A 60,948-nucleotide genomic window follows, 5' to 3' on the forward strand; every position below is an offset into this window, starting at 1 on the left:
GCACTCCCTTCTGAAGAATATTGCACAGAACGCCCCACATTTCTTTCCACACGTTTGAAATTGTTGAAAGTAATGGAAAACGATCCGGCTTCATATTTCAAATATTCTGCGAAAATACGTTACACGTATAGGGATTCCTAGCGAGGAATCTTCGAGGGAACTTATTTTGCAATATCACACCTAGAGAGGGTAAAAAATAAAAATCAAGGGTTTGTAGCGAAAAGAGTTGGTAATGACGCAAAATACTTCCCTACACCTGTTTTTACATAAAAATCTTTAAACGAATTTAAGCTATAAGAAGTTTTTCCGCTGAACGTATGATATGAAATAGAAAAAAAAATCATTTTCTTTCCGCTTTGCAAAACACCTCGTTGATGTGATCACAGACGCCATTCACAAACCGGTAAATAACTAATCTACAACAAAGTACCATATTCTAGGAAACTCGCAGAACGAAATAACCCGCATTACCTACATATAAACTGCGGAGATGGAAAAGCTTTGATGTCAAGAAAGAGGTCGATTAGAAAAGTTAGATTAGGTACCTGACGGCAGTAACCTCATGACGGCAGCCAGTAAAAGATGAAACATCAAACAAGAACAAAGTGCCCCCAAGCTCAAGTATTATTGAAGTACTTGTACGAATGTTCAGTACACGAGATTAAATTTGGCTTTTTCGTCTTATTCCGCTGTGAAGTTGGAAGTAATCATATCGCAGTTGTCATACCAACCTATTGCGTGATTGCTCTGTTTAACTTTATAGTAAATATGTATGATTTTTGAACATAAATTAAAATTGTGTTACATAATAAGCTTGATCACAAACCTTTTTTAAATGAATATTTAAAGCACATAAGTGTGAGATTCTGTTTTACGTTACTCGTGCTTTATAAATCACACTTAAGTTATATCGCCGCACGCTAAAGGTTTGTCTATTTCACCCAAATACTAACTTACGACAAGCAAATTTAAATCATGCTATTTTCTACCCAACTTATTTAAAACTATACTCATATACAAATTAAATTTTGGTTTAGTAAAGACCGAGACACTCAAACGAAATAACACTGCAGTTAAATTTAATCAGGCCATATTAACATTTAACAAAGCAACGAATGTCTCGGAGAGCCAGTAACAACAATATTCCTTAAAATATGCATTCTCCAACAATGGTTGTCCCAAGAAGCGAGTTGTATAATCCAGTTAAAAAACGTACGCTCCACAGACAGCGCACGTAACTTCTCTTCAAGCATCACAATTGTTACGAAAATCTCAACTGAAACTTGCAATTTCGTCAACGAGCGAATTTTAATACAATTGCAGTCTACGTCCCGGTTGTTTGCTGAACGCTTTTGAATATGTTTTCTCTACAATATTTGAGATGCTACGTTGCATTTTAAATTTCCTGAGAACGTGGATTCCTTATTTTATTATACTTTTAAGTTCCGTTTCTATTATAGCTTTTGCGATATAACTGAAGCTCATTTAAAAGATGGTTGGTGGAATATTTTGTAGGTAGTTGCTGGCAACTGATATGTTTTCAATAATTTTTTTATTTATTCGTACAATCATACTAATGATTGTGGATGAACACATACTGTAGATAAAAACCTTAAGGGTACATTGGATGTTATAAGCTAACCGGCAAAATAATTGTCATATTGCCATTTCCGTGACTAATAACAAGGTATTATAATCTCCAATATAATATGGGAGGAAGGCTTGAAATACTTCCTAATTCAGTCAATATTAAGTAAGTTTAAGTAAGGGTGGCTTGCGCGTCATCACGAGGCGCTATGTCGGGGCATGTCTTGGCCAGATTTATAGTCGCTCGCGGGGTGTTCGTCGCCAGATAACAACGGCACAGGCCTCGGGGTAGCTACGTCATCCCTTAAAAAATAACCCCTTCACTCACAGCGGGATGTTTGCGCTATTTATTATAACAGGTATTTAGGTCTATGTATATCTCTATGTTACGCGATCAATACATTTGATCAATATTTTGATCGGGTTTCCCCATTTTTACGATGTTGGCTGTAACAAAGGCACTCTGTTTATTATTTCGAAAACTTGATATTTATTAGTATTTTACCTATATAAATTTTGCCGAAAGTAATCTATAGATATTACGTAAGGACATTTGTCTATTTTTTTTTATATCTTTTAAACTAAGATGGGACATGCTTTTTCGTTCCCTAAAGTCCTTTTGAACTGGGATAAGGTAGCACACGACCCAAGAAAAGAAAAAATGGGGTGCTTAAATAATACACGTCACATTAATAAAAGAGATCCCCTTTTCTAATGTATTAAGCGGTTATAGGATTTCCTTTTTAACCTCACAGCACTTTTCATATCCATTTCGCTGAATAAAATCTTTATATTCCTCACGACTATTATAAATGAGATATTTTCATATGTTTGTTGCTTATTCGTGGAGAACGATTTAACGGATAAGTAGCGCTATTTTCTAGTGGTAATCAGTATAGTGTCTAACATTAGTGACATTTAAAATGTCATACATAAAAAATAGTTCTTCCACCACCCGCTTGGAGCGCTGAATCATGTTAATACAAAATTAGTCGGTAACTAGCCGGTTCTCGAACATCACTCTCTAGTCTCTAGTAGCAAATACGTAATCGCCCCTTAAATGAATTCTTAGCTAGGCTTATTTATAGCCTAGTAAATAAACAAAAAGTATCCTGTATAATTGGGTACTTTACATCGCGGAAAAACATAATATTACAATAAGTAGTCGCAGGCAAAACTTAGTAGGTACCTAATATAAAAGTACCTAAGTGTAAAACTCCGTACCTACATTGTAAAAGTCGTCTCCGACAGTCATCGTTCCAGACTCGGCCATAACGACATTTTCTATATCAGCACTTTGCTCCATAGCCTCATTACTTTATAACATTGTTCGAAGGCATATTTATGAGGACTTAGAACAAACATGGCCGGCAACTTATTGCTTCCATTGCTATTGTCTTTCTCGTTAAAGATTTAGCTGCATAAACTTTATTGCGCGAATTTATTGTCCTACCGTATGAGAGTAGACACTAGATTGTATTAGTAACTTAGTATTGAAGGGAACATAGAACTGGTATTATAAAATATTTTAATAAAGTACTCTTTACTTCATACTACTGATACGACCTATCAAGGCAAAGTTATAATCTTTTTTGGCTCCTACAAAGATGACTACTGCCCAGAACCAATAAATATCATCGAGAACTAAGTCCAAAATAAAAATAACCCAAAATAATAAGAAATTATTTATTATATAAGAACCTAAACCATATTATTATAATATCATATAAAAATAGAAGTAATATTACCTACAAATTACATTCAGGTAACGGCACGAGAGAAACATATTTCTTTTATTCTTTAGCAAAAAAGCGGGTGGTACATTACACTTACCTCGATAAATCGTGCTGTCTCGGCGGTAACAGAAGTGTAACGCGAAAGAGAAAATATTCAATCAAGTTTATGGCGTCAATTCTTCCCGAGGAGTCCTGGGAGGTCGGGGCGGTGATGGCGACGACGGCGGCCTATCTCGACCACGCTTCAAGCCTCATTTACCCCAAGTATTAGCTCACAGCCACCGCCGCTACTCCACCCGTCATCATCTCGGTTGACGGCCAAGTTCGCCAAATTGTAATTTCCCCTAACTTCTACAATGTCGTAATACATTAAAACCGGGTAAAAGGTTCGCCTCGAATTGGCTTACTTTGTGTTTCGTACAATGTAGTATCAAATCATGTAACATTGTAATCAAATCAGGTCTACATTTCCCCGGGGTGTTGGAATGTTATGATTAGACGGGAATGTGATTTTGACGCAACGTTAGTTCATTATTCACTAGAAATTGGCTTGAAATTAGAATTCGGTTACAATCATGTAGCACCTAATTTACCTCATGAAACATCAATAACTCATCTAAAGGTAATAACTTAATCCCAAGTGTATCTACTATACTGATCCACAAAATTAAACGAGTCATATTATATTTGTATGTGCTAATCGCTCTAAATCACGTAGCAAGCGCAAATACTAACCAAATTAGCCACTCTCGACAGAGCAAAGCATAGTCCAAGTTGCTGAAATAGTTACCTGATAGATAGCACAGTCCATGGATGCATTCACTCATGATCGGACAAAGAGATGCAATCGCAACTATCTGAACAATGTTTAGTTAAATAGCATCCGTTTATTGGTACAAAGCGGGAATTTCCCGGTAATTGTACCGACAAATGAAATGATTGACACCAATTTGCCTAAATTGGTAACGAATAATTTTGATTATGAATTAAGACGTTTTGCTTTTGACGCTCGAATTGGAGTTTTGATAATGATAAAATGTTCGCTCTACGCTCTACGCGAAATATCACAATTCTTATCCATCGTTAGAAATGGGAGTATACGTTTATCTAATAAGTTTTTTGTCGAGTTTAGTTTTCGACTTGTTTCCGTAGCCATGTGAAGAAGAGAAGAAAATTCTTTACGTAGGATATAAAATGTTTGGCCATAGTTCCATGTGAAACTACATTCATACATAGATTAACACTAAACCTAGTTTCATAAAATATCTACCTCGCCTTTGTTCCGTATTCTAAAACTAAAATACGAGAGAAAACTTATTATACAAATACTCAAGTTATACCATCAGCACACAATGTGCTGAGTTCATAATTTCATCTCTTTATAATGAACCATCAACGCTCTACAAAGTTTGTACAAAATCAAATAAAACGCGGCTAGGCACGCCATAATGTTCAGTACATAAGATTATTGATTTTTCCATCCCCGGGGATAGTCGGGAGCTAGCCATGCAATATAAATATTGCGAACATCCCTAGTCAAATATTAACTGAGTATAACGCATGTGTGGACTCCGGCGGACCGAATGTAACCGTTGGCAACCGCCGGGCGAGCTTGCACCAGCTCTGCCCGGGCGAGCCGCAAATACAACCAATTACAGCCGTTATACAGTTTGGAATACGGGCTATAATCGCTTGCTAAACGCCGCAGCTAACGTTTGTAGGTGAATTGCATCTCTCTGCCACCTGATTCTCGGTCTGGGTCCCGGGAGGGGGCTGGACTTAACCACAGTAGGAAAATTTACGGTACGTCAAAACTTTTATGTGTGAATTATAAATTACTTTTGTAAAGTTTATGTCTAAGTTGGTAAGTACGTTATAAAAGTCGGTAAAGGTTACTTTACAGTATTTGTTGTGATGTTCAATATGAAAGATTTTATTGACGATTACTTGCATCTGAACTCTTCGTAAAATCGAATAAAAGAACTGACACCACTGGTATAGTGTAGATAATTTAATGCAGATTTGTGTGCGACGTTTTATAACGAAAATAAAGTTAAGAATACGGCCCTTTTCTGACTTTTTTCCATCTCATGTTGTCACTTAACAATGTCCAAAGCACTTGCTAGCATCAATTCTAATTAGATTATCACCGCTACGGAAATATCACCTCATGAATAATTCGGCGAATTAAAGATTCAGTGGCACAATTATAGCACGTTAGTTGGTAGTCTGTGCCGCGCCGCCATGACATTTGAACAGCCCTAGCAGCTTTGTACTCCCTAAATAAGTACATTCAGTGTGCACATGACGTCGTTGACGAGTAATTACATTGGAACTAGACACCTAAAGTACATACATAGAAGCGCTGCACATACACCGTCATACACACACACTACACAGAGTCGCTCGTGTATCAAATAGGATTCAATATTGGATTCGTTAATTAATGCTACCTTTGTGATAGACATTCCGCATTCGACAGGCGGACGGACAGACAGGGGGACTGAGCACTAATTAAGGGATTTCGAAAATGGTTTCGTTTTGTCTGGATAGGGAGGCTGTGATATGTTCGTAATAAACAATTTGATGGTTGTATGTATGCAGTATTTATAGATCGCGTTCATCGTTGAATGGGTAGGATTTCATAAAGGATTCGGCCCCTGTTTATTAACAGGCATGTCATATTAATAGTGATGTTATATGTATCGTGCACACAAAGGATCAGACAGGGGATGTAATTTGTTTTTCATTTAGTCGTGTTTGTGACGTGGAAGTAATGAAGCTGCTATTCAAATACGGTGAAGCGTTTGATCAAATACATTTATGTATGAAACAGGTATGATACAAACGAGTCCCTATTTACACGCAATTGTGACAACATATGAAGAGAATATTTTGTAACAAACCTACAACTTTGTCCAAGAATTTTATCTACATGTGAGAAAGTCTTTTAACTGATACATTTGAAGCTTTGCGGTCTTGTCTGAGAACGCCCACACGACAAAATTAATTAAGATTGATTCGTGTGGGCCACGAACCTATTCCAGATTTATTCCTAGAAGAATCTAAGATTAGGGTGTCTGAAATGAACTTGTTTTGACGTGACAAAGACAAAAGCGGCAATCTTTTGTAATTTGTATCTATTATTGCCTCTCGAGTGGAATCTTTATTTGATCAATAATAAATTTTACTACTGACAAGACATCCAGGTTTGAAAAATGAGACGCATGATGGTGATTAATAAAAAAAATAGTCGCTTCTTTGCCGAAACATTTCGCAAGAGGCAAGTAAGAATGGGTACCGCTACGTCTTTCAACTGATCTAGAAATATGTCATTTTTATTAGAAAGGACACACGCTTTAGTAAAAAGGACTTGTCAGAATGAAATCAGAATGAGAAACAATAGCTTTTTATTTCATAACGAAAAAAGCCTTTTTTTTTAATATACTCCAGTTTTGTTAGTTGTACTAGTCTAGTTTACTTACTATCGACGTGTTTATTTAGTGTTTTTGCATTTTGGCCGGTTATCAAACCCCGCAACAGTATATCAAATGCGTAGCTCATGGGCATGGATGTTTTACGAGCCGCCATATTTCATGGGTTGACACGACGGGTCGCGCCGGCAAACATAACAGATGACTATCGTATCATCATATCACGCCGTCATCGGTTTGTTTGTATATTTGTATTACCCTATTAAGTTGTTAATATGTTGTACGTGTCTACGAATCTCGTAGCGACGTCTACGGTCCCGTAGAGGTCCTTTTCGTAGAAAAACTTTCGAGTAAAAATTTCTTTTGCTACTATTACTATGTGTATACCCTAATGTATCTGTCAATGCTGATGATGCATTAGTCTGAAAAGCGTATGGAAGTTACGAAGTTGATATGTTTATTAAATGTAAAATAGGCGAGAAATGGATTCACACCTACAATGAAAAATAACATAATAAATGTGCAGAAACAAAAAAGTGTATAAAAAACTAATATTGCTGTTGGCACACGGCACAGCAACTACTTCCAAATGCAGGACATTTACAAATTGCAAATTCAATCATAAGATAAGGTTTGGCGCGCGCATGTAATACCTACAAATATGTTAAATGGAGTGTTCATGTAAATGAGCTGCATGCTGTTGGCTAAACGCCGAGGAAAACAATTGCTCCGAACATTTTCCTTTTAAAACCGCACACAGCATTATAAATAAAGTAAGATTACCACCAGTATACGGTGATATACTGCAAGCGAAAGTGGAACATACTATTTGGGTGAAATAGTACTACGCTAGTGCCATTTATTTTCTTAGTACCGAAGGAAAGACGCATTGAACGGACACATTGCGCTCCCTCGGTTGTGACTAGTGACCTGATAGAATCCATTTGGTAAAATTTTATATATTGATATTTGAACGTTTTATAAACTTAAAATTAGAGCAGTTGACAAATTAAACCTCCTTTGTACTTATGACACATCCTAGTCCTCTCTGGACTATTTAACTACCTTCACGAATCTTCTTTAACGGCAAAACCTTATACCCATTCTAAATAAAAACAAACATAAAAAATTGGTAATACTTCCGAGCTAAACATGAAGGGTCTTAGTGAGTATTTTAACGCTATTTAAAAGCAATGTAGCGCAAAGCTTTGTGTAAGAACACGGCACGGTAGCTCCGTTGGCAAGTATGTAAAGCGTTAGAACAACAAAGCTATGTATGTAACGCCGCTGAGAGTGGCATTAAAGGAAATAATTAAAAACCTTGTTAGTCTTAGCTGCGAGCAATAAGAGAGCCTGGCAAAGGAACGTCGAGCGAACAAAATAAAGCACGAGCGCCAGGGCCTGTGCGGACGAGGCGCGGGCGGGAGGCGGGCGGTGAGCGGCGTCTGAAACCTGTATAAATGCAGCACATTTCCAGGCGTCTACCTCTTTATTGCCTGCCCGAGCCGCGCGAGACAAAAGAACTAAAACTGCGCCTCGGGAATATTAATAAGAATTTATCTCGCGCCGCCGTAAGTATCTGCACTCCGCCTTCATTTTAAAATTCATAAAGCTACGACGCGACGCACGTTCTACAAAGAGAGCGTTAGGTACGAAAACGATTTCGTTTTAAATGCAATTTACTTATTCATCGCTAAGTAATCCTGACCCGCAAAGAAATGTTTAAGCTCGTACTGAGCAAACAGAGTTTTACGGGTAGGAGAGAAAGTTTGCACGCCCTCGCTCCCTGGACAAAGCGGCGGCTACCGGCGAGCCCGGGTGCTCCGCTGGGCCCGGGGGAGACACGCGCCCCACATTACACTCCTCGCAGCCGCTACTTGTAATGCGGGATCGTGCCACCAACTTATTTAGGTAATCTATGGATTCACACATTTTGGACTCGTGACACAAAAATCTAAATTTATCAAATGCTATTTTTCAAACTCCGAAATTATAAACCTAGTGGCATATTTTTACTAGTCTACTCTAAGTAAGTACCTACTGCAATGATAGCATCGATCAAGCAAGAATTCACATTATCTACGTAGGTAGATGAAATGTGAATCCAGATGAAAATAACGCAGACGCTCCCGCCGACGCGCGACGTGAACGCACTCGATTTGTAATGGCGTCACGCGGTCTGGCAAGATGGCGGCGGCCGCTCTGGAAATGTACCACTATTATTTGCCGGCTATCTCGCTTTTCATTTTCCACCCACCTACTTTGGCAAATATCATTTTGATATTACCAATAAATCCTACTTTTAATATTTACTTGATATTGATGATGAAAATATCCTTTAAATGTAGAGCTTTTGGTTTTGCAAGGTGGTTGTATAACATTGAAGTAACATAAAACCATTAATAAGCCTCTTACCCTATCCGTCTAAGTCAACATCGGTGTTCTCGGAGATGCGGCGGGGTGGTGGCTGGAGCCGGAGGGGACTCGGGGCGCGTTGCCGTGGCAACGTACGGGGGCGCGGACCCGAATTTTATCGATTCGGGTACAGACAGCAGCCGGGAGAGCTTTCGCCTACACTAACACGATTCAACGCCCGTGTTTGCAGATCTCAGAGGTTTATAAGGGCTTTGACATTTGGAAACACGTACGCTGTTTGTATGTCTACCTATACGCTAACCACAGTAGTCGGTACACACCACAAATCGTTTCTGTACCTACGTGCTTTACGGGATAAATGCCTTTTATCGCGCTGGGTCCTTGGTACGTGTTTAAAAATATTTTGTAGATATGTATTATCTTCTGTAACTCATGGTAAGTAAGAGCCTACGTTGTTTTTGTGTTCTTATAAGCACAGAAGAGAACTTAACGAAGCAACAATGACACAATGAAAGCTCATAGCGTGGTACCTGTTAGTTTAAATTTAGGAAACTTGTTTGTGGCTAGAACTAGGCGGCGAATATGTGAAGGCAACTTTAACTGCATAGATAAAAATTAAAACATGTCACAAAGTTTATTAATCTACATAAAACTTAGTTGAGTTAGTGGATCATAAGAATTCATCATTATATCGTATCTTAGCGACGATGAAAACATTTGATACATTTTAAACTCAACGTGATTTAAGTACTTTGACGTACAATAACTGTATCAAACGTTACGAACGTTTGCAAAAAATAAAGTATACGGGCCTATTTTATTTATCATGAATAATTCTCCGATACTAAAGCAAAAACAAATATGTAATTAAAACTAGTTATATTTTCGTATTCAAATAAAACACGTAACTAACTACACAATCCATTTCACCCCAAACAACAATTTGGCAAAAATGAGAGCAGTAGTTGCTTCGCAACGAAAACATGTCTCCCGAAGCGATTTTTGAGTAGGGATAAAAAGGAAAGTGGGGTTGCAAAGGGTTCTCCACGCGAGATATGAACTAGTGCACCCTTCTCGCCACCACCCCTATCAATTGTTACCAGTTGCGCATATTTTTACCCGCAAAAACAACCCGCTGGGAGCCGTGAGACCGCGCCGTGTTTTGCGCTAAATCACACGAGAATATTCGCTCCCGAGACTTATGTAACAGTTGCTGCGTCTTTGAATAAATATTTATTAGCATTATGGCAACGCATGAAGTGCTTAAGATGGATATTAATAGTGACACGCTCACGCATACTTTGTTGTTTGTATGTGAGAATACCGGTACGTCGTTGGCACATTATCATAAGTACCACTTAGGACATGGTGCAAACAAGGTTAACGATATCTTCCCGGCACCTGATATTGTCCTAGTCCGGACACGATTAACAGCTAGAACCCCTACACTAAGCAGTACTAAGCACAAGGCAACCTTAGTAATATTAGGAATTATAGACATATAAAGACTCCTTTATAAAACCAAATAAAAACATGGAAGACACTTAAAAGTGTAATAAGAAGTAAGCGGCGGCAACTTGAACAATAACGGTAAAATTCTCACATCGCATTCGGGACAAAAGGATTTGCAAAATATCTAGAATAATATTAAAATAAAAAAGTCTAATGTAGGTAATCCCCCAGCAGGCAAACAACAATCAAAAGGAAACGAGGCCGAGAGAATACGAGAAAAAAAATCAGTTTTTCCAGTCGACTTCCGTAGGCGGAATTCACAAAAAGTATCGCAGGGTCCGATTAACACAGTATCCTTGAAGATGTCGCTCGCAAAAAGGGGCATAAGGGGACAAAAGGCCCTGAAACATTTCTCATTGAGGCGCGCGGGCGGCGAGCGGTCGAGGGGCGGCCCCCGGCCACGACACCCCACCACGTAGCAGTCTCCAGCCACGGTGTCCATAATTTATGCTTTCGAGCGGACCACGAAAAATAAATGAGCACCAGTAACAAGAGGAAATGGAAAAGTAACTTACGTCTTTGTGAGAAACTGTTTACATGCAGCACGTGTTTTATCAACTCCAAATTAAATCATTGTTATCGCTTCAAGGCTTATCGTTGCTTTTTACTTTTGGCCTTTTCGTATACAAAAGCTCCACGAGTAAAAGAATAATCCCACAATAGAGACGGTATTTCGCCGCGAATGTAAGTACTCCGTGTTCGCCACATACATGCATACTTAATTATTACGTGCTTGTGTCCGTTGTGGTCGGCGGTTTCAGAAAGAGAGTGTTAAGTTGTTTACACTTTGAAAACTGGACCGTACCCAAAAATTCACGAATAGAATTTAAAAATGTTTTTAGTATTTTAAGTTTGAGCATTTAAGTGTTATATCCCATTTACATAAATGAGCTTAGTAGTCGCCAACTGTTACTTCTACAACTGTTATCTTACTCTATATCCAAAATAATATGGTCACTAAGCAGCTCGCAGATTAATATCGATATAATTATACGAACTGGTTATTATAGTCAAAGTTATGACTAAGTTTGCATGTTTTATTTAAAAGAATTGTATGACTACGAGTCCTGAATCAATTTTGAGGAATAAAACAGACCCGCGGAATGCAGTTTTAAAATGCAGGTACCCGCAGTTTGTTAGCGTATCAACATCACTCATAGCAAGGTATTAGAGTTTTAAAATTTCATTAAATACAATGCCAACATCATTACCAGTTCAATTAATAATACATATATTATCACCCTAGAAACTATACCTAGATTGGATATATTGTTACTGTAGTCCAGTATACTATAGTAGTATATTATATTTGTGCCTATTCAAGTAAATAGTGTGTGGTATGTACATCGGTGGCGGCACCCAATCCCGGCAGATAATCCCGCAATCAATATGGACGGGACGTGGCTATTGATTTGCGTACATGTTATATTTATTTGTATAGGTAGACTGAATCACCCTAACCATTGTTTCATCTCGTTGATGACATTACAGGAAAACCAGGTGAGGTCGCAAAAGTAGTCTGGAATGTTAATCGATAATAAAATTGAGTGATATGCTATTTAGTGACTAAATTTTAAAAATTACTATATTTGTAAGTAATACAATCTCACGACTCGTAGACTTACTTGAGATACTTAATAGTGGGATTTTTGTCTGTGAAGTAAAATTTCGTTAAAAAGGCCTTTCATGACTTCATATATTTTTATGATTAAGAGGGATTGTGGTTCATAGGTATCTGAGTGAATATTTAACTGTTCATGTATTAATTTCGGTCAAATATTGATATTTTGATAGTTAAAGTAAATGTAGAGCCAGTGAGAACTGACAAATAAAATCGCTAAGTTGATTTTTAGACCATCAATGATGAGAGCATCAAGCAGAAATTGAGTATAGGTATGTCAAAGGGTGGACACGTCATAAAATACCTAATTACCGGCCGTTATGTGCGTTCACGACAAGTATAGAGCTGAGACTTATCCTCTTATTCATAAAAAATATATGGAGTTATGAAAGGCTTATAAAGAGTTTTGTTTCTTTCAGTCCTTAGCGAAATGAAAAAGAGAAAACATATTATAGTAGCTTTTTTTTAAAAATCGGTTTATAGTGTGTTTATGAATAAGATGGTTTATCTATAACTTTACGCTAAATCTAGAATTAATGAAGACCGTATTTTCTTTTTTTTTATTATTGACCTATCATTTTCTCAATGACTAGACAGACTATTTTTAGTCTAAACCTGAGCGATATTCCGTCGGCATTCACCTAATTTGGGAAAATTCTCCCATTTATTTATACAACAAGTTATCTTCGTACACATTGTAAAGGTGACCTTTGCGTTCAAACATTAGCCGACGTTTGATTCTTAGCTAAGTATAGAAACATCCCACCTTTTCGTCTAATAGCATTTAAGATGGCTTTTATCGAAAAACCAATTAGCGTGAACCAAAAATAGAAGATAAAAGACTATGTAACATCTTAAAATAAATATAGAACCTCTTAATATAGCATGAACTTTGATATTTAATGATGAAAAGTAAACCTAATGAATTTTAGATAATCCCATTCGTGGAAAATTTCTAAGCTTTTGTATGGAAAAAAGGTCAAAATTATTTCTGGAATCAAGGTATGTATTTGAACATGAGCAATGCTGGTAAGTAAGTAGGTACAGCAGCGTTTTATTCGTCCAAATGCTTAGCGTAAGTTGAGAAATTGAATATTTTTTGCCGACTTGAAAATTCTATACAAACTCCTACATATTAAAAACTGTTTTTTGTCGAATGAAAATTCTGTTCAACTTCTATGTTTAATTTTAAATCCGTTTTAAGATCGATGAAGCGAGAGGCAATACATCTACCCTCTTAAAAGATTGATATGAAACTCATGTATTCAATAAACTGGCTTCGTTCTCTAAAAATAACATACAGGTGAGACGGTAACCCCGTTTTTAAATACAGGAGTTACTTTGAAATATAAAAAAATGGACATGTTCAGTGTTCACGGTCAACTAAGTAATTAATTTTTTTGCAGTGAAGTTACCTTTCAAGTCGCTCGCGCTGGCCTGTGTGCACTATTTACCTATTACTATTATCAAATTAACCCATTTTTTTTTCTAAAGTTACTCGGTTCTACAGTAATTATTAATCAAGTTAAGAAAATAGCGATAGCCCAGATAGCAACAATTTCGGATTTGCGATAAACAGATCGTGAGTTAGGATCCAATTCATTGCACTGCCCTGGTAAAGTCACTCCAAACTCCTATAGCACCACAACTTAACAGAGAGCCTAGGCGTGCACGATTTATCTTAGCAATTTAAAAAATTCTACTGAAAATGCTTACGTATGTGGGTAGTTAGTAGTAGATAGTTTGCACTCAGAATTTTGTGTATTTCGCCAACGGCAAACCTTGCACACAAAGCTCTCTATTAAGTTGTGTGCCTATAACAAGAGACTCTGCCTTAAACTAGAGCCATGAAACAGTATTGCTGGAATATTGTATTTAGATTTACTTGACTTACCCCCGGTTTCTGAGTACATTTAGGGGTTGTATATAGGTTCGTAAAACCCCGTAGAAAAAGATCAAGAAGCATAACATCAAATGTGATTATATTACGTGGATTCCAACCGTGGCCCGTGGCTCCTGTAGTTAGGGTTAGCAATAAAACGGTGTTGACCATCGGTTACAGTGTTGTTACGACAACCCTTTTCCCCTCTGTTGATTCTCACGACGTAAAACATCATAAGCAAGTCTGACTTGGCTGCTGTTTCGATTCTGACTAAAGATTTTTAGTCATATTGCAGTAGATTTTTATTTTCTGTTACGTTAAAATAAAATTAACCATGCAATTGTATAGTTTAAATTTCAATTACTCGGCTTATTGATGATCTCGGATAACCAATACAATAGACGAAGCGACAAAAATGAAAACAAATGCCAATATTCCGCCGCATCAGCTGATAGATGAGATCAGACCGGCAATAAGTATTGTATCAGTTATCGTAGGAAACGTCTACTTGTAACAACATTTGTAGAAAATGTTGTGTAGAACATAGTTAGTTATGTAAATTAAACTTAGAGCTGTGAACAGATGCTTTTATGCAGCTAAGTGATTACTGGGATTTGGTATATAGTAAAAAAAAAATCTAAATATGATCGTAACTTATTTTATTAAAGTACAAAATGGTGGGATGTCAATCAGATCATAATTAATAATATTATGTATTATCAGAGAAGGCCTAATATAATATACTAACGTAATTATTGTCAAAAAGCACTTTTAGATAATATAATTAATTCAATAGTTTACAATTTCGCCTCAATTTTCATGTTGCCACAATATTTTAATAATTATATTACGAAGAAACATAAAATTAAGAGAACACGATCTAAAACTAAAGAGATACAAAATTATTTTTAACATGAATTTCGGTATTGGGGTTGTGGCATTTTTTTAAGCTTTGGTATTATTGGGCTATCCTTCTATAGATTTACTATTTTTAAGGAAAACGTCACTATTAAAAACGCTTTATTAGTTTTATGGCAACTTAGGTTATTTTCACTGTTTTTCCTTTACACGATTTAATCTAAAAATAATTGATAATTTTATCAAAATTATATTATTACTCATACACGATTTATTCTGAAAACAATAGTTACTAGACGGAATAAAATCAAACAAGGGTACCGATTTTGCTACAGCAAACCTAAACGTTATATTTTCAGCTGCACATATCGCTTAGACGAGAAAAGTAGAGGTAGATACACAATAGTAGTATTTAATTTAAAAACTACTATTGTGTATCTACTTCGAAAACAATTTTGAAGTGTCTGTTACTGGAATGTAACCATCATTGGCACAATAGTATTAGTACTAATCACAAAATCGGTACAATCGTCTCCTTACAAAAAACTAACCTAATTCCTACATACATAAAGGCATAAACATACAAACTACTGATAACGCAACTCAGGTACGGCCTTCTTCAAAAACCTGCTAAGGTTACTGAACTCCTGGTCTATGACTGCGCTGAACCACAGCTTATTATCCGCGTCCCTATGGTCTATGGCATCTAACTGTATATAAGTGTACGGAGAAAATGCTATACTATTTCTTATACTTAACTTAGAATCGACATCAGGCATTAAAGAACCAAGCTTGCTGACAAGTTGTGGGTGTAGTTTTTCAAACACAAAGCCTGTCTTTCTCCCCGTCAGTGTTTCTTCACTGTATAAACAGTTGATCATGTCTGAGGTGTACGCTTGTAGCAGATCCATTTGTTCCGTAAATGTACTGTCGTCTTTCTGCAGCTTGTTTGCTGTTTTCAGTATTGAGAATGTTTTTCTGTACCTGGTAAAAATTATAAATGATTAAAATGTAAAACAACCTTCAAAAAGTGGAATCAATTTTTAGATTGATGTGAAATCAAGTCATGTAAGTACTTTATTAGGCTATGACGTACAATCCTTGTGGATGCATTGAAACAAAGTTACTTCATTATCTGTTTTCTTAGGAAAATTGCCGCGAAATGGATATACTTTTACCTATAAAAATGAGAATTTTAAATCGATAATTTCAATTCCCTTGCCCACAGTGGGGCAGCAATGGGTAAAAATATCAAGTAAATTTATTAAAATAATGAATTATAATACTTACAATATAAGGAGTTCAGCGACACTGTCGACGAGCGCGGCGGACACAGACACGAGCGGCAGCGCCAGCGACAGAGGCGCCACGCGCTGCACGCCGCCCGCCGCGCCGCTACACACGGAGCTGCGCGCGCGGTGAGTAGCACTCGATACTGTGCTGTGTAGCACCCGCATGTCGTCTACACAATAAATATATTAAAATTTAGTCTCATTATGCAGGCAACGGAAACTCTTGGTTACCATCTGAACCTTTGCGTAGAAAACAGAAAAAAACGAAAAATGTAGAAGAGGTTACAGAAATGTAACGACGGTTTCCATCTGCATCCCTCTACAGCCCTTGATTTTGCTGCTTTATTCAGAGATACAAAGTTATTTTAGTGCGTATTACCTAATATTTAAATGTTTATATAGAGAAGGTTTTGTTTGAGTGAAGTCTTTGCTAATATATATTTAAAGGATACAAACCTGGATTAACTTGTAAAGCTTTATTGCAGAGGTCAGTGATAGCGTCGGCTACTTTAGGCAGGACTATCTCGTAGTTCTCCGGTGGCGGCGCGCCCATGAAGTGTTGACGAGTTCTTGTGCTGCAGTACATCTGTAGAATTAAACCTTGTTATTAAGCTTTTTAAAGCATTGGTAATAAAATGAATTCTTTTTCGTATAAGGAATTTAATCGAGCAGACCCTCGTCTTGAAGCCACTCAAAAGTTGACATATATCATAACAACTTAATTATGTACTGCACTAAAAATTGCAGAATCTTCTTCATAACTCACCAAGAATATCAATTTCTTTACACATTTTATTTGCTATTGGGTATAAAAACAGCTACTCACAAGGCTAGAATACATGGTGTTCAAACTTTTTAGTATGGCGCACTGCTCTATGGGCTGGGCTCTGTGGTATATCCGTGTCAATGGCTCCACCACACACATAGCGTGGTCCGGCGAGTCCACGCTCACCCACTGTACTAGCTCTAGTATCTGAAAATATAGTTTAACTTTAGAATTAAATGGCTATGAGAGACTCTCGTTTCATAAAAGAGCTTATTTATGAATATCCTATAAACATAAGGGTGTTTAACACCCAAAATCTTAAGCAGACACTAATGATACAAACAAGCTGACACTTGGAAGATGGGCAGTAGTAAAGGAAATGTGTCAAAAGTGATTATGATTACAACAAATAAGCTAGCTAGCTAAGGTTACTCCACCTTATGAATAATATAATATGATATAATAAACGTAAAACCTTATTCTAATGTTCGATCTTTAAGTAGTTAATAGCTGTAGTTACCTCGGCAAAATAGTCCTTCTCGTTCCACAGAGGTAGGTACTGAGCAAGGAACCTCGTGATGACAGGTATGCCTTGCATCAGTGTGTGTTGTAGCACCGCGAGACGATGTAGTAGGTCTTGCTTCTCCATGTAGCTGTGTGGCGATACGTCGAGGAAACCTACAAGTAAACAAAAAGGTTTAGTTTAAGATTTTTACTAAACAAGACCTTGTCAGGCCGCGGATGTGTCAAAAACGTCCGCATTTTCCTCTATTTGTCTGAATTGTGTTTGTTTCTGGAGTCCAGCTTGCGGCGACTATTACTATTCTAACAGCCACTCAAACAATAAACTTCTGTTTAACACATCGTGGGCTGCAACTAAAAGTAATAACTGCGGCTAGGAAGTCTCAAAAGGTCAAGATCACACCTGAAGAGATCAAATCTAAAAATTCTCATGATATCCTTTAGATTTAGGATATACAGGTTTTAATAATGGTACTCACAGCTGTTAAGTAGATGATGCAGGTCGTGTGAGAGGAAGGCCTGTTCAGATCTGGAGGCGACGGCGAGCAGCGCCACGCCCGTCGCGTTACACAGCAGCGCGCGGAGACGAGCCGGCCGCGACGACTGCTTGTGCAGCCCGCACTGTACCACTGACACTGGGCTGTAAAACAACATATAATAATATACTAGATGGTTGCTATACTATATACCCAAATCTTTAGTTTATACTTAGGTTGTTCTAATCCATATGCATGAAAGCCCTTCAAATAATAAAGAGATGTTGATAGATGTATTTTACATTTTATCGCCGTATTGTCTGTCACAACTCACAAATCAAAAACATTTGTACATCATCTTTATACACCATTCACAGCTTTTTCTACCCACTAGAGAGTGATAAGCCTATCTACTTTATCAAAGTTGTACAGTAAAGAAGTGAAAGGAACTTACTCCGTGAAGTCTAGGAAGGTCTTTGGTGGTTCCTTGTCTGTATTCTGCCTTGAGCCAATGTTGAAGAACTCCATGTTGGGTACTAATGGATCTGCCTTAGCATTCCTGCCACGCTCCTGTAAATTTTCATAAATTTCAAATTAGGGCACATACTTACCTGTTCCATACTATAAAAAAAAAACATAAGTGTTCTTAGTCAACTTTGCAAGGAGGCTCAATAACTGCACAGATTGCTTATAAGTAACTTGATATTTTTAGTTTATAGCAAGCTATTTTAAGTATGCAACAGCCAGTTACTAGAACTTAATTTATTTTTAAATTATATTTTCTGTCAGTGCAATACTTCAATGGCTTTTCAATTAAACTGGTCCCTGTGGTTGAACATGGGCTAGGAGGACATTACACTAATACTTCAAATTGAGTAGTCTACAGTTGTAATTGTTCTATGTAATGATACTTACAGAATTAATAGGGTTAATCCAAGTTAAATGCAGCTTCTCTTTGCTGAGAGTGTTTCTGTTCTGCTGGTTCCTCTTGAACCTGGCAAGGAGGTTCACATTGATCTTCTTAAAGGCTGTGTGTATGGAGATAGCTGGCACATCTTCAGGCACACACTCTGGTTTGTATGACTTGAACAGTCCTAGCAGTACTTGCAGTTGTCTGTACATGTTCTGAAATAATGGATGTGATGGAATTTATTTATCACTGATTGATTGATAAAGAAATTCCATAATTAAGGTAACATAGATATGGAGTCAGAAATAAACATTACAATAAAAAAGCAATTAAGGATTATTTAGAGTTTTTACACAGAATTACATAACTATAAGACATTTTCTGTTTAAAATAGAAATATTTAATACCTTGTTGCTGATAGCCTTTCAAGAAGATTTTGTTTACAATAAAAAAAAAAATCTCATTAATACTGACACAACTACTGTTGTCTTAAGACCATCTTTGATAAAAAAAATGAAGTTAAAAAAAATACTCACTTTCTTAGCCTCTCTCTTCTTAGCATAGTCTAAAAGTTCCAATACTCTTCTCCTAGTGACATCACTTGGTTTTGTCAATGTATACACAAGCTTCATAGCATGCGGTGTCTGTAAGTACACAATACGTGATTTACAAAAGAAAACTAAGACATGCTAAAGAAACCATTATTAGTTTAAATCAAAAACTTACAACTCTGATACAAATGTTAGTACTACACACCACAAGACACTTTGCCGATGTGTTATAACAAATGAATGGCAAAGTATAACTCTTATGGACTAGGTACTCTAATAGTTAAAATAGAATGCATATAACCAGAATAACTTTACAACTTAGTTTCTCTCTTTAAATACAGGACATGCACTTAAAATATTATTTGCATGCAATGTTTTTGTTATAAATCTTTACACAAGTAATGATTCAAAATGTTATTAAAATTATTAAACTTACCAAAGCTTCATATGTCAGACTAACATAGAACACATCATATCCCAAATCTAATTTATCCATGTCAATACATTCACACTCCATCGCAGCTGTAATACATAAATGTTTATGTTCAGTAATCAAGTCACATTTTGTCCATTGTTTACATTTCAACAATCATAGCAATGGCAGTGTTTACCTGTAAGCCAGTCAAGTAAGAAGCCGATCCTGGAGAAAGAAGATTGGTCTTCATAATTAGACAGTATCCAACTGAGAGCGTACTCCACTGTACGCTCCTCAACGCTACCCTGGGGCACCAAACAAACGCCCAAACTCACCCATTTTGTTATCGCTGAAACAAGCAGTTTTTACACTAAACACTTCACGTTTCATATCAGACATAACTAAAAGGAATATATTATTGGACTTACGAATAGATAAATTCAACCAAACTTTCAATAAAGTGTGAAAATCATTGTATTCAATCCCTGTAGTATCAACTGCGTATGCCAATTCGTCGACCTTGTTTTGAAACAAGTCTTTGTCAAATCCTTTCTTCAGTGATTTAATATAATCTATAATCTCGTCCACGTCCGTCATTTTGAAGGTTTATCTAAAAACAAAAATACAAAATCTTTCGGTTTTGTAAGATTTCAAACACAAGAAAACGTTATTGCTCGATGGTATGACCGTTTGAGTCCGTTTGACAGACGCTTAGTTTAGAGATGCACAAATTCGATCCGATATGTGAGATAATCGATTTAAAGATAATCGACTTGTGGATTTATGTTCCTAATACCTACTTATTGTATTTACTGGCAATGTGAAATGATTGGTTCAAATAAATATATAGATCTTTATTTTTGTCAAACAAACATTTACATTTAAAATCCAACTATATGCAATTTAAACTAAATTATATTATTAAATTCATTTCAACACAATTGGAAAACTATATAAAAATAGACAAAAGGCATGTTTCGATCAAAGAAATAACACAGACTGATTATGTATGACTATACTGGTCGTTATTATAAGTAGGTAGTTCAAAACATTAAAACTGCAACTGCAATATCAATAACTACTTGAAACCAAACACTGCTTATAGTTAGTAGCAAAATTTTGTATTTTTATATAAAGTATGGTATAAATGACAACAATCTTGAATGTAGAATACCGTAAAACGGGGTGAATAGAAACAATTTTCAACTTTGTCCTAAAAATTTGTTGCGAATAACTTGTTATTTTTATTGTTGGGTTATTCTATATCATGTCCGGCGCCATGAAGAAAGAGCTAAAACCATATTTGTCGAAAAATATGCATAATTTTACGATATTTCCTTAAAAAAATGGTCAATTTCTATTCACCCAGCGATAGGGGTAAATCGAAACGACCAAAGGGGTGAATGGAAAAACTGTTAGGGCTGCCAAAGACGACTTATCCAACATGCTGAAAAGGGAGGTTGTGTGTTTAAAAATTGAAATAACCGTTGATAATTACACAAGCTGACCCGCGCAACTTCGCTTGCGTCACATAAGAGAGAATGGGTCAAAATTGTCCCCGTTTTTGTAACATTTTTCACCCGTACTCTGCTCCTATTGGTAGTAGCGTGATGATATATAGCCTATAACCTTCCTCGATAAATGGACTATCTAACACTGAAAGAATTTTTCAAACCGGACCAGTAGTTCCTGAGATTAGCGCGTTCAAACAAACAAACAAACAAACTCTTCAGCTTTATAATATTAGTATAGATTAGTATAGATTCGTATAGATTAACTCAAAAAATAAAACAAGATAACCTAACTAACTTTCATACTATATGCAGTAGTTTGCCGTTATAACTTTGATACAATGATAATTGTGAATTTCAGAACATTAATAACTATTAATTTTTCATTGTTTATGTTAATTTTGTTTACAGTTTTTGACAACCCTATTTATTAATCTCTATTGACCCCTCACTCGTTTCTATTCACCCCTTACGCGTTTCTATTGAACCCTGCTATGTTTCCATTTACCCCATACTGTAGTTCTATTCACCCTTCAAACGATTCTATTCACCCCGTTTATACAAAAAAATGACTATTTCTGTGATTTAAACATATTTTTTAGGTTTAAAAACGTTTTTTCAATTAACAATATTGTATCTTTATAGATTAATATACACTTAAAGAGATAAACACTTCAAACAACTCATTAGAAATGAAATCCCACTTTAAATCCAAAGTTTTGGAGGTCGATATTAAGGCATTCGAGGACGGTTGTCTTTGAAACATTTTTTTGGGTATAAATATCATTTTAAACATTTAAACAATTATGACACCGCAGAGAAGTAATATCGACGTGTAATCATTTCAAATTTGAACTAAATTCTTCAACGAGGACTACTCAAATATTGGCCTTGAAAACTTTCCTGATTTTTTTTCTATTCACCCCGCGAATTCTATTCACCCCGTTTTACGGTACTTGATTAGTCAGCTTTATTGATTGTATACGTGTGAAAGTAGCGGTAGTCGTTCTAAAAGTCAACTCTTCTGTGCATTAGATTCAATACACATGATCGATTAGTATCAATTTAAATTATCGGTTCGAGCTTAAATTATCATCGCTTCCCTAGTGAGCATAACAGTTCTATGAGTCTATGGCTGTCTTGCAGCATTAATTTGGTGTCTTATTTTTTTACTTCGTGCAAAAGCTAAAACATAATACCTATATATGGGTACAAGTTCAGCAAATTATCATAATAAATACCTTAAATAATAATTAAGCTCATGAATAATACTATAAACAAAATATTGTCGTATTCGTACCTACTGTCAATATAAACTTCTGTGAAAAATGTAAAATAATAATTAAAACTTTTAGTTGACTGGTATCACAAAGTCGTTTACAGAGATCGTTATATGGATTTGGTTACAATTGTATAAAACATTGTTTTAATAATATTCAAGCAAATAATTGCAAAATATTATCTTGAGGAATATGTTATAAAATCTGAGACATTATTTAAAAAAATATTGGTGTTGGTCCAATTACAAAAGCAATCATTTTCTTAACTGCCTCTGTTAACATGATCTAAGCATCATTCTCTATGGTGAAAATTACAAATGTTACAAAAGCAAAATATTCCCCAACAACGCGGAAATTTTATGCTAAATGATTAATGAAACACTCACTTCCTGTTAATGTTATAACTATATTCTTTCCAGATTGCGTTTCAGGAATATAATTGACAAAATTTACATGCAGTGCGTGCATTCATGCAGTGGTAGTATACTTACAATATTAGAAGAAATCCCAAGCACCCATTAGAAGTGTGCTTTGGCTTGAGATATCTTAGTTTCGATTATGCGTTTATTATCTAGGCAAATAAATGTCTTGATATTTATTCTAGACCACATGCGACAAAAATAGTATGCATAGTATTGGAACAATTGTTATTTGTTACAAATTTATTGAAACGTAATACCGTACAGTAAACGAAGCTGAAGTAGTTTTATTTTTATTACTTTAAGGTTTCTTATGGAATGAATTATAATTTCGCGTATTTCAATTAACAAACAATAATCTGACATGTACTTAGGGTAAATTTGCTATTCACTTTGTGGTATCCCTAAAATCCAAAGACAAGACGCTGTATATTTTCGCTTCTCTTATTTGAAGTGTCAAAATGAACGAATTGTCGTTTGAAGTAAACAGTATGGATATTTGCCAATTGACTATTTTATAAAATATGTTTAAAATCATATAATCAAGAGTTAACTTTTAGTGTTTAATAAAAACGTTTAAAATGTGGCCGATGCTCCTCAATATGACACGCGACGAATGTCGCCTAACACTCCGTAGACTCGGTATATATTTAGTCCTATAAATGGCTTTCATTTTCCCTCCTATGGTTTTCTTAAATTATACCCGACGCGTCTTAGCTAATTTGTTGACAATCGTGTTCTAAATATGTTTAGTATTACATAGTTTATTCGTTTGTTTGTAGAATTAGAAGCCTACTCGAATATGATCAGTGTGTTTAGAGCACAAGGAGCATTGGAAGACAACAGAAAAAAGCTATTGGAGGAACTGCGCGCCGTTTTGCATATAAGCAATGATCGGCACAGCGCTGAGGCGCGCCGCGTGTCCAATGACGAGCTATTAGCAACTATTGCTGAACAGTAAGTTGATATTTAATATTTTCAGAGTAGGGTTGTTGATTTATTTTTAAACACTATTGCACAAAGTCAAAGATGGCTGAGAGTAACTGAAAGTCAAAGGTATTAACATATTTGATTAGTTTGTTAGCATTAATCATTGATTGTTTGCATTATATTCTTACTAGATTGTTATAAAACTAAATGTTTTTTAACTTCTTTTAGAGAATTCTATTGTTATATAGTGAGTCTTAGCCTTGTAGATATGAGTTTGATTTGTCAATGTGATTTGACTGCTGCTATGTTTCAACTAAATCAAGCTGTTTTGTGCAGTTTTATGCAATAGAAAGTAATTTTTAATTTATGAAAATTTGACAGATAACCTAAACATTTTTGTTTTTTTTTTTTTTTTTTTTTTTCTTTATTAAGGGCTTTGTCGCTTTGCGATAATGTCGCCCTATCGAAACAAAACAATCAATTACAAAATATCATTCACCTTATGCTACTTTTTCTTTAAGCCTAGTTGAGCTAATTTGTAAAGTGCCCTGGCTTTATCCGAAAGTGGATAAGCCAAGACACTATTACACAAGCCAATATCATAAAGTCTTGATGCACCAAACATAGACCTTCTCATATGTTCGTTCCGCACGCATTCCATCAAAACATGTTGTATATCTTCTACAATCCCACATTCTATACAATTAGGTGACACAGTTTTCTTCATGAGATATCCAAATTTATTCGATGGAATGTGTCCGGAACGGAGTCTTAACGCAGAACATTTTTGTTATGTCAAATTATTTTTGTAATTCTTTATCTAACTCATTAAAAACTTTTGATAGTAAGAGATGTGTTTTTTTAAGTGAATTATTTTGTGTTATGTAACTCATGCAGTTATTTTATAAATGTATAGGATGTTTTTGATTTTATTATAGTTTTTAAAATGTATTTATTTTATATTATAAAAAATTATAACTTTTTTGTGCATATACAGAAAATTTATAACTTAAAAAAAATAATCCATAAAAAATTATTACATTTATAATTAAAAAATCATTCTATAAAATAGGTTGTCAGGTCCAAACACAGGGCTAGGATGGATCAGCGAGGGTCGGAGAAGAGTGCCACTGATGCCCCGTGGTATTGCACAGACCATGTACACAGAGATTGCGGATAAGGCAGCGGAGGCTGCTGCCGCTGAAAATAAAGAGCTACAGAAAAGGCTTGAGGCTGAAAAACTTGTTGCTCCCAAGTCTAATGAGGAGGAAATGGCAGATGCTGAGGGTCAGACTGCTGAGAGTGCACTGAACACAGCTGAAGCAATGGATGAGACCATGTACCCTCCACTGGCTACAGAAGATCAGACCACCAAAGTAAGTTTTTGAACTCAAAACTTTGATAAAAGTTTTTTGTTTCTAAACTTTGTTTTGGCAACACTTGCACTTTAAAAAATGCTTGTATAATTTGTTTGACTAATACCTTGTTTTTAGTATTAATTAAGAGAGTGTATATCTTTTTTTTAAGATTTGGGAGTCAGAGCTAGTAAGTCGAAAGAGGAAAGTTCCTGAAGGCAGTTCAATACCAGATGATGGGACCACTCCTGTTAAAAATATGAGAAACATACCAGCCAACACTAATCAAAAACATCTCAATTTGTCTCAAATATATTCTAAGTTCTCACAACCAGCTACAAGTAAGTAGACTTTACTATTATACTTGTTTATAAGTAAAGTTGCCAGTATTGAAAATACTGAATTGAAAAGTTAGTTTTATTTTAAAGTTTTGTTTACTGGCAGGCTAGCAGAGGTTTTTAAATTGAAAAAGAAACATAGTTAAATATCGTATTTTATAGTATAGAATGTTGCATCATAATGTGTATGTATTTAGTGAGTGAACAGCAACTTGAATTTATAAATCAACAATTATAATGAGTTGACCTCTATTTCATCAAGGTAATGTCTGGTCAGTTCATTGATAATATCAGTTCTAACTATATGTTTTCGTGCAGGTAAACCTTCAGGGCAGTCAAAACACTCATACAACCAAGTAAGCAAAGTATCCACTAGTAAACCGAGTCAAAGTCACCCTCGCTCCACACCACACAAGAGTCGATCACACAAGGGTCCTAAGGGCTCACAAATGATCCCATCTAAGTCGCAGATGAAAAAGCAACAAGAGATGCCAATGTCTCCCGGCAAACAGTACAATCCGTCAACGTTACAGTTGGAATATGCGGGACCGCCGAACACTTTCCAGGCTAGCTACGCTCAATCGATCCTAGGCAACAAGACGAAGGGCGAGTACCTGGACGAGATGAAGCCCAAGGTGCTGTCGTCGCCGGGGCTGGCGGCGGAGGCGGGCGGGCTGCAGCTGCTGGCGCCGGCCGCGCTGCCGCACGAGCTCGAGGTGTCGGAGAACGCGCACCCCGGCGACCACGCCGCGCTGCAGCCGCCCAACAAACAGTCCGGGAAAGCTTGCCAACTCATTATTAAGAATCGCAGCGACGTCAGCGCCGATAAAAAAGTACAAATGTCCGAATTAAAAATATTACAGAAGCCCGCGGAGGGTATAAAGCTGCTGTCGAACAGGCAGGTGGTCGTCGCGCCGAGCTCTGCGCAGAAAGCGTTGAACGCGCCCGGCAAACTGGTAACGACCAAGGTGATCGGCTCTTTACCGAAACCGCGTAATTCTAACGCTCCGCTTATGAGTGAAAAAATGATCGTAGTCTCGAAACCGTCCTCGGAAAATAAAAACTTGCCGAACTCTAAAGTTTTAATCACGTCGACCGTCAGCACGCCTTTGAAGGACGGCACGCCGACTAGTACAAACAGCATATCAAATAAATTAACTGAAACGCTTACTCCTAAGGGTATTCCTGCGACGGACTTGAAAGTGTCCGCCAAGGCAGTAGTTTTAAATCCTAAGTCGGGGCAGAAAATGGTCGTATTGCCGGCTAAAGCGCGAACGAAACCGGGAAACGAGGGACAGATACCGCTTATACATTTCAAGGGCATACCGACTGCTATGAAATTAGTGCCAGTCAGTTCTCAGTCCATGACACCGATCACAAAATCACCCGCCATGACCGTCATGTCCAAACCTTCCACAGTTAGTTCGATTCCATCCAATGCCAAAATCGTTGGTGTAGAACCTATCAAAACCGCCAATCTGGCTGACATCGTGCCTGTGAAAGGTTTAGCGCCTGTAACCACACCTAAAATAACCACTCCTATCGTCCGACCGTCTAGTGCCAAGGGCAGCGTTATTGTTGTACAAAAAGGTACGACGTTAGGTAAAGCTTTAACGTTCACTAAAAACGGCAACGACATGTCTAAAGTTATAATGGGTAAAAATGTTAATCAACTCCTACAAGCTTCCAAATCTGAGCAAGGCGACCCGGCCAAGTGCGCCGGCAATGTCATCGTTCTAGAGCTAAACAACGAACAGACCGGTCGCACTACTACTATGTCTGAAATATTAGATAGCCGCGCCAGCAACGTGCCTCGTACTTCTGATGAAAACAAAAAATTGTCTCCAATCACACCAGACACACCAGTATTATTTGACAATCAAATGACGGAAGAAACATGCAACGCAAGTAGCTTAGATTCTACCGCTGAGAGCATAGGAGAAATCGTTCCCATGGAAGATACCAGTTTGTCATTGATTGGTAAAGATGACAAATCTAGTTTTATGAAAGACTCAGAAGCTGTAAAAGATTCATCGAGTGTCACAGACTGGGAGATGGAACTAGACACTGTATCGAGGAAAGGAAAAGACGAGGACAAACTGAACTCGTTACACCTAGACCTGGGCATGTCCAGTGACAGCGACAGTGAATACATGTCCACCAGTCACAAGTCGAAAAACAAACATTCACAGGAAAACATGCAGCGGACCACGCCAAGCGGTAAACTTTGCTTTTGATACCACATTTTTTTTATTTTGTTTCTTCCGGTTAATTTGTAAGAAACCCTAAATATTTGTTCAGGTGAGGCCGGCGATATGTACAGCAGTTCGAGTGCCATGAACATCGTGGCGCGAACGTTGCTCAGTCAGCTACAAGACGAAGGATCTTCGAGCAACGATTCTTCTTTCGCCCTTAAGACTAAAGTCGGCGAAAAATTAAAAGAGAACGAATCTAAATTGTCCGAGTCGGACGCACTCACGAAAGCAAAAGAAAAGCTCTCGGAGAAAGTAGCGGAAGCTAAGTCACAACAGAAGAGAATAGACATCTACAGCACAGCGATCACGACGTCCGACATAAACCTGGACTCGTTCTCGTATCTAGACGAGGGCATGATGGCGGGCGACGACGTGTTCGCGGCGGAAGAGGCCAAGCGCGAGCTGCGCCGACCGGACGTGCTCGACGACCAACTCTGCCGGTTATTAGGCGAGGACTCTGCTAACTCGACTGACTCACAAACTGTAAGTGAAAGTATAAGTAAATAATGAGCAATAAACTAGTTTTAATGACAAAGACCGTTGAAGATAAATAAAAGGTAATGAACTTAGATTAAGCGCGGACATATAATGTGAAGTGTAAAGTGGTGACAGTTGTCTCGAGTGAGACGTGTTCATAGTGCTGTTTCGTTTGTTCTGTTCAATATACAGTTTTGTAAGGTGTTTGTATCCTATATATGTGTTACATATTTCCCTTCATAATAAAGAGGCTAACCGATTTAAACAGCTTAGTAATTTGGGGCCATTTAATTCTCATCTTTACTAATTAGATATCATATTAGCATTTTTATTTAATATTCATTTACCAAAATTCATGTCTAAAATCAACGATATTTATGTATGAATCATAAGTTACTGTTATCCGTTCGAAATATTATCTAGAAAGATCGATATCTAAATAAATGATGCTCAACTAAGAGATTTCGGAATGATAGATGTAGGTGTCATGAATAAATAAGTATATTCATGTAAAATAGGTACTTGTTAACATTTGCTTAGTCACAAGCAAATTCAAGGCAACTTTATACTTTACAGTAACAGTTAGTGAATTATTTTGGTGTGTACTACTGCGGGTCAGCACCTGCAGACAGAAGTGTGCATTCATTATAATGTTTACGTTAAACAATGCATACAATACTTACCTACTTATTATTATTTAAGTTTCAGTGGTATATCATGTCCTTACGTATGTGTGTGAAGTCTGGGTTTAAGTTTATGCTATTCAATATTTTAGTGAAATTTGAAGCCACATGCTTACCACCGTCGAAGTATGGTGGTTGTGTGTGGCTCCAGTGGTCATGTTTAAAAGTGAAGTAATAAAATGTTCTCATAGTTTTAGTTGATTAAGGCAACTCGGTCATGAAGTACCTACACTGTAACGCACAATTTGTTCTCTAGATAATTAGTTACATGATTATGAATTTTATTTATACATATAACCTATGTTATACTTACCAATGATTCTGAATGCAATTACTCAGCATATATCATCTTAATTAATTTTATTTCGATTCTATAAACTAAAGTTTTGTTTTTATGATTGTGTTTATTCTCATTTTATATTAATCAGTTAAGAAGTCTTATTTCAAGTTATATTTGTAGTAGTCATAATATACAGTATAGTGTGGAGTGTTCACAGCAACAATGTTTAAATATTTATATGTGTAATATTATCGTTGATAAAGTTTATTTATGTATCAGTAAGTATGTAGCATAGTTTCATATAAACAATCCCATTTTATCACATTCAAAGTTATCCTTAACCACAGTTGCATGGAGTGAGGCAATCTTTTAAAAATCTTTATCTAAATACCAAGTGGTGTTCATTTATTAGGTGAATTAAAATATTTTACAATGATAGGTAGACGAAATATATTACCTTTATATTGATGTTTAATTCATTGTGAATGTTTCAATCTAATTTTGTTACCCAAATCCAACTTCGTCTACTGAAATTAAAATACTAAGTGCTGATAAATCATGGTCATGTTCCGCCTGATTTTTGATTGGTAAATGGACCAACAGCTGTCTAGCTACTTTTTAACCTTGAAGCAATACCCACCCAAGCCCAGACTTATTATATTCTGTTGTTGCACAATCAGTTGAAATAACTGAATTTGCCTGCAAATGTTAAACAAACTGCCTTTATTTGTCATCAAACCATGCGGATATTATCGGTCCTTCGCTCCAAGCGACTTCGAATAAAATCTTTAAAACGATATTTCTGACCCAATTTACTAAAATTCTGTTTGTTATTTAACCATATACAATTCAATAGTTTTGTAAATAACTGTGTAATCATTTAGGGATTATTTTTATTGCATTTTAGCCACGGTTAAGTAAGAGGCGTGAGTGTCTCTGCGTTGACGCGAGCGCCCTCTATCAACGACGTCGTAAAACATCACATGTAGATATTTGACGTAACATATTATTATATATTTAACACATAATGTGTCTTCAGTACTTCATAGTGCTGTATAACTAGTGCAGTACAAATATTAGTATGAGTATGAGTACATTTAAGAATGTAAATCTTAACTATTGAACTAAGTATTTGGTCGTTACTTTATGAAAAGAACTGGTGGGAGTGTGGTGTTTGATCTAATCTAAGTTTAGTATGTTTTGCTTACCTGTAGGCCTACCCACGTTTTTCTTCCAATCGAACTGTCGTTTTCGAACGAAATTGTTCGTTTAATAGTAAACTCTTGTTACAACATGAAAAAAGTAGTCAACACTGTCTTTTTAGTGCAATCTTGAATAGGTACACAAGTTACCTGTTTTTATCCGTTAGTTTAAGATATAAATATAGTAAATAACAGTTGCATGGAGCAGTCGAAGAATGATGAGACTGCTTCGAATATGTTATTCCTGAACACTTCCAAAACATCGTTAGTTATGCTTGTGATAACTAACCATCTCATATAATATATATTTTTAACTTCTCATTATATTCATATTATGTCTCATTTATATTGTGAGACTGTAGCCATCCAGTAGCAATATTAGATCGTAAGCTAGTTGTTGATTGTTATATTTCAATTGTTGCTAGAAGAATATTACATTTCTGTTATAACTTGTCTTATAGCAAATTATATTTATATTATTTGAGTAGCTTAATTATATATTTACAACTATATAGCTTAATTGATTATTTGTATCGCATAATACAAACAAAACTTTAGATTTTATCAAACACTTTCGGCCAACATAATTTTGGCTAACACCAGCCTGTTTGTAACCCATTGAGTGAGATAAAATCGTAATTAACTTGATGTAAAGTAAGGTAGTTCAGTCATAGTTCGACCAGTGAATCGATTGACAAATTCTAAACTGTTATAAGGCCTAATGTCAAAGTAATTAAAAATGTTTTCTTTTAAATATAAGTTAGTGTAAATTGTTGCATATCGAACTATTTTTGACCGGATACGTCCGGGTTGTTTACATACAAAATGCGTAAAGTACGGTTAGGCGAGGGTTTTAAGTAAATAAGGAAATAGCCTCAAATACAGGTTGTATTTAAAAGGGTGGTGCTAAGTGATACTAAACTTTCAATTTGTTATCAATTCGAGTATTGTGTAAGAACATTGTTAAGTTGCAAGGAAGTGAAGTATTCTAGTACCCTCCCAATAAGGCACTTCCCTGATGTTTACAAATATAGACAATATTTTATATGCACATGAAATACTTGTCTGGTAGAATAGGAGTTACTTTACTTATGAGCACGCGAGTACCTTATGATAAATATAGCAACTGATTTTAGTTTGTTGTAGTGTACAATCGAAGCAACTTTTGAGCTCAGTTCAGTCTCTATCATACACTAGTGAGCGAAACAGGGTTGTTAACTTCCAGTCAAATCAGCTATTCTATAAGAAATGTCTAAAATGCTCAAGATTATGAACGAAAAGAATTGATAAGCAGTTTAGGTGTAACTTTTCGTTAACGTACTCAATGTACCTTATTGCGGTAGATGAAAAACAGTATTTTTTTCACTGAATAAATATTTCAAGTAAATATGCCAACAATTTGTTAATGCACATAAATGCAAGGCAGTGTATAGCGAAGCGTGCAAGTAAGGAGAGTCTAACTGCTTATGATAAACTGAATATAAGATTTGGCAGCAAGGGACACATGGTATAGTACCTAATAACATTGTTTATTTTAAAGATAATAGCACTTAATAGTCAAGTTATGGATAAGTTTTATTTTGAGCTCGAAAGCCCTTGATCTACTAACTTCCATTAAAAATATATTTCTTTCAAACTTTGGTTGAGAAGTTCTCTATTATCTCCAAACTTACTGGATCCAAACCCTCACCAGCGTGTGTGTATATTATATTATATGGTACATATTTCTTGCTTTAAACAGAATGTTGTCACATTCTAAAGAAATAGTGCCATTGGTAGCCATTAGTTGTTCTATGACAAATTTGTACATATATTGATAACAGTACTATTTTTATTGAAAATATCATTGACAGCTGTCAACTTATAAAAATGTATTAGTATATTTGTATCATAATAATGTACGAGAAAGCATTTTTGGATGTCGTATGTATATCCTACAATAACTGATTTAGTTTAGTAAAATGTTAATAGGTTTAGGACTATTTTAAATGGATGCAGGTGAATATGTTTAAGATTGTTACCACGATACAATCGAATTGTGGATAAAATGTGTTCCCTTTATATTGTAAGGTTCTATAAGGACTCGTCTATTGTATTATATAAATTCTTGTTTAAATTTTTGAGGCAATGTTAACGATTGACCTGCATCAGTTTTTTTTTATAAACATAGAGTAAGATGTTCATTTGTTTTGTCAGCTGTAAATATTTTGCGTAGAAATACCTAGTACCGTGGTAGAATCAAAACATGTTGATACAATTTTCTGTGTTTTTCGCAAGTTTATTTTATCTACTTATTTTAACGAATAAAATTTAAATCATAACAAAGTTTGTTTTTTTAATCTCTTACACTTAATTTCAACAATCACAACATTAAGGCAACTACGCCGAGTAGACATAAAAATAACATTATACAAAAATTATATTTATTCTAAAATAAAAATGATACAGTGTACGTTATACATACATACGAGCTAAAAAGTAAACAAAATAATAACATATAAAATCTCTTAAGACGATTTTTGGGAAATACATTGTTTAGCTTAAAGACAATCTGGTATGAATAAATACTGTGCTCTTTCGGTACATTGGCTCATTTTAGAAACAAGCTGTCTAATGCTTACGGCAGTAGTAATGGTGGCAACACTGGTGACGATCGTGGCTGATTATGACGAGACCTTGTGCATGGCGTCCGCGACGTAGTCGACATTCTTTGAACTGATGCCAGCCACTGAGATGCGGCCATCCTTGGTGAGGTAAATGTGGAATTCCTTTGTAAGACGCTCGACCTACACAAAATACACATTTTTTAACAAAATGTTGATTTACCTTAAAAAAAAATATATATTTTTGATATATAAGAGGGATATATATATTTTTTATCATTGAGTTGGGGATTTAAATCAACACAAGATTCTTAATCAACACTCACAGTGAGTGGAATTCACTAATATACATTTTTAGGCATATCCCTATACACGCGTCTCTTAGCATAAAACGCATGCGCAATTGTTATTTTTTTAGACTAAAGGTTAATGACCTGGTCAGGCTTGAGTCCAGTGAAGCAGAACATGCCGATCTGGTCGGTGATGTGTTGCCAGGAGCGCTTGTTGCCGGCGCCCTCGATGCCGTTGCGCAGTCTGCTGCGCATAGAAATGATGCGGTCGGCCATCTGCTTGACGTCGCTCAACCTGGAATTGTACATAAAATAAAATTAGTATATTTTATATTTTCTTTTAGTTATTGGCTTGAAAATAAAAACCCAGGAGATCGAGAGAACTGGACGCGATACAAAAATGTTTAACTTAATTAACGAACTGACACATTTTTGGAAAGTTTATGTTACGGTTTTGACTAGCGTATTGAATGCAAGGCCTAACTCTTATGTCATTATGGGAAAACTATGCACAGCAGTGAATTAAAAGTATTTAATACATTATCTAAGCACATTTTATACATAAGCCACTAATAATTAAGTGAAATTCTAACTGAGCTAAGCATGCGCCTCTCACACTAGTAACCGGTGGTTGGACACCAATGAATTTTCGAACTTATGTGTGTATCGGAAATAATTATCACTTGTTTCAATAGTCAAGGAAAACATCGCGATGTAACCTTGCGTGCCTAGGAGTCCCATAAAGGAGCTCTTAAAGGACTGGAAAGTCCCCAACCTGCACCTTGCCAGCAGTGGGATAGTAATGTGTTATATTTATAGCACTCACCATTGTGTCTTAAGCTCGGGTGTGGTGAGGATGGTCTTGACAAGGCGGGCGCCGTGCAGGGGAGGGTTGGAGTACATGGTGCGGACCATGATCTTCACTTGAGACATCATCTTGGCAGCAGACTCCGCGTCGCCACACAGGAACGTCAGCGCGCCCGCACGCTCACCGTACAAGCCTGGAATTACACGTGAATCAATGAGATAAAAAAAGTTATATCTGCCTTAATTGATAGAGACAATGTAATAAGTGAGGTTTAGAATCTCAGTATTGAGATCTTTGCACCACAAAGGCCTTAGCTTGATTAATATTCTCCATGGTTTATTTTCTAGAATGTAATAGGCTTTCCAATAAGGCTTTAATTGCTCTATGGACATCCTTTCAATCATTTCGGGATAGAGAAGAGAAAGTGCTGCTTAGGTGAAAAGGCACTACAAAAAATCTCCTTTATTTTTTTAAATATGTAAAAGATGTACTAAGTTGCATTCTTTGTCCTCCACCCGTATGGGAAAAAGGGCATGATTTTATGTAGTATGCAAAAGAAGAGATATATTGGTTATGTTTACTATATTGAAAATTAAGTTGAATAAGCCAATCATGGTAGCCCAATTTAACTTTAGATTTCTAGCATGGAAACAAGTCATAACTTAACATGTCATTCATCAACGATAAAAATAACACCACATGTCCAATTGACCTAATTGACGTAATATAAAAACGTAAATAAGATAACAAGGTCAAAATGTAAACAGATAGTTGATCATAAACAATATAATGACGACATTAATCTGAGAAAATCACCACAAAAAAAACACATCATTATAAAAAAAAAACCGGATAATACTGATATTTTTTGCGATCTTCGAATCATTAATGATATTATTAGAGTAAGTTTTCCAGACGTTTGATAAAGTATATACGCGTATATGAGTAACAATATCGTCCATTTGATGATAAAATTGCGACCTATTGTACGTAATTTTCCGCACAATTACATACGAATCAATATGACGTTGTTTGCAGACGGATGGATTCACGGCCACCCATACGTCAATTCCTCTAATAGGTTCAAGGATAAAACAGTTGCAGTAACAGGTGTCCTGATACTCGAGATCATCGACATTGTCAAGTCACGAGAAATGCTAGGTTTTTGGCAAGTATTTAGTACTTATAATTAGTCAACTCAACACCTGTTCTTAAATATTTCTGAACACTTTTTTGACATTTTAGAATAGTTACATTCAATGGCCAAATTTCATTTTTAAAGCTTTGATAAGTGTATGAATTATGTGGGTACTTTTAGAACGTAGAATTAAGTTATATTTTACACAATTTTTAGATGAAAGGTACTTTTAAAAGTAGCATAAAACTAGCCTAAAAAGACCTGTTCCCTAGTAGCCTAAAAAGTTTTAATAAAAACAGAACATTCCGCCTCTGCATATCCCTTCGGGTATCACAGGCGTGATATTACATATGTATGTAAAAATATAGTTGGTTTGCAACATACCCATATTCTTGGCGAAGCTCTGCGCGAGCATGACCTGGTGGCCCTCCTTGACGAACAGACGGACGGCGGCGGCGTCGTTGTCCACGCTGCCGGTCGCGAAACCTTGGTACGCCATGTCGAAGAATGGCAACAACTTCTTCTTCTTGATCACCTAGAATCACACGATACATGGGAGGATTAGCGTCTATAGTTATCTAATACTAGGGTAAAATTTTTAAAACATGACATACGCTACAGTTTTTAGTTACAGTTTAGACAAAAGGGTGTTAATGTGGATCTAATAAATGAGAAAAGTTATTTTTTATGCCAACTTTGAAGTATAAATTGCATAAAATATCTAGGTACATGATTTCTTTTTGTTCAGTAGGTATGTAACTAACTCAATAGCACAAAAAGATCTTATAGAAAGATGAAGTTTTGATGTGTTTCAACATTTACTTACCTCAGAAAGTTGTTTCCAGTCATCAAGTTTAGGGTCCACGCCGGTGGGGTTGTGCGCACACGCGTGCAGCAGAATAATAGACTGCTCTGGGATTTTCTGTAAACAAACAATGTTTTATTAGACACATAATGCTCTCTCACTTCGGGAGAAGCCCCTTGCCCAACAGTCGGAAAGTATTGAGTTATTTATTTTTAGCCTGTTTTTGTGTCCCATTGCTGAACAAAGGCTAAATAATTATATTATATTCCTTTCTTTAATTTGGTTTCTACTTATTCTCATAAATTCAATATTAAAGGAAAGATAGTTTGTTTTAGTAATATCGAGTAAAAAACACGCTCTAGTCATATGCATGTTAGTTACCAATTGCATAATATACTGCAATAGTAAATAAGTTGGCCAGGGCCAGACAGAAGATGTAGATCTAGACTATAATAGATACGCATCGATGTCCTATGTATACCTACTACATGTAAGAATTGATATAATTTCATGTTAACTAAGATAAGATACATTTAATACTTGCTATTTAACCACCATAGCTAAATTGTGCAATACTTGATAATTTATTTTTAGATAACTGGCCATTACGATTAGATTTTGCAAACATCTGACATAATTTACAAGAAGACCCGAAATAAAATTTATCACACAAGTATTGAATTGGGTATCGAACCTCCGACGACTACGAATCAACCACTTCACTACGGAAGTCGTCAATATTAATTAATCATGTAAGCTTTTCCGATTAGTCCTATTTTCTATCTCACCATGCACACAAGGCATGATAATAGCACGTATAAAAGCCCATAAGAGACATAATGACTGAGATACCACATGCAGCGTAATCAAGGGATAAAAATGTTATCAGTATCTATATCAGCACAGCGAATATTCGTCTATCTAACATGAAACAAACACGCACTTTCGACGTGATGACCATTATCAGTTTATCAATGGGACGTTGTATAACCCCGCGGCAGTTTTATCCAGAGTACAATAAACGATAAAGACTGTCTCTGTGGCGCGATCTGTAGTATAAGCGCCGGTTCCCATTTGTCGAGTGTCGGATCCAAATATTAATCGGAGGTTCTAGTAGCAGAGCATTTTATATGAAGCTATTCACATTTATCGTAAACCAAAATGTTGGGAATGTTTGGATTAACCGTAAACGATTAATGTTGGGATCCGACACCCGACAAGTGGGAACTAGGCGTAACTGTGACCATGAGGTCCCTGGTTCGATTCACGAGTTGGGTAAGTAGTTGTCTTACTCTTTTCTAGTTTATATAGTACTTGTAACCGGCGAATCGGCGCCAGAAAAGTTTATAAGAATCGTACTTAGTGCGTTCATTCTCTACCTGGGGTAGGTAAAAAGGGAAATACATAGTACCTTCATGGGAAAAAGGCATGATATTATGTATGTATTTGAATTTTCTCAATAGAAGCTCGGAATTTGGTAACACGCCCGGCAAGTGGCAATAGGCTCGCCTATTATCTTTAGGTCTTACATTGCTAGCAGCGAAACGTGAGTGTATTTCATACACCTCTGCCTAATCCTTCGGGTACAACAGTCATTATGTATTAAATAGTATGTATGTAAGTATAATAAACGATAGTAGAATGTCGATTGTAATCTTTGTCTGCTATAAAGTAATTATTTTTCTCATTTCGCAACTCGCTTATCAGACTATGAGTGCGCATAACATGTTTATGAAGTTAATTTTACTACTGGTTTTGTTTACCTACTGTTATAATTAAAAGTCGTTCTATATAAAGAAGTAATCAATACGGCTTTTGTTGCTATGCCAGATTTAAAACATTCTACATTTGTTTAATTATCTGTCTCGGCGCTATCGTTTACTTCCGAAAAATTTTTTTGTCCTTTTTCAACATGGCTTACCTAATTTTGGGTGCAAGATTCAAATATGACTGTCTTAATTTAGAGTGCAAAATTGACACATGATTCAGATTTGAGTGCACGAAGCATTTTCTAGAGAAAAGTATGTAAAGAATGCGTGAACGCTACGGTTTCTACTCAGGTAATTTGGCAGCTGTAAGTAAAGTAAGATTACATTATGTAAACCGATAACATGGCGGTCAAGGATGATGACGTAGATGTTGTTTAGTTATAGAAAATGTACGATAAGATATTAGTTATATATCTATTAAAAGCGTGTAAACAATATGAAAATAATTATTGAATAGTTGAATCTGCAAAAAGAAAATGTGTTTTGAATTAGCAGACGGTTATCAAGTCAAATTCCTGTTATTTTTTCAACTCATTAGATACTGACTCACTGCTAGGTAAGGGTCTTCTCCCGTAATGTAGGAGTCGTGGAGACCTTCGGTACACCACACATGCCAAGTGTGGCTTATAGACAATAAATAGCAAACCAAAATAAGCTTGATAATTATACAACAGAAACGTTTATTTCATAATATTTAGCAGCTCCAAAAATACACACACTTTCAAGTTCAAAGTCAATAAAAATTTACAACTACTTATTTAGATAGCGCGTGATAATTATTTGGTAACATGTTAAGATGTTACAACATAATACACATAACGGTTTACTAAGCTTACTACGCTTTTCTCATACAAATCTTTCCGTAAACATGACCTATTTTAAACGTTTTATTTACACAGCTTTGAACCTACAATTCAAGGTCTTGCTTTCAGACAACCACGTGGCATTATGCCCAAGGGAGGCTACGTCATTCATCGCCGCATTGCATGGTAAATAACGCTTTTCGTGACGTAATAACACTGGAATATATTCCAAGGACAAACAAACGAGACTGTTTTTGTTGGAATACTGCATTCAAAATACATATCACTTGCCGAGTGAAAAAAACATCGTGATGAACGACCCTGCACGACTAAAAATTGTTTAACATATTTCTTGATGGCATGCAGTCTCTAACCCGTACTTAGCTAGCGTAGACGAGTAGTAGCGTACCGTAGCGAGACTCTTGCCCAGCAATGAGACAGGAAGAGGTTAAATGTGCATTCAAATAATGTTGACTTTACTTGCACAGCCAACAAACATCTTAGAAATCATTGTTATGACCGAGACAGTAAGGACGTATCTATTATGTCACATATGATAAGATAATTATGTTGTGTACTTACAGAGATATCGTCAAGAGCACCCTGCAGGTCGAAGCCGTTGGTCTTGGGGTCGAAGTAACGGTACTTCTTGCACGGAAGGTTCAGCATGTTGCAGATTTGTGGGTGGTTGCCCCATGTCGGAGTTGGCACCCAGATTTCCTTGGTTTTGTTGTAGTGTTTTGATACAAACTCCAGACCAAGACGCAGAGCTCCAGTGCCGGACAGTGTCTAGATAAAAAGAAAACATTTTCAACTGCAAAAGTCTTTTGCACCACTGTAGTGGCAAGGGATAGTCTACATGCAATTAACTTTTATTGAACATGATAACTCTTCTAGCTGATTGGTTGAGTGAATGAATAATGAATACAGAGATGTTTCAATTGGTCCTACTCTACAGAGGTTTAAACATAATGAGTGGAAGTGGCTCTTTAGTCAATCAATAGTATAGTATTTAACTGCATGACTATTGAGACTAATCTAAGGAACTGCTGAACAGATTTCATTCCAGTCTTCAACAATAGACACTTTTGAGTGATTTAAAAATCAACACCATGCTAACTTTACATTCCCTGAAGTTACATATGCATCTCCATTGTGTAGAAGATAACAGCAATTAGTAAAACGATCCTATGAAGTAGTCTGTTGCTAGCTCACAGTAGAAGGGCTTTTTTATCCTCCTTAATCAATTATTGAAATTAACTCTTATAATAATACATAGTAGTATATAGTAACAGTTGAAAAACAAGGAAAATTCTATAAATTTTGAACATTGCATCATTATATTTCTTAGTATATGTCTTACCTGTACAGTGCAGTTTGTTTTGTCTTTGAGAACCTGGCTGTCTTCACCGAAGGCAAGCTTGGCAACAGCATCTGTGTATTCAGCCTCACCACTGATTGGTGCATATTCATGGTTCAAGTGGGCAGCATGTAAGATTTCCTCTGCCTAGTGTAAAAAAAGAATATTGAATAAAATTTCTGGGGAGGCCTTTGCCCAGCAGTGAGACACATAAAACTTTGCCCAGCTCTGAGACACATTTGTGCTAATAAAAAAAACTTTTGTGGGTACTTAGATATTATTAGCAATGCACTTTGAGGGGGACATTATTGCTCCTGTTCCTCCTCTAGATGTATTTATGGTCATATTTTAAAGTAAATTTTAGGTAGTGCCTTATTCCTGTTATTGAAAGAATATTATGAAAAAATGAATACTTAAGTTTATAGGTGAAATATTGACTCACATTTCATTATGTGCTATCTATGAATTGCACTTGAAACAACAATTTAGCTTTATTGATACAAAACTACCAGTCATAAAAAGTATAAACCATAGATAACATGAAATGCTTACCTTTCTGACTGAAGGCAGGACAAATGGCTTGCCCTCATCGTCTCTGTAGGCACCAACTCCGAGGTTCACCTTCTTGGGGTCAGTGTCCCTTTTGAAAGCCTCGGAGATTCCGAGGATTACATCAGGGGGGCCCATTTCTACATTGCTCCACCATGTGCTAATTTTTAAAAAAAACATAATTTATGGGTATATAGTTCTGATGCAATAAATGATTTTTACATATATTATATTTTTAAATGAAGTATATTTTGAGTCTTATAAATATAGCCAAATTCTTATTTGAATCTAGTTCAGGTAACAGAAAAAGTGATGAAACAATTTATCAGGTAAATTAATATTGTTTACTAAAGAGTACATAAGATATTTTTATCCTGGGAAGGTCAAGTGCAACCTGTAATTTGTAATGCTTTTTTAATAAATATTTTCATCTTTAAATGGTGTATTACAGATAAGTTACAGCCATTAATCACATTATGTGAGAAGTAATAAACAGCTTTAGAAAAAACGTGGTGCCTTCTGACTTCGATGTCAGCTAGTTTTCAACCCATTAATTTTAATTCTTACATACAATAATGTTTTAAATGCTGTATTACGTAAATAACCAAATTAGCCGGTTTACCTGTTTGCTCTAATAAAATTGTTGGTGATAACTTCCACATTATTACTTTTTAGCACTTGTGCGGTGAGTTTTTTCAAAGCCTGAGCCATTTTTAATACTGTCCGACACTGGCTGCGATTAATTCGCTATTAATATAAAGTTTCACTATACCACTGCCGCAAGCTCTTATCTATCGATAAAGTAGTATAGCATACCAGCTGTAAAACATAATTTTCCGTTGATCAAATTTGTTTTCTAAATGATAGGCCTGAATCAAATACTGATAGAAATTAAATATTAAAAACGTATATTGACAACGATATTTACTAGACAATAACTCTTAAAAAAATAAATAAGTAGATAAATTGTGCCTGATGTAGGTTTAACTTTACAAGAAATTACGCTAAGTATGGGAGATTTCTACACCGTTGCAACACTGCGCCCATAAACGTCATATTGCGAATAAACCAATGTCACGAAAGGTCAGACTCTCCGTCACGTCAAACCCGGCTAACCCGGCAATGACCGACTCGCCGGTCGGAATAGGGAATAATAAAGATTTAGATCATTTTTTAAAAAAGGCTGGAAGGCCCCGACTGCAATTGTAAAATAATAATTTTATAATACCTAGTTGTCTCTAAGTATTGCTACAGTGCCTAGGTAAGGCTACTATCTACCACCTAGTAACCTAGATACCAGAAGTCAACCCGCTAACACAATCAGTAGGTAATTTACGTAGGTATAGTTAATTTTATATCCGTTAGGCGGCTAATTATCTTGTTTATCAAGTTATCATTCTAAGCACATAGAATCCTCAATGTTATTAAAAACTCTGCGTGTAATGGATCGGTTAGGCTTACATTTTCGGATTTGTATATTTTTTTTTACATTTCTTGCTTTCATCCCCAAATTTATTAGATTTAATATTAATCGTAGAATAAATTTAAAAAGCAATAATTTATTTAAAAAAATATCCATCAATGGTGATGATTTTTCTACGCCTACGCAATTTTAGTAATACCACCCTAAACTGAAATGTCAAAATTATTATGACGTTTTTCTTTTCGCTGAAAGAATTAGTGTCGAATAATCGTGTTTATTTAGAATTACTGGTGTAAAATAATTGGAATATGGCTGCTGAAATCAAGCCTGCGCCGAGGACTCCTAACGATAGGTTTTCTACCACCAAGAAACCTGCGCTATTGAGTAAATTGGAAGGTTGCACCGACGATGTTAATGCAGCGGTCGTTATACCTGGCGAGGACGGTGTAATTAGCGTTTGTGATGATAAGTAAGAGTTCTGACTCATATTTCGGCCATTGTTTGATAACAGCACGCAATTATTTATCTTAATTTGTAAAAAACTTATAGTACCTACATGTACCCTCAAGGAACTGTCAATATGTTCGAAATCGCCTCCTCCTATGTGGGTTACTCCTACATATGGAGAAGTTTCGCAAGTTAGAATTAATAATACGGTATTAGCAATCATAGCAAAATGATAATCTTATTATACCTATGACATAGTAACAGTGGACCTGTTTACTTTGCCTGTGATTGCTAGTTTAACATAGTGAGAATTTTGTACCAGCTTGTAACAATTTTTTACATGTTATGAGCAAAACAAGCTGATTAAACTAATTACGGCTTATGATATAATTAAAGAGATAACATTTTTATACTATTACACATTAATGAGTTCCATAGCTTTATCAAATATTAATTTTTAATATAGTTTGATGCTTGTTGGTCATCTCAGGCTATGTAACTTTCCTTGTTTTTATTGCACAGGGTTGTCTCATAACTGCAAATATACTTCGGATGTAATACTAGCTCAGACTGCCAGCAGAACATTACCACTTTAGGGTTTAGTTGGGGCCTCTGTGTTGATTATATTGTTAATCCTATAAGTCCCATTCCTCTTATTATCTTCTTACCAAATATAATGTGTTCAAATGTAATGTTCTTCTTTTAAATGTAAAGCAATCAAAATCATATTTAAAATTCTGATACAAACAAGATGAAGTTTATCATTGATTGACAACAACCTTTGTCTCAGCTGCTTATTAATTCTATTCATTTAAAATGCAAAATTATTCATAACATACAAAAAGTATTCTTATCTATTATTAATTATTAATTTCAGACCACAATTCTTTTATAATGGATGTTCTATGTTATTTCTAGTGGTATTTAAAATAATAATGTCTTATCAAAGGACAATAGCAGTCTGAAATAGGATTACACAGTTAATGTTATGACGGTTTCTCAATTTCGCACATAGTTAGGTGTGATAAATTACTACAGTTGATTCTACATAGTTGTGTTTCAATAAATTATGTCAAGAATATTCAGAAATGGAACATTACCTACCCATTCGTTCTCAGGTTGATTTAAACTAAGATGGTGTTTGACGTATCAAATGTTTTGGAAGTATAGTTGGTTCATTTGTCGTATGGTTAGTGGTCACCTAGTGTCAAAGTTGTTCAAGCCGCCCGAAGGCCTTTGACATGGCTTAACAACTGTTATCTTAGTAGACAACAACCGGGACCGACTTTTAACGTGCCCTCCGAAGCACGGAGACGCCCAGTTCAAATACCACTATGCGGTCACCCATCTATGGAATGACCGCGCCAACGGTTGCTTAACCCACTGATCGTTTACCGACCGGTGAGCGCAACTGGCTATGGCTATAGTTGGTGAAAACTATGAAATGTAATAGCCTCAGTATATGGTTTTTAACTGTGAAAGTGCTTGAAGGAGAAGCAAGATATTATGTCTTGGATGTATATTTGATTTTGCAATGAGAAACGTCCATTGATATGAGAATTGTGTTCTTAACATTGATAATTTTATTGTAGGACAGTAAGAGTTTGGCTGAAACGTGACTCAGGTCAGTACTGGCCGTCCATCTGCCAGTACATGCCTTCCGGCTGCACATCCATGTTCTACACCCCAGAGACCCGGCAGTTGTTTATCGGTCAGGAAAACGGTACAGTCTCGGAATTCACACTCGCACAAGACTGTAATAGAATAAATCCTGTAAGTATTATATATTTCATTATTTGCTTGAGTTATTTTTTGAGTTGGATATTACTTGATGTTAATTCTCCATTGTGTTTGTGTTGTGTGTGTGTAGATTGAAGTGTGTGATAAATAGGTATATAAAAAATATTTATGTAATAAGTTTTGGATATCATCATGAACTTTTTGAAACTTTTAAATATTAAAATACAAACTCCACTTAAGAACTTGAACTCAAGAGCATACTTAAACCTCTTGAACTGATTAGAGTTATTTTAGAAAAGAACGCTTCACCTATCTTTATCCTTAATTTTAAGAATTTGTTGAAAGAGTGTTTTTTTTTATTTGTTTGTGTTAAAGTTTGAGCCAGAAGTTTTGTTATTTAAGATTGTAACTAATATACAACATAACTAACTAACTATGCTATTAGATTGGAGGTACTTTAGCATTTTTATGTAATATCATATTGGGTAATTGGTTATTCAACATAATTACCACATTATATGCCTTTATATCTAAATATTACACAGAGGCTTCAACTCTCTATACACTTTTACATAGTGCAGTTTGTTATCAATTTTAAAATTTGAGATTTTTCCTTATCACAATCATCAATCAATCAATGCAAGGATCTTTGCTTTAGCTAGCAGATACCTATTAACTTTGATGCAACTTTAAAATGACTTTCTTTGTATTATATAATTTAGGTACTTTTATTTAGAGCAAAATGTCAACCCAAATAAAATTTGGATATAGATTTGACTCCCCTTATAATAATTCTGAAATATTCTTGGATATAAGTTTAATTGTATGAACAAGGCACATTGACAATGTATTATTATAGTTCCTTCAAACAGAAAAGAGTAATACTGGGGAATCCCGACTTAATGATAACCAGCATAAGCTACAGAAAATTAATTAAATATTATTTATACTTCTATTAACTCGAATTAATTCATAAAACTATACTATTGAACTTAGCATTTTAAGAATTTCAAACACTATTGTTTTAAATTTAAAGCTTAAATTCCCGTAATAAACTAGCTGTATTGTTCTAGACTCGCGAATATTTAGCGCACACGGCTCGCGTCACCGCGGTGGTGTTCTCGCTGAGCTGCGAGTGGGTGCTGTCTGTTAGTCGAGACAAGCTGTTCTCATACCATTGCAGCGAGACCGGCCGCAGGATCGGAGGATACTCTTTCGAAGCTTGGTGCACGTCCTTGCAGTATCCTTTTAATTAAATACTCTAGTGGGTATTGGGCGGCCTATTGATGAATTGATTATAGTAATAAAACATATTATTTATTCAGCTAATGATGTGTTGAACTTGTAAATACGAGTTAAATAGCCCACACATTTGGCGCATTTCTAACTGCCATATTATTCAGGTTTTGTTTTTAAAGGCAACACATGTTTGTATGTTTTCATCAAATCGAATGCGACTCTACATGGATATTTTGTGTGGGCAGTATCTTTAAAAAATCAATGCTTTATTTGTCTGTACCGATTGTAAATGTTATAAAAAACAAACAGCTATCGGTGATAAGGAAGTTTTTTATTAGTTATTCATTAACAGGATATATTGTAGTTTATAATTGTCGAAATGTAGATAAGCAGGACATTATCACGTAACTAATTTCCTGAACGGATCGCGTCAGATTCGACTCACAGTCCAAGTACGCGTTCGTTGGCGACTACAGCGGCCAGATAACGATGCTCAAGTTAGATAATAACGGCGCTACACTAGTCACTACGCTGAAAGGACATACTGGGTAAGTAAGAGACTATCTTTACAGAGAAATAGTACGAATGAAAATCCCCTTTGGTAAGTACGGGAAGGAAAATGATTTTAGATTTAGGAAGAGTCGTATCACATAAGGCTTTTCCCGAAGTAAGCTAGCTTAACGGACTTGGGCCATCCTTTCTACTAGGGGGTTACAGTCGCAGATTATTTAGCTTATTGAAGTAGGGGTTTTAAGTCTTGGACTTTTAAGTTCCTCTTAATAAGCCCAATATTCCGGGCATCTAGAGAGTACAACATAAGTTGTAATAATTATGATTCTTTAAACTTGATCTTTTTCTACTAATTTAACCGTCCGTAACGTAAGTATGATTGAACAATCGTCGCCTCATGCCGTTTTGTTAGGATATCAAAAAGTCTGTACCGTAACAGATAAGACATAATGAATCATTGATTCTTTGAATTATGAGGCCTTGAGGTGACTTCATACTGTGTGTCTCTTATGACGTGACTTTTCACACATTCCATATAAACAGTTATGGCAATGGAAAAGACTGGTATACAAACAGTAAATATCTATAACAAAAGTTATTTCAAATCCTTTTGAGTGCATTTTTACCTTGAATTTTAATTATTATTAAGCCACGAGACTTCGACTACAAAATTCGGTTCCCGGGTCGACATAATGAAAAATTATAGATGTTATTTGTTTTCACGTCAGAATAGATCAAAGTTGAATGACGTCATATAACACCATAACATTAAGCAAAACGTTCTGAAACGTGATTGTATTATATAAACCTTTTTTCCTATTTAAAAGTCATCAGCAATCATTATATTGTGCTTATGATTTCAATATTCTATTTTCAGTTCAGTGCGTGTACTTAACTGGGCTCCCATTCCTCAACTATTGTTCAGCGGTTCGTTCGATCAAACCATAATAGTTTGGGACATCGGCGGACAGAAGGGCACCGCGTACGAACTACAAGGACACAGGTAATTTTACGATAAACATCTGTATTGAATGTTTTAAATCGATGATGTTTCTGAACAATAGGCCGTAAAATAATGCTATTGGTTATTTGCTAGACCATAATAAAACATTCCATAGCTACATCACTTGCTGCTATTGCGTTTTGTTATTATCAAGGTGATATTCTGTTTTTCAGTCGATTGTGAGTATTTATTGAAGTCGAGATTGTTTCATTTGGCAAGTTGCCCCAGGCGCAAGTGAAAACAAAATTCTTATATGCAACACTGATATACCGATTTTCTTTCTTTATTCAGACTTGAAACATACTGCACTACACGCAGTGGACTGCTAAAGTCATTTTATTAACGAATGTGTAGTCCATCATGTAACATGAAAGAGAATGTTTATTAAGAGAATGATAATGACCTTATAAGCCCTGTATGACACGCATCTAAGTTCATCGCAATGAAGGATAGAAGTAACAAGATACTTCCTCTATTTTCTTCTATGAATATTTTTCCCCAACTCACACTTGGCCAGTGTGGTGGTCAATATGGTGGTGGGACGTTTCCTAGCTCCTCCCTCATCCCAGGAGGAGACCCTAGCTTAGCTAGTGGGATAGTACTGGTACAAATTTATTAATTCTACAAATATGTTTCCAGTAACAAAGTGACAGGTCTGTGGTACGTGGGTAGCTGCGAGCGCCTGATCTCTGCGGGCGAGGACGGCGCGCTGGGCGTGTGGGAGATGGGCGTGCGGCGCCGCGAGACGCCCGCCTGGAAGGAGTCCGACCTGTGCCAGATATGCCGCGCGCCCTTCATATGGAACGTGCGCGCTATGATGGAGAAGAAACAACTTGGTAAGATAGCATTTTATTACTGTTGTTAATTTAATTGAGATGTTGATAGTTTGATTTCAAGATACAATAGATCAGAGTTACATGATAAATTGCTACTATTTGTCTACTATGGCTGTCGGATTACGGTGACATACCGTGGGATTGCGGTGACATACCAGTGTAGTTCGTAACCGTAGTTTTAAGTGTGACGGTAAAGTAACAAGAAAAAAGCAATGAATTCCATCATCATAGTTATTAACTCACTTTGTATGATTCTTTGTGAATCACGCTAAATAAGCAAAAACTACATTGAATCACAAATATGTCGTACTTAAGTAATTTTTTAAGATACGAATGTAATGGTTATTTGTTGCCGCAGGTCTCCGGCAGCACCACTGTCGGTGGTGCGGCGCGGCCGTGTGTGCCGCGTGCTCGCCGCACCGCCTGCCGCTGCCCGTCATGGGCTTCGAGTTCCCGCAGCGCGTCTGTACCGGATGCTACGACACGCTCAGGCATGAACCGTGAGTATTCCTTGATATTTTCTATATATTCTGTCTAGTCTTGGGAACTATACGGGACGTATATTATCAACTTATGGTTTTTCCTTCCAAAACTATTGCTTACCAAACTATGTGTCAAGGTATACGTGATGTCTCGTACGTATACGTGCACGTGCAATCTCGTAATGCGAGTGGACACACCGTGTGTATCAGCTTTAACTGAATGGTTGTGGTTGTTGCAGGCGCGAGTCGCTGGCGTCGTTCCACGACATGAAGCACGCGGTGGTGTCGCTGTACACGGACGAGGCCACGGGGCGCATGTGCACGGCGGGCAAGGACCGCGTCATCAAGCTGTGGGACGTGGCCGTGCTGCTGGCGCCGCCGCCGCAGCCCGCGCCCATAGACCAATAGCCGCCGCCACTGTGCCGCACCGGGGAGCGAGGCCTGCGAGGGTTTCTCGTTCGCGAGCTGTTGTACTGGTTCAACTATTGGTCCAATTATGATGCTGAATCCGAGGAACCTGTGACTCTAAAAGGAAAGACATTTATATACTGTTAAATCAACACTTAATTTTCTAACATAAATGAGCAAAGCCTCCTAGTTGTGATACCGACACGCTCGGCGGTCCGCCGTTTGTTCATCGCTGTCGTCACCGAGTAAACGAAATTGTTTAGTCAAAATAGCCACCTTGACTTCTTTCGTGCGTTGATTAATTGTTAGAAACACTTAGATACGATGGCGGTGTACAAGCGGTGATAAGCTCAAGCCAGATATTAAAAAAATAACCTGTAACTGCTTCATATGTCTTCTGTTACAATTAGAATGTTTATACCGTAGTAGTTATGATAATTTTCGTAAAAAATATAATAACAAAGAAATATATTAAAATTAGCCGAGCAGTCCCATATTTCCAAGTGGTCGTTTAGAAATAATAATCTCATAATAACATTTATTCGAGTTATTTACCAACTATAGAAAAATCATTTCATTGAAACAACTTTGCTAACAATTATTATTACGGCCTGAAAAATGAAAAGAGAAAATGCAAGTCTACAGCTTTGAATCAAAAGGTCTTGTATAGAGGCAGCTTCCAAAGATCAGTTGCAAGATATTAAGAAAGGTATGTCATCCGGCTGTTTGCGCTAATATAGTCGTTATATTATTTAATCTAATATATTTGTTGTTGATAGTCCAACGAAAGTTTTTTGTCACCAATCGTGAGGTAAGACTGAGACTTTCTTTTTCAGAAATTATGAGAGAGTGTATTCATTTGTCGTGGTGATTGAAATGATTGCGATGTGGATCTCGTGTTGTATGTAGTCTTCATAAACACTTATGTACATAGCATATTATTATGTATGATTGCTTTGTTATTTCAGTACTGGTTAGGTCTTCGGGTAGCACTGTTTCTTGTATGAGGGTATTTTGTAATCTCTTGAGAAGTAACTGATGTGCTTCTAGCGCTCACAAAGAATGTTGACAAAGGCCAATACAGTTTATGGATAATCGTCGAAACGATCCGGTACATAGCGTGGTAGCAGATGAATGAAAACAACTGTCATAAATGCACCTAAAACGCTATCACACGATCATATAAAAGTGGTGAAACTTGGCATAAATATTTTGTAATATAATCTTCCGTTCTATATTATGAACATTTCAAGTTTGAAGTCAGTGTAGGACTCTCCCGATTTGCGCCAAATGCCGCCAAAACGCGTCGTGCAACTACCCATCTCTTGTTTTGTTTGGCGCTAGAAGCATATAGTAATATTTTGGTGCGATTCATTGAAGAGTAAATAAGCTGATTGTTAAATAACAAGACTTCCATAACCGAGATTAAACTGAAAATTAAGACCTTTTAAAGGACATCCTAAAATATACTATAACACTGTGTATTAAGGTCGAAAATTCCTCTTACATTTTGTTATTTTATACCCTTCGTCGATGAATTGCACCCTAAAATTTCAAACCTTGGGATATTATTTGAAACAGTATATAATGTGGTGTTTGGGCGAGTATGCATGAGTCTGTTGAAGGTTGATCATTGTGTTCATGGTACGATGTGATGAGCGACCGAGTGCGGTGGCGGTGGCGGTTCACGAGCGAGAAAGAGATAGGAGACTATGACATGAGACCGCACCTTTACCTACGGTCTGTATCCGGTCTTGGTTTCTCTTGCGAACTGTTTCATATGAATTACCTAAAGTTAAGTAGGTACCGAAGTCTTCGGTCGCAGTTTCATGTCCCGGTCTCTTGTCTTTGTAGGAGAGCGAGGCGCTGCCTTTACTGTCTTGTTACACGTTGAATGGCCTACTTATATCGTTAATGCTTATACTCTATTATGGAGTTTAAAGTCGTAAAATTCTATGTCATGTTTTTTTGGTAATTAGTATTTTGTCAATGTTTCAACGTGTAACAATAAAAACAGATTTCATCAAAGGTATAAGATACTTTTTCGGCCAACAGCCAGCTTACAACTTAGAAAAGAGCCTTGGTATGCACAATTTATCTTTATTATAATAAATTGTTGCTTTCGTGTATTTCCAAAATCAAGAAGCTGTATTAAAAACGGTATGGTCAGCTGCATAAGCCTGAGGGTCACTGATGATCTAAGGTCGAAATTCTGTAGCCGCTAACCTTGCATCCAGGGCTTTCTACTAAGTTGTTGGAGTATGAGAAAAGCCTTTCTATTCATGAAATCTTGAATCTGTACTCATATTTTGTCGAGATTGAGTCATGTTACCGTATACCTTTGGTGAAAGCTCTGTTACTGCTATTACAAGCATTGTGTTATACTATTGGATACATTATTGTTACAATAATAATATATACTTAGGTGTGCATTATATTAGCGAATTATATAAAATACATGTTTGTATTCCTATCTTGGCAATGCCAAAAACCTCTGCTTCCAAGGCGATTGCATGTGTATCGAAATACTTATCTCAATATTATTTTAAATATAATATTTTGACATTATTAATTGTATAAAATTTTAAATTCTATTTATTGTAAATGCTTTGTTTAAATATTTAAAGTATTTTCGTAAAATTAACTATTTGCGTATTCATTTAAGTATTTTAATCAAGTACTGAAATTATTTCATTTTTTTACATTATAATTACACTATGTATTGAATCTGACAATAAATATATTATCTGTATGATGTCTATTCCAATAATATAGTGATGTCCACTGTCATTGTTTATCGACATTACGATAGTTATGTTATCGATCTAATCGGGAATATGTAGTGTTGTTTTATAAGGTGCTGTTTGTAATGTCGATGCATTCTTTATAGAGTATCTTTTCATTATTTGCATTAACATCAAAAACGAACAAAAAATATTGTTTTAGTCAGCTTGTTGCGATGAGCTCCGCTTTCGGAGGCACTGATTGGCCGCGCCCGTAACATTACCAACACAGTTTTGGTATCATTAACATTATTTTTAATCGATAAACTGTAACTTGACATTTCGGCGTGGACCAATGAAAAATTAATGTTTATAAATCCTTGTATAAATGTAGGTAATCTGTCGTAATGTGTGTCGAAAGTAGGTGTACTGTTTTTGGAAATTCTGTAATCGGATGTTGTATAAAATGTATAAACTTAAATTAGCGGTTATGTGTACTTGTGTACTGAGAGACGTGGCAGTGTTGTTCGCTTTCGAGGGAACGAAGTATGTCGTACTATCCGTCCGGACTTCGGCGCATTCCTGTGTATTCCTCTCACTACCCTCTCCAGTTCCCTCTACGATCAAACCTGCCGCAGCCTCTCGTCTGAGGTACAATTATTAATAAAAGTATATACTGAAATTTAAATACTTGAGCGTTTATTAAATACGTAAATATATGTAAATTATTTAGACATGTCCTGCTTTACTAGTTATGAATAATGCCAAAATTGTTTAGAAGTTTCTATTTGTCTATTTTAACGTATACTGCACGTTATTTACGAATTACATTGAGATACAGTTTATTATATTTATGTTACTTTAAACTAAGCGTCCGCTTCACAATTTCCAAATATGCTTTTCTCTCTTTTTACAGTAAATGAAAAATTTTACATAACTTACATTTTTGCATGAATTTGGACATTGTGAAAGGAACTCTTAATTTTTCCACAAGTGTTTGTATATGATCATATTTGTCATATTATTAACTATTTTACAACTAATGCTCTTCAACTTGCATATTTAATTCTATATGACAAATATTATTATGAAGTCAGTTTCAACAATTGTTTTGCTTATAATTTGTATTAATTTAAGGTCGATAAATTATCTATATTAATTAATATAAATAAATAAATTAACTATTCTTTTATGTCGTTAAAAAGAGATTTTATTTTTCTATTCATGGAGCTTAATATTCATTTGTAAAGTAATACTGTAAGATATAGTCAATGTGTAATTACTGTTAGAAGTATTTAGGTCGCTTGAAAGTTTCTATGCCAATAAAATGTAAGAAGTAATCGTGTATTATTATCACATAGGAGGTAGATGAACAGGGTTCTTATATAAAGTTGCACCACTGTGCGCGCATAGTTCCGACACTATTGAGCGTTCCAGTTATACAAAGACGCAGCCTCTTAATATTATACGTAATCAGGTACATCGTGTATCTCCAGCTCTCTTTGTCCGGTAGTGTGATAATGACCCGCGGGAGTTAGTTCATTCTCCACTGACAGTGGGGCGCGCTCAGCCCGGGCACGAGTACTGCGCGCGCGGCACACACACCTGACCGTTGAACATCTGATCCGCGGGACACGTGAGGAAGGTTCGTGTCCCACTCACGCAGAAGTAGTACCGCTTGCACTCGGTACCTTGCTGCACGTAGAACCCGTCTCGTTCGCAGCGCTTGCCGTCGTTCTCCACCGAGTCCCGCGGCGGCGCGCCGCACTGGTACTGGGACGCCTTCATGCAGGTGCGCCCGTCGAATATCTTCCCACCCTTGCACGTTAGGGTGGTGAGCCGGTCCCCATGCTCACAGTAAAAGTACCTGCAAATATTGATTTTAATTATTTACTGCGTAAGTAAGCACTGCGGAAGAAAATAACATATTGTAAAAAAATTACCTTCGGCATCCAGATTCGATCTCGGGGTGGTACCCGTCACTGAGTCCTTCACACGAATAGTCTTCCCTCAAACATAGTCCTGGGCGCGCCGGCACACACGCCTGCCCGTCGAATACTCGCCCCACCGAACACGCATATATCGCTTTAACACCGCGTACGCACTCGTAGTATCCGCGACAGCCGGTGTCGGCCGCCCGATAACGACCGTCCGGTCGTCCATAACACGATTCACGGTCTAAGCTTGGACACAGATCACGAGACGCTGGCATACAACGGACGCCGTCGAATATCTGTCCCGGTGGACAGGCGAGTGTGGTACGCAGAGCGCCCTCGCAATGGAAATATCGCGTGCAGTTGGACGAGAGATCCTGATACATGCCACTCGGAAGTCCCTCACACTCGATGGCGATCGCTGGTCCGTCGCACAGGAAATGCGAGGAAGGTACACAGTCGGTGCCGTCGAACGTCAGACCCGGTGCACACGAGCCTCGTAACACTACTCTTTCGCGGCGGCATTCGAACCAGGACGCACAGTCACGCCAGTCTCGATGTATTCCATCATGTCGGTTGAAGCACGGACTCAGCGCTGGGGGCGGACATGTCGCTCGCGAAGCCGGTTCACACACACCATTAGAAAATAGTAAGCCAGGCTCGCACACGCCTCTCCGTATAACTCGGTGGGCTTCGCAGACGAAGTATTCCCGGCACGCAGTCGTGCGATCTGCGTAGGCACCGTCTGGTGCATCGCGACAGAGTGAGGAACACGCTTCGTCGGAGCAGAAGTCTGCATCACCGGCAGGCAGCGGCACGGCGGCGGCTCGCGGCGGCGGGCAGGACGAGGTGCACAACGCACCGCACGAAGCGATACTGCGAAGTTCGCCGCCGCGGCACTTCAGCACTCGTCTACATTCATGGGACGCGTCGGGATAGTCACCGTCTGGTAGTCCTGCGCAAACAGGTTCGAAACAGGTGCCTGCTCCACGCGTGCACGCTTGTCTCTCCAGATCGAACCATGCTCCTGGCGGGCAAGCTCGCTCGACAGCAGTTCCATTTTCACAGCGGTAATAGTGGCGGCAAGCAGTGCCTGGGGCTGCGTAAGCAAGTGTGTCGATTGGTGAACATTCCCGTCGAATGCAGGGACGTCGTTCCCGAGGTACACAGGCTCCCTCAGCCTCACTGAACACTCGCTCCGATGGGCACGAGTACCGGCCGGTAACGGAGCCTCTGGTGCAACGCACATATTCTCGACAGTCTCTATCATAGTCTGTGTGCAGGCCATCTCTATGACATTGGAAGGCGTTTGCGCCTGAAAAAGAGTAGGTTTAATTAATTTATGTCGACTATAATAGAACATTGCGGTTAATCGTTGAATTTCTCAAAAACATTCGGTATGTCTATATAATTATTACTCAGTGTTATTAATGTCTTCTTTCAATCCTCACAACAATTTAAAGATTTACCTCTATCTGTTGGATAACTATAAGGTAACGACAGTTATGTTACTCACAGGCGATGTTTTTGACGACGATAATCGCACAGAGTGCGATAGCGGGTGTACGCGAGGCGAGCGCGCGCGCAGACATGTCGGCTGCGACTGGCGAGCGAGTGAGTGCGATGACTAGTGGCGGGCGACGGCGCGAGCACCGCGGGCCCTCGCTAGGGTTCCTTGACATTCGCACGCCCCCGCCGTAACTTGATCCCTGCGGTGGCCCGGATGCAGCCTCCGAGCTGAGAATCTAGACACGCCTTGTTTATCGAGTGCCTGGTGCTCGAGTGAAAATGACCGACGATGAAGCTCGTTGGCCGTGAACTTTGTCTCCTTATGTAACGACAGTGAGAATATTGGATGAATGAACCGAACTACCTTAAAGGATTGATTAGCATAGCTACTTGTGGTAGACTGTTCATTACTGGTGTGGTACGCTGATTAGGGGAATATTCCCCCAAATTACAACAGCAATACTATTAAACAATACTATTCAACTGTGATAATGTCTATTGTTCAGATCATTAAAAATAAAACACTCACGTGACAGGTACCTACATGATTTGAAGGACTATGTTTATTTGACCTCAACCAATCTTATTCACAAGGTCTTATTAAATCATGTCTTCCATATGTATAATCAGCAGATGAATCGCTATTCTGCCGTTGGACCCGTGGGAAAATATAATAAAAACACGCGAGAAAAAATCAACATAGAAACGTAATAAATACTTGGTAGTGAGCCGGAATCTCTGAGAATCCGCATAGGCGTACGAGTGAGTCGCCGTTGACATGCACTGAAGGATAACAAGGCACAACTAATATTTGCATTGGATGATCATCGCACTTCTGGGTAATTACCGGGTGATAGATCATTTAATTAGTGCTGTGTATAAAAGAGACTGAAATAGCTTTACTACTACTATTACAATACAAAAATATTTTTGATATCACTTCCAGAAACCATTTAGGTACGATATGAATTGCATCCATCCATTTAAACCAGATGTTTTTCGAAGCTCTTTGCGTTTTCCCTTGAGAAAACTTTGCGTCTCGTTTAAAGTTTTTAAGATCTATGGTGTCATTAACATGTTAAAAGCTATGTCAGGGGCAAGAATGTGCGGAATGCGATCTATGAGTGTGACGGGTGCTAACACCGCGGGTCGTCCTCAGCAGGGGGCAGCCGACATTCCACTCACTAGCCTCACTCAGTTACTTACTAGTCATCATTACATTTTGCGTTATATCGACACACAAACGCACGTGACAAGGACAAATATCCAAAATCTAAGTTCATTTGAAAGTTACTTCGGTTTTAATTTTAAAATGACTTCTAACTGCAGCTCGGTTTCTTTACAAACGACAGAGACATTGCACATCTTTGAATGATTTCCTGTTCGTATAATTAGGCTACTTAACAATTCTGTCTAAAAGTTTGTCTACGTTTTTAACATGCGATTACATCACATTCCATCTAAACTTGAGTTTCTGACGTCTTTTGCGACAACGAAATAAAAATTCCTACATAGGTACCTACCTATCACGTGCACTATGTTTAATCGATTACCTTTAATAATTATCGAGCATCCATTACCTACAATAAACATAGCCTCGAGCTTAGTTCCGCATAGGTACCGGCGCTACAAGCAATCGTGTTTCTATCACTCGATAATATCCTTCCTTTCCCGTCTCCAGTCACACTTAATATAAATATAGGCAAAAAATCGGCACTAAGCACCGGTGAAGCCAAATTCTGATGCAAGCCGTCGTATAGATTACAAGTTTTTAGTCTTGATTCAGATTTTCTTACTGACGGTTCAGCGACCAGTGAAGGTTGATAGGATTAGCCGTTCATTCTCCTAAACAGGCGCAAATAAAACTTAGTAAAAACTAGGGATTCCCCTAAATGGACATTGACCAAATTTTTAGAGCCAGATCCTTGATCGGCCCGAGAATTTCCATTTTATGTTGACTACTGCTCTTATAAGCGTCAAGTCCCGGGAAATCCTACTCAGTGGTTTGCTCATGACTTTTTTGGAGAGCATCTCAATATCATTCGATAGGTCAACAAGAACACTTCAAGTTGATTGACATTGATTGGCGGATCTTTGAGGTTTATAAGTTATAAAAACTTTAGGTGCGGAACAATGCTATTAATAATTAATAGCGGATTGCAATTAACACTGAAATATGACGAAGTGTTGGACAATCCAGCGCGTAACAAGTCGTTTTCAGTCTAGTCATACTCATCGCTGACGCGGACATACCTAGGTATCTTCAAGAATTGTTTCATAATTATTATATCCGTTTTTTTACATGACTTTAAATTGGAGGATGTCTATATTTGCAATGTCGCGGATTGCGAATCAATTTATGATAATGTTACTTAATACTTTTAATATTTATTCCAATTATGGCACGGCAGTTTTGTATCTACTTGTTTAGTAAAAGATGAGTAATCTTAACCGCAAATCATAATATGACCGCTCGTAAATCTTTCCGATATGGTAACCTGTCTGCCAGGTGTATTTCAAAATATTATTTTCTACGAGACATCGAGGCGTCTTCGCGCAACCAACAATAGATGCTTAAAGATTTTATGACTAAGTAAATAGTTTCGAATAGGATGCAATGCTTGGTCGCTAATGTTGCTATGTACCTTTGATTTTAACAAGTGTTAGGATCACGACATTAATCAAGTTAGCGTATCGTTACTGTCAATAATTCCCCGATCATTAGGAACTACTCAATGTTTAACAATTTATAGTAGAATTAGACGTGGACTTTTGCGTCTGGAAAAACCTATTTGTGGTAAAATATTGCCGAACAACTTTAAGAAAACCACCAAAGAAGCCTGTCATGTTCATGTCACTTAAGTGGTTCATTACGTGCCTACTATTAATGAGCAGGAAACCCGAGACACAAAAAATAATTTGATACTTAGGTACCTACTTAAGACGTATAATTATTTAAATTAAAGCATTTCTTGGTCGTCAATATTAATGTACTTATAAATTTATGTGTAAAGATGCGTGTAGACGCGACTTGCGGATGTTCCTTTCAAACGAATCATATCAATAATTAACAATACAGAAATACATATTTATTAAAGCGACTTGAAGATTACGATCACATTCTTGTAGGATGATTAACTACGCTAGCGTCTATTTGTTATTATATTTAATTTATCGATTTCCAGCGTTATTTACTTGTAAAAATAAAATATGCGCCACGTGTAGTAAATAAGTCATTACTTAGGTGAATAACATTGTAGTTCTTATTATGATGAATGACTAATCATTTAACGAGGAGGTTCCGTTTACATTTGTAGTTGAGAGTTAGAGAAAGACGAGGACTATCACTTATTGAGTAGCTGTAGCAAGCTTGATAGAAGCTGCTAAATGGTAACTGTGGGAAACAATCGCGGAAGAATCCAGTGCCATTGAAATCGATGCTGGGGTTGCTTGTAAGATTGTATAGTCATAGTTCTATATTAAATGTTCGGTTAATATGCGCACACCTCCTAATCTAATATTAGAACACGCTTAAGCTCATCAAAGCGGAATTATCGCGGATCTCGTGTTTTGTACGCATTCCTAACGCATAATTAACGTGTGGATCGTGGATTCGTGTTTACCAAAGTTAAGGCTGTGGTCACATTTGGAATATAGTTTGTGGCTCATTCTCAGAATACTCCACTTTTTACAAGTCTATTTTATTCCGTACTTTAAGTAGGTACTCGTAGTGTAGTAGTACCTAATAAATAAAATTTTAAGACGTATGTACCTAATTAGTACGACCCATCTGAACATATAAAGCTGGCAAGCTGAATTTTTGAATACAGTTCTGCGTTTGCCATTAGGTCTTCACAATAATGTCACGTCACAATAATGCATATTTACATTCTGCCTCGTAGGACTACGGCCTATATGCTTAACTTTGCTAAAACCGACAACACTTATCCGGGTTAAAGCTAGTAAAAGCGTTCAAGGTCTTTTGAATATCATGCTATTTATCTATTGGTCCTGTTTATAAAGGATATGTCATGTACAAAGGCACTTCAAATAATGGAACAATAGGTAAGCACTGTAACTCAGTACATATATTTACACGTTGACTACATCTCGAAAGTAAAATTCCTCGGTTAGTTGTTAAGATATTTATTGATTGAGAGAACAGTAAATCATTATGTAATGTAGGATTGGTATCTAAAATACCTATTATATTTATTTTTTTCTGAAAACGACTTATTTTCTTTTGGACGTTTTATAGCGAAAAGATGTAAGACAAAATTTAAAATAGAGGACTACACTTACTAACTCCTTACAGTCTTCGTAAAAGAACTTCCAGACCGAATTTTATTCGTGTTTCAGTAAAATATGGCAAGGTTTTCAAAATATTGTAAAGAAAATAGGTTTTTAGTTACGGATGAATTCATTAAAAGATGTCAAAAATATCATTTTGAACACGATGCTAGAATTAGTTTTGCTAGCGGGGGGTGCAATCCAAGGTTAAATTTGGCAGTTCACATCGCCAAAATTTGTAAGAATTGTTTTTTTTATAATATAATATTCATACACGTCCGTACATGTTTAGTTACGATAATGCGACAGATATGTAAATAAGAACAGCGGACATTTGTAATTTTCGATATAAATTAGCGTGGACATCCTTTAGATATTTAAACTAAAACTATTAAGGATGTTGAATAATGACTGTCTTAGCGGCGGAATCTCTTGAAAGGATCTTACAGTTCTAGGTATGTATTATAAGTATGTATTTCTTTTAGGTCTATTACATATTAGCCTTTGCCCTCGACTTCGTCCGCCTGAAAAGATTTTCTATGGTAAAAGTATCCTTTATGTTAATCTAGGTTATAAACTATCTGTGTATCAAACTTCATTAAAATCCGTTCAGTAGATTTTCTGTGAAAAGGTAACAAACATACCTACGATCTACATCTAACCTCACAATCTTTCGTATTTACCTATAACATTACTTATTAGTTAGTCTTAGTCTGACTTTATTGTGTGGTCCAATTTTAACGCTAAAATAGCTACACATAAATCAATGACTATTTTATTGCCGAAAGAGGATTTCGTCACTGTGGTTTTTATGACTCTACCAAGAAGTCCGAAAACGATAATATACAGCCTCAGTGGTTGTAAATAAAATTAATTACTTTTCTTGGAAAGAGTTTCATAATTAAACCATTCTTTCAATATTTACGATGATACTAATAATAGTTACTAGGAATAGGTACTTACTGTAGGAGATTGTAAATTTAATAATGTACCTAGATAGTAATTATTTCTGTTAAACAGCTTTACCAAAGAGGATACAATATCCATTAACCTATTTCATTGATAAAAAAAGTTAAATTCGTGACAAAAATTAAAAGTAAATAATTAGTACTAACTGCTCGTGCTCGCCACGGGTCTACCAATGATAGGTTATAATATTATAATTTGTTAGAAACTACAATTTTCTTATTTTCCTTCAAATTTGTTATCATCGGTGACAATTAATACTGAGTCACAACTATGTCCAAAAAAATTAAAACGGCGCATGTCCCGCTTCCGTAGTGCAACGGAGGCGGATATGCTGACGTCAACATCAATAAAAAGTAAGTAAAATGGCGGACATTTGGCGGGAACGCATGTGGCGCACTATTATTTTGTTCGTTTTACATAATTAGAAGCTCACTGCTAGCCGGAACTTGGACGCTCAACCGTTAAAGGTGTGTGCACATACAATTTCAATATTAATGAATGTTTTAATTTATTATTATTTAATTTAAACCAGTATTTATTTAAATATTCTAGACTAGAAGACATTCCTAACTACCATTAACTATTTTATTAGGTTTTTATAATGGAATGTTTAACTATCAAATTCGTTGTGTGTGTTTTCCA

General features: G+C 36.6%; 5 protein-coding genes across 5 annotated transcripts; 2 read left to right on the forward strand and 3 right to left on the reverse strand.

Moving 5' to 3' along the window:
- Positions 1-14,796: 14,796 nt before the first annotated feature.
- LOC142987636 (centromere protein I-like) lies at positions 14,797-20,628 on the reverse strand. Its single transcript, XM_076136530.1, has 12 exons — positions 20,367-20,628; positions 20,135-20,287; positions 19,960-20,045; positions 19,509-19,616; positions 18,978-19,187; positions 18,517-18,632; positions 18,066-18,226; positions 17,585-17,742; positions 17,125-17,271; positions 16,755-16,884; positions 16,297-16,468; positions 14,797-15,990 (listed from the first exon to the last, which is right to left on the reverse strand). Exons 1-12 carry the CDS (start codon positions 20,533-20,535, stop codon positions 15,594-15,596), a joined length of 2,007 nt encoding a protein of 668 aa, XP_075992645.1. The 5' UTR covers positions 20,536-20,628; the 3' UTR covers positions 14,797-15,593.
- A 2,981-nt stretch (positions 20,629-23,609) lies between these two features.
- LOC142987637 (uncharacterized) lies at positions 23,610-29,941 on the forward strand. Its single transcript, XM_076136531.1, has 6 exons — positions 23,610-23,790; positions 23,931-24,105; positions 25,151-25,454; positions 25,606-25,774; positions 26,090-27,991; positions 28,073-29,941. The coding sequence occupies exons 1-6, from the start codon at positions 23,730-23,732 to the stop codon at positions 28,531-28,533; spliced, it is 3,072 nt and encodes a 1,023-aa protein (XP_075992646.1). The 5' UTR covers positions 23,610-23,729; the 3' UTR covers positions 28,534-29,941.
- A 3,045-nt stretch (positions 29,942-32,986) lies between these two features.
- Got2 (glutamate oxaloacetate transaminase 2) lies at positions 32,987-41,595 on the reverse strand. Its single transcript, XM_076136533.1, has 9 exons — positions 41,416-41,595; positions 40,797-40,953; positions 40,248-40,391; positions 39,467-39,673; positions 36,334-36,429; positions 35,892-36,042; positions 34,388-34,562; positions 33,706-33,856; positions 32,987-33,454 (listed from the first exon to the last, which is right to left on the reverse strand). Exons 1-9 carry the CDS (start codon positions 41,502-41,504, stop codon positions 33,332-33,334), a joined length of 1,293 nt encoding a protein of 430 aa, XP_075992648.1. The 5' UTR covers positions 41,505-41,595; the 3' UTR covers positions 32,987-33,331.
- An 836-nt stretch (positions 41,596-42,431) lies between these two features.
- Wdfy2 (WD repeat and FYVE domain containing 2) lies at positions 42,432-52,944 on the forward strand. Its single transcript, XM_076136535.1, has 8 exons — positions 42,432-42,685; positions 44,256-44,436; positions 45,477-45,643; positions 46,077-46,190; positions 47,030-47,155; positions 47,795-47,991; positions 48,350-48,491; positions 48,713-52,944. The coding sequence occupies exons 1-8, from the start codon at positions 42,525-42,527 to the stop codon at positions 48,879-48,881; spliced, it is 1,257 nt and encodes a 418-aa protein (XP_075992650.1). The 5' UTR covers positions 42,432-42,524; the 3' UTR covers positions 48,882-52,944.
- On the reverse strand, positions 52,932-55,240 carry LOC142987639 (uncharacterized). Its single transcript, XM_076136534.1, has 3 exons — positions 55,055-55,240; positions 53,548-54,853; positions 52,932-53,471 (listed from the first exon to the last, which is right to left on the reverse strand). Exons 1-3 carry the CDS (start codon positions 55,218-55,220, stop codon positions 53,171-53,173), a joined length of 1,773 nt encoding a protein of 590 aa, XP_075992649.1. The 5' UTR covers positions 55,221-55,240; the 3' UTR covers positions 52,932-53,170.
- Between the last annotated feature and the right edge of the window lie 5,708 nt (positions 55,241-60,948).

The sequence above is a fragment of the Anticarsia gemmatalis genome, chromosome 3, assembly GCF_050436995.1.
Source record: "Anticarsia gemmatalis isolate Benzon Research Colony breed Stoneville strain chromosome 3, ilAntGemm2 primary, whole genome shotgun sequence".
NCBI lineage: Eukaryota > Metazoa > Arthropoda > Insecta > Lepidoptera > Erebidae > Anticarsia > Anticarsia gemmatalis.

What these genes read in the sequence shown, in the direction of transcription:
- LOC142987636 (XM_076136530.1), bottom strand. Translation starts at nt 20,535, where the DNA reads ATGACGGACGTGGACGAGATTATAGATTATATTAAATCACTGAAGAAA. An exon ending in ACCTTCCTAGACTTCACGGA is followed by an intron (nt 18,227 to 18,516) that starts GTAAGTTCCTTT and finishes GTTGTTTTACAG; the next exon opens with CCCAGTGTCAGTGGTACAGT. An exon ending in AGCTTTACAAGTTAATCCAG is followed by an intron (nt 16,469 to 16,754) that starts GTTTGTATCCTT and finishes TTTATTGTGTAG; the next exon opens with ACGACATGCGGGTGCTACAC.
- LOC142987637 (XM_076136531.1), top strand. Translation starts at nt 23,730, where the DNA reads ATGTGGCCGATGCTCCTCAATATGACACGCGACGAATGTCGCCTAACA. An exon ending in CCTAACACTCCGTAGACTCG is followed by an intron (nt 23,791 to 23,930) that starts GTATATATTTAG and finishes GTTTGTTTGTAG; the next exon opens with AATTAGAAGCCTACTCGAAT. An exon ending in GCAGCGGACCACGCCAAGCG is followed by an intron (nt 27,992 to 28,072) that starts GTAAACTTTGCT and finishes ATATTTGTTCAG; the next exon opens with GTGAGGCCGGCGATATGTAC.
- Got2 (XM_076136533.1), bottom strand. Translation starts at nt 41,504, where the DNA reads ATGGCTCAGGCTTTGAAAAAACTCACCGCACAAGTGCTAAAAAGTAAT. An exon ending in GAGCTTCGCCAAGAATATGG is followed by an intron (nt 34,563 to 35,891) that starts GTATGTTGCAAA and finishes GTGTAATTCCAG; the next exon opens with GCTTGTACGGTGAGCGTGCG. An exon ending in CTGGACTCAAGCCTGACCAG is followed by an intron (nt 33,455 to 33,705) that starts GTCATTAACCTT and finishes TATTTTGTGTAG; the next exon opens with GTCGAGCGTCTTACAAAGGA.
- Wdfy2 (XM_076136535.1), top strand. Translation starts at nt 42,525, where the DNA reads ATGGCTGCTGAAATCAAGCCTGCGCCGAGGACTCCTAACGATAGGTTT. An exon ending in ACTGTAATAGAATAAATCCT is followed by an intron (nt 44,437 to 45,476) that starts GTAAGTATTATA and finishes GTATTGTTCTAG; the next exon opens with ACTCGCGAATATTTAGCGCA. An exon ending in GCTTGGTGCACGTCCTTGCA is followed by an intron (nt 45,644 to 46,076) that starts GTATCCTTTTAA and finishes GGATCGCGTCAG; the next exon opens with ATTCGACTCACAGTCCAAGT.
- LOC142987639 (XM_076136534.1), bottom strand. Translation starts at nt 55,220, where the DNA reads ATGTCAAGGAACCCTAGCGAGGGCCCGCGGTGCTCGCGCCGTCGCCCG. An exon ending in CGTCGTCAAAAACATCGCCT is followed by an intron (nt 54,854 to 55,054) that starts GTGAGTAACATA and finishes ACTCTTTTTCAG; the next exon opens with GCGCAAACGCCTTCCAATGT. An exon ending in ATCGAATCTGGATGCCGAAG is followed by an intron (nt 53,472 to 53,547) that starts GTAATTTTTTTA and finishes CAATATTTGCAG; the next exon opens with GTACTTTTACTGTGAGCATG.